Here is a 72,089-nt window from a genome sequence, read left to right as displayed (position 1 = left end):
ATTTTTAAATGAATTTTTTTCTTTTTCAATTTCACAGATATGAGTTTTCTTGTGTGTTGATTTGTTTGGTTATTCTAACATTGAGAGTTGTTTCTTGCTTGAAATGGTGCTCGGTTTAGGAGTTTTTAAGAAATCGATTTTTCAAAAAAAATTATTTTGCTTAATAAAATTATAATTTTTGCTGAATATGGGAAGTGTTTTTCTATTTTTCTTAATAAAATAATATTTTTTGATAAAATTATTTATTTTAATAAAAATATATTGTTTTGATTAATATGACAAAAACCTATTTGTATCGGCCTCTCTACCTTGTGACATCTTGTCTTTAACAGATGAATCTCTAGATGGACATGTAATAGTTGGTGGATCAATTTCTTTTCCATTGTTTCTAATGGTGATTAGCAGTATCTTGAAGTGTTGCAAAACTTGAAATTGGAGTGCGTAAACATATATGTGTGCTTGTATTTTTTAGTAATAAGCATATACTAATGTAATGTTTCTGTATAGCTGCAACACCTATACTATCTATAGTGCATATTTACATTGGGTAATACAGTTCTAGTAAGGTGTTGTAAACTTTATTATCAGACTTCATTCTAGGAAACAAAGAGATTTGTAACCTGCTTGGGATCATGTATATGACCATAGTATTCAAATATTAATTTATATAAAAAGTTGTTTCAATTTTTTTTTTTGTAAAATAAATGTATGTAATAAGATATTATATACACTTGATCCAAGTTTTTCTATTTTTTTTATTTTTTTGGGGGGTTTTTGACCCATTTCAAAAACAAATCTACTTGATTGGTTAGTTCAATTAACTGCCTCGGTTAGTCCGGTTTTGGTTCTAACTGCTCCCAGCCCCATGTCTGGTTAACCGTTCCGGTTCGATTTTACGAACACTGGGTAAAAGCTACTGACTTGGTTTGCGAACGTGCTTCAAGCAAGAAAATGGTAATCATTGTATGCATTGTTTTAAAATGCCGGTCCGATGCGGCGATGCAGTTTTGATGCGAATGCGTCACCCTAATGGGCTCAATAAATTTAAAAAAATTTAAGTTACAGAAAATAATAATGATGTATAGAAAAACATGAATGTGATTAATGTGATCGTAGGTATTTTAATTTAGTCAATATCTATAAGATCGAGACTTTGAGTCCCCCTGATGGCTTGATAAAGAGTATTAGAGTTTGTTGTTCTAACTTTGAAACTTTAATAATTCGAATATCTACATGATTAACATGTAAAACAACAATCCATTCCATCTCATATAAAATATCCAAAGTTCCAACTTCAAACTCTAGAGAGGCAAAAACAAAAATTTTATGATATATAAAAGAAAAAGATAATTGACCCTATTGAGAAGTCGTCAAATACTTGAACTACTTCTATCAATTCTTTTTGTCTCACTTTCTTCTTTTCTTTTGCTTTTTCTTGGCTATCTAAGTGTGCGTAATCTATTTTCCAATCTCATAGGTTGCTTGTGGGCATGCTTTAACATTTCCAGTAATACAGGCTAGGTGTTCCTTTTACTGTAAAATATCCCCATATAAGTATTCCAAAATAGAGTACAAATACTGCAATTTCAATCTTCGGATTTTGAGTTTAGGATATTTCCATACCAGATTCTTGTTAATTGAAGATGATGAAGACATTCCCCCTCCCACCAAAAAAAAAAATATATAAATATAGACAAAACAGTATTACAAAATGAAAAACCCAAAGAAATTTCGATGCGGGTGATGCACCACATATCCAGGCACGTCACATTTTTCCGCATATGCGGCATGGTGCGATGTGCTTCAGGCCGCATAATGCATTATGTGGCAACATTGTGTGTTATGTGGCCGCATTTTAAAACAATGATTGTATAACTGTTCCTGGCTGGGTCAATGAGTGTCATTCATAGTAAGTGATAGTTTCATTTAAAATGGAGAGAAGTTGTGAAGATTTCTGGATAACATCTAACAATTTGATGGTTGTGAGGCCAAGCCAGCTTTTCAGAAGTTATTTGCCTCTTAGGTTGGCATGATATCCCTGTGGATGATGGAGTATCAGGTCCCATATGAACAGAAAGTAATATATTGAAAGGGTAGAGAGCAGTAGTCCTTGGAGGAGGCATCTTGTTCTTGTTAGCTTTAATTAAACCTTTACAGAGGAAAATTCGGGAAAAATTTGTGAAAGTAAACAGTTTATGTTCCATTATTAACATGGTAGGAGATAAAACGTGCTAGAATGGAATCAGAAGTGGGCAAGTGTTGTTGCCTTCTAAAGTGGCCCTCTGGACAAGTGGACAAGTGTTGGAAGTCTAATTGTTGCCTAGTTTTAAACTTAAAGAATGATAATGATGTGAAGAAATGTACAGTAAATTGAATAAAATAAATGGGTGGGGGTTTATGTTTTCTCCAAATGGAACTGATACTAATTAATTTCAACTAGTTTAATCGTAAAGTATATGGGGAGATGGTTGCATCCTAATACTCTATTTTATAGGACAAATAGAGCAGGAAAGCTGAATATCTGTTTATATGTTGCAGGGCTTCCATGTCTCTTTGTTTAGGAACTCTTTTTTGAATTTTCTTCACGTTTCCATATTCATGTGAGGATAGTGATACATACTATCAAACTATGAGAAGAGTGCAGAAACACATCGAGTGAATAACTCTGCAACATCATCAAATGACAATTCTGGACGGCAGATTGGTTGTATTTGATTTGGTGATTGGGGAGTGTAGAAAAAAGAATAGTGGAAGTACCATAGTTACTGGGATCTCCTACTTTGGTAGGCGATCCCTTCTAGGATCTTGATTCTGTCGCTCCCATAACGGATCTCTCAGGGATCTTGATTTTTAAATTTTGGGATCTTGATCACCACTGTTAGGGATCTCAATTAGGGATCTGGGTTCCAACCTTAAGGACCAAGGCAACAACCAAACATATGATTTTCTTTGTTTATAGCCAGCTAGTGGTACAACCATACTTTTAATATAATTGCATTGCTTGCTATAAATAATGAGATCTCTACTTTAAAGAGTGTACGTATTCTTAGATTATCATGCATTTTAATGTTTATAGCAGGATCCCCAAGAAGTTGGGTTCAAGATCCCAAAAGGTCGGGATCAAGATCTCCAAAAGGTTGCAATTCGATTCGTAAAATTTGGGGATCTCGATCCCTAACGTATGCAATGTACGGACAACGTTCCCAACCATAGGGATCTTATAGCATTCCACGATCCCACGCTCTCTATCCCGGTCCCAGTACCATTCCTGCTTCCGCTCCCAATAACTATGGTAAGTACTTATAGTTCAATATTTCTCTGTGGTTTCTTCACTATGATTGTTTTTGTGATCTGCTTAAGGGCCTTGAAGAATGACCATTTATAGTAACTTTAAAGAACCTACTATCCATTAGGCTGAATGTATATGTGACCCAGTTAAAAGCAGCTCTGATTGTGGATCCATGCTTCATTGGCAGATAATACTGTACAGTGTTAATTTAGGTTTTATTGGCAATGGGCATTTTTTTTAATGTAGATTTTATTGGAAATGGCATTTTATTAGTCAAGATTTTGTATTGAATGCCTAGATTAAGTTACAGCATTTGATAAGATCCATGAATGTTTTCAAATCCTAGTAAGCTTCCTTGTTTTTTGATATTCACGCTTGTCTTTCTCTTTAAAGATGTTCCACCCCTTTTGGTGTGTTCTTATGGATTGTCACTTATTCTTTGATATGTTCTGATGTCTCTTTCCTGGATTCCTCCAATTTACTTTCGTTTTGTACCTTACTTCTTTGTCCCAGGTGACATAAATTTCTTTCAATATAAGTATTGTGTTCTTGGTTGATGTCATTGGGAAATGGTTCGTCTTACAATTATGACTATCTCGATTTTTTATGCTATTCTATGCTTTTCTGTTTCTACCTTCGCCCAGAAAGATTTTTATATCTGCACTATGCTTATCCATGCATTTCCTGACATGATAACTTAGCTTCACATTTGTGACGCATTAATTTTCATTGTTAAAGAAATTATCCCTCTTGATTTTTTTTTTTTCTCTTTTCCGGTTTCAGTTTCTCTATTTTTTTTTTTTGTAGTTAAGGTTTGGTAAGAGGCATAGTTTATTTTAGTTGTGCTGGGCATGCCTATTGATAATTTAAATTATGCATATTCCAATCTTTCATTCTGGTTTTTGCAGATTTTTGAAACCTGTTTTTGCTGATGTTGCTGTTGTGGCTAAGTGTCATCTGAGTGCTCTGTATACTCATGCAAGAGGACGTCTTTTTGCACAACTGGTGGACCTACTGCAATTTTATGAAGGTTTTGAGATTGATGATCATTCTGGAACACAACTAACAGATGATGAATTCCTCATTGCTCATTATTCACACCTGCAAGCATTCCAGTTATTGGCATTTAAGCAAGTTCCCAAGGTTTATATTGTCCGCTTCCATGGATTATTGTGATTGTGAGCTTGATCAAATGGTCGTTGCTTTATATTCTGTGCTAGACATTATTTCTGACTTTCTTTTGTGATGAATGTAGCTGCGGGATCTTGCATTGGCCAATATCGGTGCTATTGACAAACGAGCTGAGCTCACAAAGAAATTGTCTTTATTATCTTCTGAGGAGCTTGAAGACTTGATATGCACAAAGGTTTGTAACATGTATGTGTAAGGTTCTCACCTGTTCATGATTGGCATAATCTTCCTTTTTCTTTGTATTCTTTTTTCTAAATGGGAAAGCTAGTTCAGGTCACTCAAAAAAAGAAAAGTTCAAAAACGAGAATGGATATATCAATTACTCTGAAGGAATATTCAGAAAAACTTCTTGTTGGCTACCCATTGGAAAAAGACTTTGTAATTCCTGTTGGATTTTATTTTAAATTGATAATTCGTGAGAAAATTTTGCATAAAAAAGTATTTCTTTGTTTTGTAGTAGTGTTTCTAACTTAAGAAATTGTTACACAAATCCATGGTAGAGAAAATATTCCTCCATACCCTCAGGAAAGACATTCTACCCTCGCTTATGACATAAAGATTTCCGGAGTTTGATGCCCTACGATGGTGATGGGCTCAAGTTATTAAGGATTTTGAATGACTTGCATCCTGATTGCTGGATGTTTCTAGGTCATTGTACTCTCTGAGTTAGTATATTTGGTTCAGGGGTTGACCTAGTGCTCTCTGTTTGTTACTATTAAACAGTTGAGAGGAAATTCATAACGCATAAAAGGTGCCATGTTTTCTTATTGTACAATTTTGTACACACTTCATTGTGATTTGGCATGTTTGTAATCATATTTCATGACATATCTTCATTTTTATTATATGCAGAATGTATGTTTGTTTCAAATTGTTTGTTGTCGCTTTGTTTTAAGTTATCTTGGTTAGATTGAATGATGCCTTTGTTTTTTTTTCCACAGCTCAAACTGATTAGCAAGGATGATCCATGGGTTAGACGACCAGACTTTTTGTTTGAAGTGATTGTTTCCTTCTTTGAGAAACGACAGTCCCAGAAAGAAGCCATAAATGCGCTCCCCCTTTATCCAAATGAGCAGATAATGTGGGATGAAAGTCTTGTCCCCAGCATCAACTACTCTGGGGAAGGATGCTTAGCTCTCCCTAAACTCAATCTACAATTTCTGACTCTTCATGATTATCTCTTAAGGAACTTCCATCTCTTTCGTTTGGAATCAACTTATGAAATCCGTGAAGATATTCAGGAAGCAGTACCACATCTTCTTGCATATATAAATAACGAGGGGGAAACAGCTTTTCGTGGTTGGTCAAGGATGGCAGTGCCCATTAAGGAGTTTAAAATCACTGAGGTTAAACAACCTAATATTGGAGAAGTCAAACCATCTGCTGTTACTGCGGAAGTTACATTCAGCATTTCCAGCTATAAAGCACACATAAGATCAGAATGGAATGCACTTAAAGAGCATGATGTGTTATTTTTACTTTCTATTCGTCCTTCTTTTGAGCCACTCAGTACAGAAGAAGCTGCACAGGCAAGTGTACCAGTGAGGCTTGGTCTTCAATATGTACGAGGTTGTGAAATAATTGAAATTCGAGATGAGGAAGGGACTCTTATGAATGATTTTACTGGAAGGATTAAAAGAGATGAATGGAAGCCACCTAAGGGTGAACTGCGTACTGTGGTGGTGGCCCTGGACACAGCCCAATACCACATGGATGTAACAGCTATAGCAGAGAAGGATGCAGAAGATGTTTATGGGACATTTAACATTTTAATCAGAAGGAAGCCCAAGGAAAACAATTTCAAAGCAATTTTAGAGAGTATACGAGACCTTATGAATGAATATTGCATTGTCCCAACGTGGTTACATGATATATTCTTGGGTTATGGGAATCCTTCTGCTGCTCAGTGGACCAACATGCCTGATATCTTGGATATAATCGATTTCAAGGACACCTTCATCGATGCATCTCATTTGATTGACAGCTTTCCTGGGTACCAGGTTGGTGTACCTTCCAGTTTCCTTTGTAATTTCTTTCTGTTATTTGTGACGTACTTCGAAATGATGGCGATTCATGAGTTACTGTATACATGATGAGATGTGTGTCGCTTCATGACACTTCTTTGTGCTTTCCTAGGCTTGTTTTGTGAAGGCAGATGGTACTAATGACCCAAGTCCAAAGCCTCCATTCCGGATAAGGCTTCCTGCTTCATTACAGGGAAGTGCACAGGCACTTCCAGGTAATAGTAAGGGCACTTCAAAAGTTGATATGGACAATGGAGATATGATGAGCATGCCTCTCAAAGAAGAAAAAATTGTGGTCGAGACGTATGTGCCTCCCTATCCTGGGCCCTATCCACAAGATCAGCCAAAGATGAATACAGTCAGATTTACTCCCACTCAGGTGCTAGAATGCTTCTATTTTCCATATTGTTTGCATCCAATCTCTGAAATCTAGGGGGTGTTTTTTATTTTTGAGACCATCTCTGTTTCGACTGCTTTTGTAAATCCATGGTATAATTGTTATCTCAAATACTCGTGCAATTTTCATGGCATGATATTCAATTTGTGAATGTCAATGATGTGTTTTTAGGGGTCAGCACTGTCAAAAAAGATTTTAAATATTTTGGGTGCAGTTTACTTCTTTTACTGGAACAATGGAAGTAGAAATGGTGAGTTTGACCTGTGCATTCGGGCTTGAGGTGTAGTGGCATAGACTCTTAGGACCCTATCACCCTTGACAGGCTAGGATACCAGTATCTACACGGTCAATGGGTGCATGGGATATCCAGCTCTGAGATGCTTGCCTGTACTCTGAAGGAAGGGGTGTTTCTAGTCTTGCAGTGCTGGTGGCACAGCTGGTTTTGCACGGCTATGGATTGAAGATCCATGGCATTATGGGATTCTTTTTTTTTTCACACCTGCCTGTGGGCTTGCCAATGTCAAGACATGTGTGCCTGCATATGTATGCATACACTTCCTTGTATGGTTTGTGTGATTTGTTGTTGAGGGAATTTGGGGTTTGGAGATTGCCCATGTATTCTGTAGCAGAATCTGTATACAATGTGAGTAATATCCACCCAAATCTTTAACAAGTCATTGTGTTCATTTATCAGGTTTGAATATCGATTTTAAATTTTCGAGTCTTGCGGTACATATGTTCAGTTCCTTTTTCTTGATAAGTAATTTGGTTCAGTCCATATATGGAAAGTGAATTATGATATAGTGTGACCTGTATGATGGATGTTATGTACATGGGCTGAGAACCGAGTGGGGAAGTCATGAACTTACATTTAAAAGTGCACAGATCCATGCAATTGACATACTATTAATAGAGAATGGAGCATAATACTTTTCTTTTAAACTCGACTTCAAAACAGTTGCTTCTTGCGCTCAGATAATTGTTGCAACTTGGTAGGATATTGTATGGGGTATTTAATTACTAGTACTGGCAATCTATTAGTTTGAACTTTGAACATCTTGGGGAGTGATATTTGTCTGGCATGGTTATGATGGTGGTATGGGCATGTAGGTGAAAATCTACCTTTCTTCTGTTGGCCGCTGCTTATTCTTTATGGATGTGGCCTTGTGATTGAGACTTTTAAGAAGTCCATATTCTGTGCCTTGGTATGTTGTTGGAGCTGATGGTGAACAATCAGGGACCCTTGTTGTTATGGTGGCCATATGGTTTTCATTAATATGATGGTTGTCTTGACCACAATGCTGCTCCTGCCCCAACCCGCCCTTTCAAACAAAAAAATTTGGAGACTTTAGATTCGTGACATATCTCTTTGGTGGTGCATGAGTTTCCTTGGATGGTTTAACTTTATCCTGATTTGGGTTCTGAAAAAGAGCTTCATGCTTTACTTTTGGGGTCAGCTCTGTTGATGAGCTGGCATATTGGTTTTTTCTGAAAAAGAGGCATGTTATTTGATTCCTTTTCTCCATATTTTATGATGTATTTGACCAGCTGAAATTGGATATGCTAATGCTTTAGGAGCTTTTGTAAATTTAGAATTTCCAGCCGTAGAAAAGTGTGTAGCTGTTTTCTTTTGTCTATATCTATTCATGAAAAGGGTGTAAACTTATAAAGTTGAACATTTACTTCTCATAATGTCCTTTTTTATTAACAACAACATATTTTTGTGTTTGTTGCTCTTCTGAACTCTACTTTCTGTTTGGCAGATAGGAGCAATCATCTCTGGAATTCAACCAGGCTTGACCATGGTTGTCGGTCCTCCAGGTACCGGGAAAACAGATACGGCTGTGCAGATCCTGAATGTTCTATATCATAACTGCCCTTCTCAGAGAACTTTGATTATAACTCATTCCAATCAGGCCCTAAATGATCTTTTTGAGAAAATAATGCAGGTATTGGACTAATAATCCCTGATGCTTAGACAGATGAGTGTTGACTAAGTTTCAGATTCTGGTGAGCATGGTTTGTCTCAACCTGAATAAGTGATGACTGCATTTTGAGGGAGAAGGTAGTTCTTTGAGCTATCTCCTAAGTGTAACTATCTGAATGTGGTGGTCTGATGTATCTTTTTAGCTCTCTGCTAGTCAAATTGAGACCCCACCCAAAAACAAAAGGCACAAATTATTCGGTCCTGGTCTTTCTTTATGAGCTTATCACTTTGTCCTAACCCTGTCAATTATGCTCGTTTAGAAGGAACAATTTATTTCATTTCTTCTCCTTTCAGTTCAATTTTGTACTCTTTTTTGGAAGTTTTAAGCATATTCTTTCTCAGCTAAACACAGAGGTTCTAAATGTAATAATTCATGTTACTTTATGATGTCAAGAGTTTTAGGAGATTGAGAAGATCTTTCTTGGTTTTCGGTTGCATTAATTTTTTCTAGATTCTTGCTGAGGTTGTGGAAGGTGTGAATATTGGGGCATTCTTCTGTCCTTAGCGCACAACAGTACATCTGTTTACTCTTTATAATTAGGAGTTCTCAATTATATTGCAAAATGAGTGATCCCTTATGAGCCCATCTGCGAAGTGGAGCATTGTGGTTTTGGATAGTTGGAACCACTTTAATTATAGGGAAAGCTCAGTGATAGGGTCTATTGCCTTTTGCTTTTTTCTTTTGACTAGGTGACAATTAGTGGTATGGGTAACTGTGGCTAAACAGTATCCTATGGGCACTTGAAACTTTTACCCTGTTAGCTATTTTGTATGTGCAAGAAAATCGTCCCTTAAGTTCACATTCAAGTTTTCGAATGAATGTACTATTTGTGAGGAGAATCACATTTTGTATGTGTATTCTTATGCACATCAATGAAATTTAAGGTTAACCATAAAAGCAAAAGATGAAAGAAAGAGAAGCAAGAAAATGATTATTCATGCTCTGGTGGTATCTTTCTGAAGGAAGGGAGGAATAGAATATGAAATCGACAACTAATATATCTACTTTCAAGGAATATGACAATGCATGGTTATGGACTTGTTAGGTGGAGGGTATCTTTATATGCTTTATTTTTAATGCCACTAAAGAAATTGCTTGAGGTGAGAAGACTATATGTTACCCCACCTGTGGACATTTCAGTCAATATGAGCTGGGACATTTGCCTTGGGTTCTGAAGGAGGCCACAAAATATGCTCAGTATATTTAAACTTCTAAATTTATTTCATGGTTAGATCTTGTCTAGGTGGCCCTAGGCATAATTGTCTTTTCAAATGTTCTAGAAGTGATGAATGCAAAACAACTTTAGAAGCACTTTGTGTACATTTATTCATATTTGGTTTTTGTGATTCTTTTTTTGTTTGTGCTGCACATTGTATAAGATAACACTTGCACATAAAAACACCCATGAGTGGATTTCCACAGTACACTTCACTCATAGCTCATAACCATCTAAAGTCCATCATACAGTCATTGTTTATTTTTGGGAAGAGTTTATTTAGTATTAATGGTATAGAGCTTTACAGACAAGTCAGTCCCCCTAGGGGGGAGCTCAATACAACCCTGAAGGGTTCAAACAAGAATAAAAGATGGCAGAGGTCCACCAAAAATGGCAAAAAGGCTAAGGCACTTCCCAGTTGTTAGATTGGGCCCCTCCTTGGCTAAAAAGTTTGCTTCTGAGTTGGCTTCTCGGAATACATGGCACCAAGAGATTGAAATACCCCGCGACAGGTGTGAAATCTCATCAAAGACATCATCTAGACGCCAAGGGCAGGGAGATTAGCCGGAAGCTCACGAAATAACATTCTTCGAATTGCCTTCGACCACCAAGCAGGAGCCCCAAGTGTCATCAAAGCTTTGCAGTCCTTTCAGCAGGGCACGAGCTTCAACCATAGTAGATTCAACTAATCCGATGGGGCAGGAGAAGGCTAACAAAACATACCCTCAGTGGATCGGAACAAACCACCTACACCCGCTGGGCCAGAATTACCAAGGGAACAACCATCGAAAGCTAGCTTGATGGAACCTAGCTCTGGTGGTCTCCATACTGCTGCCCGTGGATTTTGGGAACATGAAGGAGGTTTGCCCAATTTCTATGAAAGTCAGTGGCAGAGAAGTCTTTGAACAGCTTATGATTGGAGGCCCAAAAAGCTACCAGGGTTGTTACTCTTATCAGCCAAAGCCGTGGTCGAAGCTCTTTCTCCTCTAAAAATCCTGTGATTTCTTTCAATCCATAGGACCCACAAAATGGCAGCCATTGTGGCTTTCCAAAGTTCTCTACTTGCCTTAGGCCAGGGCGAATGAAGGTAGGCCGGGAAGAGGTGGGGAACAGAGCGTGGGGTGACCCAGGACCACTGAAATAGGCCCAAAACAGAGGTCCATAAGGTTCTAGCGACCCCACAGTGGAGGAATAGATGAGCATTAGTTTCCTCCTCCTCCATACACAGGGCACATCTATTGGGGCATTGCAATCCTCACCTTTGCAGTAAATCTACAGTCAAAATCCTTTCATGGATTGCAATCCTACTAAAGACTTGAATTTTTGGGGGCAAGAACTGGTTCCAGGCTTTAGATAAAAGAAAAGGATCAGGCCAGCAGTTATGGAATTAGATGTGAGAATGGTATAAAAAGAAGATTGAAAAAATTCCAGAAGGGGATGATTCCCAGACGATCTTGTCTACTCTAGAGGCAGGAAGGAAGACTTGAGTGTAGGATTTCTGCCAAGGCTCCGAAGTCATCCACTTCATTGTCATTGAGTCGTCTCCTGAAATTTGGCGACCAAGTTCGAAGAGAACTCGAAAGCCCAAAATTTTTGACCACAGTTGAGGGTGGGTAACTAGCTATCGGATGAAGGGTGGGAAACTGATCCCTCAAGGGTGTATGACCAACCCATTTGTCATCCCAAAACAGTACCCTTGTCTCATCTCTAGGTCGAAAGCGAATATACCTCGAGAATTGGTCTTGGCACCATAAAACAGATCTCCAAAACCCAGAAATAACACCAGTGGACCTGCAGTTCGGAGTCCAATGATCGTCCCCATAGCAATATTTGAATTTGATCACCTTTCTCTAAAGGTGGTTTTGATGAGTGGGGTATCTCCACCACTTGCCTTAAGAGGACGTTGCTGTGAGCTATGAGGCTGTGAATACCCAAACCCCCTTGGGCTTTTGACAAGCAAAGTTTAGGCCATACGACTAGATGGTATTTGTTTCCATGCTCCCCTCCCCAGAAGAAATCCCTCATCATTTGCTCCAATCTACCGGCTATTGCTTCCGGGATTCGAAATAAGGACATATGAAATATTGGTGTGTTAGCCAGAGTGGCTTTGATGAGGGTTAACCTTCCTGCCTTCAGCCAAAATCTTCCTGTCCGTCCTGCAAACCTCTTGGTCAAACTTAGCAATGATATGGCTCCATTGAGTAAGCCGTGGCATCCCAAGGCAGAGAGGTAGACCAAGGTAAGATGAGGGGAGCTTCTCAACCGAACATCCCCATCTATCAGCTAGAAATTGAATGAAAGATGGGTTAGTGCAAACCCCCACCATCTTGGACTTGTTGAGATTTGCCTTAAACCCGGTGGCCATTTCGAAGCACTTGAGATAAATCCTTAGAATATCAACATGCTGTACTGAAGCGCCGTAGAAAATTAAGGTGTCATTTGCGTATTGAAGATGGGAGATAAGGGGACCCCGACTATTAGATTTGAGACCACATAACAGGTCTGCTTGGTAGAGCTACTAGATAGAGGTGCTAAAGACCTCGGCCACAATTGCGAACAAGAACAAAGACAAAGATCTCCTTGGCGGAGTCCTCTGGAGGCGGAGTCCTCTGGAAGCGGAGAAGAGACCTTTTGGGGTTCCGTTAATGAGAACGGAAAAGATTGGGCTAGAGATGCAACCTTTGATCCACCCTCTCCACTTGGCCCCAAAAGCCATCCTTCTCATGGTTTCATCCAAAATATCCCAATCAACATGATCATAAGCCTTCTCCCAATCTAGTTTTATAACCAGTCCCAGGGTCTTCGAACAAGAGCAAGAGTGGATACACTCATGTGCAATAAGAGCCCCATCCAAAATTTGGCAGCCCTTGACAAATGCACCTTGGGTCGGAGAGATGACCGAGTGAAGCACAACCCTAAATCTGGAAGCAAGGACTTTGGACAGTAGTTTGTAAGTCCTATTGACCAAGCTAATAGGTCTGAAGTCTTCCAGCTTTTCAGCCCCTTCAATCTTGGGGATTAATGCGAGGAAGGTTGCATTCATAGCCTTATTGATGACCCCTCTAGAGTGAAATTCCGAGAAGAATTCCAACATAACAGGGCATATGAGCTCCCAAAAGGTTTTAAACAGTGTTTCAAAAAGTGCTAGGTGGCACCTAGGCGGTCGGGGGGGTTCAGGCCTCCCAGTGCCTAGGTGGGCCCAGTATAAATTTTTTTTTTTGGGGTTTTTCTCTTTCTGAAATAGGCTCTAATGAGTTTTAGGTTTTAAATGAACCTAAAATCCACAATTTTGCACCTTTAGCATTAAAAAAAATGACCCAAAAATACCTTCAACGAGAGGCATTTTTGCCCCTGGGTGGAGTGCAAGCCTTGGGTGGCTGCCTAGGTGGGGTTCAGGTGGCCGCCTAGGCGGTTTCTCGGGCACCTAGGAGGGTGTGTAGGCATATCCGCTTTTTTTTGGGCGCCTAGGCCTGGGCAATGCGCGCAAGCCCCCATAACTGCCTCGGCGGCCGCCTAGGCATTGGGAGGTCCGCTTTTTGAAACACTGGTTTTAAAGGAGGTTATAGGGTAGCCATTCGGCCCGGGAGCACGGTCGGGGGCTCAAATCCTTAGAGCCAACAGAATTTCAGTCTCTATGAAGGGACGTTCCAGCCATGTCACATTAATGGGAGTAAGGGATTAGAAGGATATATCGTGCATAGTGGGTCTCGGGCCATGGCATGAAGAGAATAGATTGGAGAAGAAACGCATTGCTGCCTGCTCTATCTGATGGGGTTGGTCTAGGACCCCATTGTTGACCTTGAGATGGGTAATGGCATTTTCGCGTCTTCGACAGTTAGCTATCTTATGGAAGTTGCATGTGTTCAAGTCTCCCAACTTTAGCCATTTGACCCTTGCTCTCTATGCCCAATAAACCTCCTCCTTATGAAAAGTGTCGTGGTAACCAAGCTTAGCTGTAGCACACAGATCATGTTCAGCTGGTAGCAGGGGTCTTAATTCCTCCTCAGACTCCCAGGATTGGATGTCTTGGATCAAAGCCTCCTTTCAGCTCGAAAGTTCCCTGGGTGCTGTCCCTTCCAAATTTTCAACTTCGATTTCAGCATTTGCAACTTTCTTTGTACCTTGAATCCTGACTATCCCTGTACTACAAAGGAGCTCTATGAATCCGCCACAAATTGATTGAAATTGGATTCCTTAATCCACCAAGATTCAAACCTAAAGGGCTTCAGGCCTCGTTGGATGGCTTGAGTATCGAGCAAACTAGAGCGATGATCGGAGGTTGTCTTGGGTAAGAGTGTCGAATGAGTACCAGGGAAAGTGTGATCCCATTCAAGGTAGGTGATGAAGCGGTCAAGCTTAGAGAGAGAGGGGTTAATGGAATGATTCGACGAAGTAAATTGGGCTCCTTCAATGGGTATGTCGATGAGGTGGTTGTGAGATATGAAATTAGAGAGCTGCACCATGCTCAGGGAAATGGAGTGGTTTGAATTATGCTAATGAGACCACCGCGTGACTTTAAAGTCCCCCCCGCGCCCAAACACCAAGGGGCTGGGGACCTGGTGGAGATGGCTTGTAGATCAAGCCCAAAAGGAAGACCTAAGATTGTCGGCATTGGGTCCATAGACGACAGTGCATTTCCAGTGTAGCCTATGAGAGACCCTGGAAAGGATCGCCGTAACTGAGAAAAGGCCTATAGCAGAATCTAGCAGATCATGTAGGGTGGGATCCCAAAGGATTCAGATGCCACTCGAAGCACCTTGTGCTTCCAGAGCAGTCTACCTGCTAGGCTTGAAGCCCCAAATGCTTCGAATATCAGAACGAGTGGGAGAAGGCAGTTTGGTCTCACACAGAGCCAAGAGGGACTGCATAGCACACAGTTCTTGCACCGCATTTCCTTTGAGTGGTTGGCCTAGGCCACAGACATTCCACCTTAATCCTTTCATTGGGAGAAGGATGACGTATGGGTCCTCCTTGAGTAGGAAGGGAGTTGAGAAGGGGTTGCTGAGGCTGAGTGGTTAAGAGCAGAAGGACGAGGGGTAAGGGGTTGAGAAAGTCCAGAGTAAAAGTTGACTCCAAAGGCTAGCAGGTTATCCAATTCCCACTTTGACTTTATTTTTTTGGTAGTGGAGGATGAGACTAAATCGGCATTGATGAAGTCTTTTAGGGCTGGGGGCCCATTGAATTTGAAGCCCATCACTCTCATGACCTCTTGAGGGTCACCTTGTGCTCGGAGCAGGTCATGGAAGAAAGTGGAGTCAACCGAAGTCAGAGAGTGAGATAAAGAGCTTGTGGGGGAGAGTCGAGAGGAATAAGGAGAAAGGGTTGACCCCTCTAGGGGAGGAGCGCCACAGGGTGGAGGGCTGTAGTCACAGGAAACAGGGGTGGAAGGGTGAGAGTTTAACCTGGAAGGGACCTCTGAAAAAGGGGGATAAGAATGTGTAGAGGGGTAGGAAAGGGGGTTATGGGGGAGAGAAGCATTGGGTGCAGGGCTGATCTCATTAGGTGGGTTGGGGTGGATGAATTGAGATTGCGACATCACCTCCTTGGGGGAATTAAAGGTGGGATCTGGACAGATCGACTGTTTGGGATTGATCTCACCATTTTTGTCACAAGACGAGGAAAATAGAGGAGAGAGATGGATCTTACTGTCTAGGGGATCCACGATACAGGATAGGCCCCAAACTGTCCCTTACAACCAAGGATTCATCGACCGAGTGGGGGGAGGGGGGGTCCACCACAGTCATGATTGTCGAGGGTAACTCCAAAGGGCCCACCAGGGGGAGAAGGGGTGAACTCAACTTCCAGATAGACGTGAAAGGTGAGGCTGCCTGTTTCAATCCGAGAGGCTGTGAGGGTGGAGGGTTTGCCAAAGGGGTGTCTTGCGTCGTAGGCAAAGGTAGAGAGAGGTTCGTAGATGGAGAGGCCCCATAGGAGGAAGACCCTGGGAAGGGCCCACACTGTGGTGGTAAGTCGAGGAAGGGTACAAGGCTAAGGCCCGAATGAGATGGGCTAGGGGTGACCATCGGATAAGGGTTACCCTTGCCCCTTGGCACAAGATGAGGAGAAAGTTGGTTGAGAGGGCTTAGAGCGTGAGCAGTGAACAAGGGGACGGGTCTACCGTGGGATGGAGAGATCCTTGTCCTTGAGGAGGCTGCGGGATGGGTGGGCTTGAGTAAGTAACCACCGTCGGACGAATAGATCCACTGTAGGATGAAGAGATCCTTGTCCCTAAGGAGGCTGCGAGATGGGCGGGCTAGGGTTAATAAGCACCGTTGGATGGAGAGGGCCTTTACTGCGAGGGGTTTGCAAGATTGGTGGACTAGGGGCTAATGCTTGAACACGTGTCAAATCTCCAGAAGAGGTAGCAAGGTGGTTGGTGGAAAGTGGTCTAGCAGTCAGGCACCTGTCAGCCACTCCTTCACTTGGACGCTTGTCATTGGCTGCTGTGGCGGCTGCCATGTGGGTGTGTACGGTACTGTGCGTGGAGCCTAAGGCTTGTACCTTACGGTATGCCGAGCTGGATGGGTTTCTATGGACTTTTGGCGCTCGATATTGGAATATTCGACGCGTAGCCCGCCTGCGAAGGACCTAGCGTTGACCATCTCCATTTGCTAAGGGGCAAATCGTGGTGGTTGCTTGTAATCCTTATAGGCCCTTGGATTTCTTAATCGACGGCCACGAGTCACCATGGTCCACTCCTCCGTAGCTTGCTGAACGAGGTATCGTGGTCTTGACCCAGCAATACCAAGGTCCTGAACATGGCAAGACCGGGGGGGGCGTGGGGGGAAGCCTTCACCCAGGGAACTGGGATGCTGAAAAACAGCCCGTATGCCTCGAGCCACAGGTGGTTGGGGACCTGTTCCGGAATGAGAACTTCAACCAGGACTCGAATGAACCAAGCGGCAGTGAGGCATCTGAAGGCTAGTGGACCGAGATGAATCTACCACATGCTTCCCCAATCTTTTGGAAGGTTTCCACGTTCCAGGCTTGTAGTAGGATGTGGGTGGCTGTAAGCCAGAGCTTTCCGATAGTATTTTAATTTTAATTTTTCTATAAATCTGATTTATTTGAAATTTGGGGCATGTACATCTTACCCACTCGCACAAAAATAAAATATCAAAAAATTATTATTGAAAAGCAAAATGATGAAAATACCCCTGAAATATTCCTAGAGGTAATTTGTTTAATTTTATGATTTGAATTATTTTTTTTAATATTTATTTAGATGTGCCTCACTGAGTTGTAGACACCTAAATAATTTGAGGTTAATCTGATTTATATAAAAATTATGAAAATTCAAACCACCATCAGACAATCGTGACCATTATGATGAGCCGTGAGTGAAATATTTTAGAAGTTTACTGATGAGTGTCTTAAAGCGTTTTTGTACACACACACACATTAATGGTGGGCACTTCATATGGTATTACATGCGAATGTATTCAATGAGACCTTACTTTTGTACAAAAAGGTAAAAATCGTAAGCGGTCACCCATAATTTGCTTTTCAAAGATTCTGAAAGTGATGAATGGAAAATAGCTTCAGAAACACTTGTACATTCATTCATGTTGGGTTTTTATGATTTTTTCATTTGAGTTGCGTATTGTCAGCACATCATTTGGTACTATATGCAACTGCATTCAATGACTCTTTACCTTGGTACATAAAGGTAAAAAACATTCTAAATTGGCAGATTTGAAACCTGACATTTATTATTCTGGATAGTACAAGAAAATTTTCTAGGTCTTAAGCATGGACATTGGCAGACACCTGTCCATCCAATTTCACATTTGACAGCTTGGGTTACTTTCCACCTTTTTGTCCCAAAGATGAACAATATCATTGAATATCTTCTCATTTGTATTGGGATTTGTTACGTACTGGTCCTCTTTGACTACGATCACAATTTTATTCTCCTCATCTTTGCCTTGCTCTTATAATTTATCTTTTTGACAGAGAGATGTTCCTGCTCGATACCTTCTACGTCTGGGTCAGGGAGAGCAAGAGTTAGCTACTGACCTTGATTTTAGCCGGCAAGGTCGTGTCAATGCAATGCTTGTACGTCGGATAGAACTGCTCACAGAGGTTGAAAGTCTTGCAAAATTACTTAACCAGCCAGAAGATGTGGGCTATACATGTGAAACCGCAGGCTACTTTTGGTTGCATGTGTACTCTCGTTGGGAACAGTTTCTTGCTGCTTGTGAGCAGAATCGAGAAAAACCAAATTTTGTCAAAGATAGATTTCCATTTCAAGAGTTCTTCTCGGGCACACCTAAGCCTATATTCACAGGAGAATCATTTGAGGCAGATATGCGTTCAGCAATGGGCTGCTTTCGCCATCTTAAAACCATGTTTCAGGAACTTGAAGAATGCAGAGCCTTTGAGCTTCTGAAATCAACAGCTGATAGGGCGAATTATCTGATGACCAAACAGGCGAAGATTGTGGCGATGACCTGTACCCATGCAGCATTGAAGAGGAAGGATTTTCTTCAGTTGGGTTTTAAATATGACAATTTGCTTATGGAGGAAAGTGCACAGATTTTAGAGATAGAGACATTTATTCCAATGTTACTTCAACGACAGGAAGATGGCTATGCTCGGCTTAAACGTTGTATACTGATTGGTGATCATCATCAGTTACCTCCAGTAGTAAAAAACATGGCCTTTCAGAAATATAGCCACATGGATCAGAGTCTTTTTACAAGGTTTGTGCGATTAGGAATTCCATATATTGAACTTAATGCTCAGGGTAGGGCACGGCCAAGTATTGCCAAGCTTTACAATTGGAGGTATAGAGATTTAGGAGATCTTCCTTCTGTGCAAAGAGAAGAAATATTCCATAAAGCAAATGCTGGTTTCTCTTACGAGTATCAACTTGTAGATGTTCCTGATTACAATGGAAGGGGTGAGTCAGCCCCTTCTCCTTGGTTCTATCAGAATGAAGGAGAGGCAGAATATGTTGTCAGTGTTTACATATACATGCGCTTACTCGGGTACCCTGCAAATAAGATATCTATCTTGACTACTTACAATGGTCAAAAGCTTCTGATACGTGATGTCATCAACCGGCGGTGCACAAATGGTATTGGTCCACCAAGCAAGGTAGGTTATAAAGAAAGATGTTCTTGAGTACTTTTTTTTTAAAAAAAATAATTCCATTATCATCATCTTTCTTCGTCGCCATTGTTATCATCAACATCATTGTTTTTGTTGTTGTTCTTCTTTTTCTTATTATTATACCCACTTCATATAACCAGAATTATTATTGTTATGCCCATTTCGCATAACCACAAGGAAAAATAATTGAAAATTCATTGCTTTTTATGATACTCTTACCCCCCACACAGATTATTACTTTAGCTTGGTTGGCTCTATTGGGATGGTGTAATTAAAATGGTTTTCTTTGTTTTACAGGTCACAACAGTTGACCAAATTAGAAAATGATATTGAAAATTCATTGCATTTTACGATACTAATTTACTCCTACCGACCACAAATAATACTAGTTTAGTTTGATTGGCTCTATTGGGATAAGTGTAACTGTAATGGGTTTTCTTTGTTTTACAGGTTACAACAGTTGACAAATTTCAAGGTCAGCAAAATGACTATATTTTATTGTCCCTTGTACGCACCCGTTTTGTGGGTCACCTTCGAGATGTTAGAAGATTGGTTGTCGCCATGTCTCGAGCAAGACTAGGACTATATGTGTTTTGCCGCCGTTCTTTGTTTGAACAATGTTACGAACTGCAACCAACATTTCAGCGATTGCTTCAGAGGCCTGATCAGCTCGCTCTTAATATGGATGAGACCACTCCATTCACGAATCGTGCACTTGGTGAGACAGGCAGGATTCATTTTGTAAGTGGCATCCAGGAGATGGACCATATTGTTAATTATATGATGAACCATATTGTTAATCATATGATGTATCAGGTATGCCTTGTCTCTCAATGTTCATTATTGTTGTTCATCTGCATGTCAATTTGAACAGTAAGCCACAAAGCACTGTTACCAGGTGTTCCTCTTGGATTTTTCGATGACTTTTTTAGTGGTCATATTTCAGCTATGACTTGAACCCACCCGAGGTTAACCATCCAGGTTGGGTCCAGGTCCAGCTGATCCTGGTCCGTCTATGTCCACCCATTGAGGTCATTCGATTTGGTCCGGGTAGGGTCAACCTGACTTTACTCCCATCGTTTTACACCCCTAAGGAGCATATGTTTTTACCAATTTCTTGTAGGCAGCAAATTCCTTTGAAGAGGTGTTATGAGAGGGATAAGCATATATGATCTTGAAGCTACTAACCTTAAAAATAAGGGAAGATAAAGAAAAAGCTAATTAATCTTTCATGTGCCCTATATCTGTGATACCATCTGGATGCTTTCCGTAGTTCAGCTTAGGTTGATTTATCGTAGTGTTGATAGATTTGTGCCGTGAAATTTGGTGAGCTTATAAATCTCCTCTTGATAATACAGGCACAAGCAGCTGCTTATTCCTCTTATGTCCAACAAACACAAGCTTCTAAAATGGAAGCTCTAGATAAGAATGGTAGCATTCATCCAGAGACATCTGCCTCTATGGCTTCTGATATGCCACTTGAAAATGGTGAAAGGGATGTGCCTGTGGAGAGTGGCACGATCGAAGAGCCCTCTACCGCCACCAACATGCAGGAAGAAAGTGAGGAAAAAGATGCCACTCCTGAGAATGGCGCGGAGGAAGACTCTAAGATGGAGGAGTGAAGTCAAATTGCTTGGCTTTTGAGACCAACCAGCTTGTATTTATATTGAATATTGATGCATTTTCTTCCTGTACGTGATTCGTGGCACAAGGCATTTGTAACTAAAACGCGTCTCTCTCTATCTCGGCCATTTGTCCTGGTGTTAAGGATAGGATGAGGTGAGTTACTTATCTAACAAGTTTAAAGGTTTTGGTGCCATTGTTGCTTCCCACGCTTGATTGAATTGCGTGATGGTACATGTACCTTACCAATCACAAATATTTATTGAGGTTTGAGGGAGGTATTAATAGCATGTGCTTGGGCCTAAACTCTCCATCTTCCGTACGACCCATTTGCTTTGTTTCATTTTCACTCGGTGTAGTTGGGCATTACATGCATCGAACATGATACTTATCTTCTCGGACTGGATGCAAATGACCACCTTTTGTTTTTAGCTTCCCTTTCGCTATGGATACCTAAAACAATAAAAGTGTAGGTTTAGGTGCACCCCTCCCAATTAAAGTGAGCCCTTCCTTTCGAATCCATCTTTGATGTGTTTTGGGTCTAAAATTGTACATGTCTATCATCTTAACCACAACAATAATGAATCTGAAAAGAAAAAAACAAAGGAAAATAAAAATGATTTCGAGCCTTATTTTTGTATGCCGGTTGCACATAGAGGGGTTACAGGTGAAATTCCTGTGGAATGGGGCAGGGGAGAGATTTCACTTGTAGCCTGGGACACAGTTGACATTAAATGATGACGGGGGCTTTGGACCTACAAAGCTAAGAGAGGTAAACAGAGCACGGCTTTGGAGATTTGTGACAAATAAGAACCATCTCTGGCTTCAGGTGATCGCGAGCAAATATGGAACCATGCGAAGAGGTTGGCTACCTAAGATGGTGAATCTGATATCCAACAAAACCTTCTCACATCTGGAAGAGACCATCAATCTTATACAAAATGAATTCTGCAAACGAATTAGATTATTTGCCAAATGAGGACACCTAGTGAGGATCTAGAGGGATCTATGGACACTGCCCGACAGAAATCCTAATCTTTTTCAGATTGCAGTTGCAGGAACGGACAAACCCATCAACCGACTTCTGGCGAGGAGGTGGACAAATTTCAGAAGCATTCCATTCGGGGAAATGAGGTAATTCTTTCAGGTCCAGGTATGTTTTTTGCTTGCTCATTCTATAAGGTCCTTGCTATCCAAACCTTTGCCCAAAAGTTGTAGGTAGGGTGTATTCCCTTCCAAGCTCACTAAGGTTCAGACATTCACATGGTTAGCAAGCCTCAACAAAGCCCTAATACAGGTGGATCATTTACAACATAGATGAATCCACATGGCAAATAGTGTATAATGTACCTTGAGGATAAAAAGGAACGACACATTTTGGCATTGTGAATCTACCATTCAAATTTCTTCCTACTTCCTACTTCCTAAAGAAATATTATATCCCTTGAGCACATCCACAGTCTTCTTTAGAATCCCCTCTCTTCTCTTCTCCCAGCCTTGGAGGTGTTATACAAAGCGTCCCCCTCAGGGGAGAGCCAATTCTTAATGTACATAGCTTCCTTTGAAGAAGCACATTTTTATACTTGAGTTCCTTTAATGCAATACAGTCGACACTTTTCCCAAAAAAAAAAAAACATAACTATTAGTAGCTTACCAATCCAAGAAAGAGTACAAGAAAGGAAAAGAAAGCAAGAAGTAGTACATTGCAGGTCATCCTATCCATACATTGCCAGCTTCTACTTTACCAGTCCATTTGATTTTCAAATTAATTACAAAAAATGAATTCATAAGTTTACCTTCAATACCCTGATCCCACAGAGGGAAAATCCAACATAATACCATGCAAAGCTACCCATCTTTCCCAGGGATGACCCTTCATGAAAAATAAATGAAACATCAGTACTCACCCCAATGTTGCTCGGAGTCAATCCATCATCTTAATCAAATTACTCATCAAACAACTACCTTACGCTCTTCTTCAATACCCAAAATCACAGAGATCCGAAAGGGTTCTACCTGATAGATTACTGAAAGAATAAACATCTATAACTCTGCAAAAAAAATCAGTCACAACAGATACAAATAGCTTCTATATCACAATGAAACGAGACTACAATGTCAAAGGTCAGATCCCCCTGTAAATTCTGAGGAGCTCTTCAACCTCATCAGCATATTCATACACAAACTTACGAAGAAAACTCTTCTCTGTCAGATCACACACAGTTGAGAAGCTCGGAGATTTACGAAGAAGTCGCTTGCTTCTTAGATGTTCCACTACTCTATGCCTTGGTACCACTCTCCCCTCAAAGCTGTACATAAGCAATGTGGGATGAAGAATCATATAAGGGCCGTCAAATTTGAGTGTATTCAGATAAAACTCCATAGCACATCGAATCTTTTCTTCCGAAACCAACAGTACATGTGGTGCCCTTTTGAAAGCAGTAATTACATCTTTCTCAGACCACCCAAAACTCTGAAATAACTTAATCTTTTCCTCCCATTTCTCTTTAGTCAAAGAGCTCATGACCCCAATAGCATGAACATACAGGCTTGCATCTCGACTAAAGCCCAATTCATCGACCCTTAGTATAACACTCTTGACCAAGTCAGGGTTCAAAACTAAAACTCGAGGAAAATTCATTATCAATTTTGCTATCTGAGAGAGACTGATTCCACAACTCTGCATATAGTTTGTTAGAGGCAACAGGGTTTTCTTCAAATCTGTCTTTAGAAGCCAACCAGAATGCTTAATTGCTCTATAGACATTATCGTCGGTTTCAAGAACAAGTTTGAGAAACTCAATCAAATGGCACAATCGTTCCTCGCCACGCCATAGAATGCCTGGATCATTAGAGATTAAATTGGTCAATCTGGCGTCAGAGAGGCCCAAATCCTGAAATATCTTTAGCTTGCGCTTTAGGGTTTTATCCACACTAGCTCTCAAGACTCTTGGGCTTCTTTTTAGCATTTCTTCTATTTGGGTCTGAGAGAAACCACATTCCTTGAAGTAAGAGACTGTAGCATCAGCTTTCTTGTGGCTTCTAACATGGCCTAGTTGGGCACAGACTGGAAGGATGCTATCCTTAGAGAACCCATGCTTCTTGATCAAGTAATCAGCAAGGGGGAATGGTAATGCTGTCTCGCGCTTGGTGAGATTCGAAGAGAATGGAGCAAACGAATTTAGGGTTACAATGCATGTGGGGATATGGATATTGGATAATTTCAGGAAGTGAAAGATGGCGAGTTTCTTATGGAGATTCATTTCTTATATCTAGTTGAGAGAGATCTGGCATGTTACATGAGTAATGGCGCTGTAGAGTGAAAGAGATTTCATGGAGAAGAATTGGATAAAAAGAAGAGAGAGAAAGATTTCAGAGGGCATGCCTGCGGATTGGGGGCACTGCAAGAACCAGCCTTCAACTTCTACCTCAGACGAACCACTTCATTTGTGGGCACAAGGAAAGTCACAGAAATTAGGGCAACAATATTATAAGCTATATCTACCATGATCAAAGTTTTCTCAATATGAATGACCCTCCATTTATTAAGTTCGACGGTGGATGCCATAGAGAGTACTGTGCCTGTCTTTAGGAAGAAGTGCTTAAACTCTTTCGAGATATGAAGGGTTGGAATTTGGACGGCCCTGGTTTTATAAAATAGCACCTCAAGGAAAAGGTTAAAATAACTCCTAGGCCTTACGGAAAAGGGAAAGGCCTCTATACTTCCCTACCGTATAGAAGATCTATGCTTCTTTTACCATCCAGCCGTTCAATTTTGATCAAGAGAGTTACTCACCGTTTGATCTTAGATCTGACGTCTCAAAGTATTTTATTTTTATTTTTATTTGTACAAATTGGATAAATATAAAATTTAGTATGTGGCATCTTTTCATTGGGACGCACTTATAAATAACATAAATAGTCGATAGATAAAAAGAAAATACTTTTGGGGCTTTTGGGTTTCAATCAAACCCCATGTGATAATTATATAAGACACCATGTACATATTCACATCACGTATAGTGAGATCGAGCCTGAGCTCGACCCGTACATATGCTCCAGCAAGGGATGCCTCATGCAAGCGCGTGTTATTAAGCACCTCATACATGCATGCACATTACATGCTTTGCGTGCACTCACACCTTTGTTCAATAAATTTAATGCATGAGAGTACTCCCGCATTCTATCCTACTTCATTTTTCTACCTGGGACTAAAGCCTAATGCTTTTTCTCTCTATCTATTAAAAATTTTAAAAAAGTATTTATAAACATTTTTAAATATCTAATAGTATTTTATCATATTGAAGTACTAACAAAAAAAACTTTCACAAAAATATTTTCATGCGTACCAAACACTAGAGCTTGAATTTTATTTATTATGTGATTTTTCGGTCATAACCTATTGACATCGTAAGTTAAAAACTTGACGGTTTGGAATCTTTGGATTGGAAAATCTTGATTCCATTAATCGTTCTCTCACTCCATGTGTGCGTGTTGATCTTTTTTAAATAGTAATGAACTAATAATCCATTCATAGCAATAGTTACAAAATGTTCACATCAAAAAATTGGATTCAATTAGTACTCTCTTTCTCTATTGTATTCTTTTTATTTTTTAATGTAGTGGGGATTACAGTCCCTATCTATTTTTGAATTAATTAGTAGTTTTTGACGCTGTACAACAATGTGTAACTCAAATATTATATGGGGGTGTATGCTACAACCACGGCCTCTTTTCCTTCTGTAAACTTATCAAAATTAACAAAAACTTCGTATCAATAGTTACGGTCACTCTTTCCCTCTTACACTCTCCCCCTCCGATACTCTCGAGTAAATCAAAGAGCCCGAATAGCTTCTCTTCCCAATCAAAACGAACCCTCCTAGGAGCTGATAACCTTGGTGGATACTATCATATTAATTTACTATGGGGTTTTTATAGGGCCAAGGCCTCACGAAACAAAATATAGCCTCACCTCAAATCCTCATCTGAAAAGCACTTTTGGCATAAGAAATCTTCATGATGGCTCTAAAATTAATTTTCAACACCAACAATAATATTTGAAACCCAAAAAATAACACATATCTTGGGAAGAAGTAAATTACTTATTTTTAGAGTGAAATGGATGGTCTAGATGATTTCTTGTATTATACACTATTTTTTAGAATTTAAAATCCTAATTTTTTACACAACCATAATGTCCAAGCTGAGATGATCGATTTGAAGGTTTCTCAATAATTGAATTGTAATTTTTGACTAGTTATGAAGTGAAGCTTTACTTATAATGATAGGGCTGCAGCCCTATCAAACCATTTTTTTATTAATTTATGACCTTATTGTGTCTGAGAATTTCAAGGCATCCATAAATGCATAACATATGTTCCAATTTTTTAAATGACAACTAAGAGTAGTTTCTTTCACAATTCTTACTTGTACAAATCTTTACGTACGTTCATGCGTTTCTCTAAATTGTTGCCGTAATGGAATTTGTTTTTTAATAATTTTTAATTTTATTTTGTCATGGCCTGTCCATAATAATGCACGCTATTGTAAGCATTAAGACATGGAAAATTGTTTCATGCGAGTTAGACGGATGTAAGTAGGTGGTCCATTTAAAAACATAATAAACTAATGGTCCAAATGTTTTCATGTCCTTAAAACTTAAGTATTAAAATCCATCTCAAAAATAGATTTATTGAGAGGCCCACATTTCCACATATTCTAGGTGTATCCGCATAGAAACTGGGTCCTTAAGACATTGTTAACTAATTTTTCGATCTCCCATTAAATGCTTTCTCATTTCCTCCATGTTCTTTTTGCAAGACTTGTTAAAATGCCTGAGAACTCCATTTTCCCTTAGCATTGCGCCCTTTACGTTCATAAAGATGTGGAGCGGATTATTTATCAACTATCAATTTGCTAAATACCATAAAGTTTGAGCTCAAAACTTGTATTGCATGTGAGCATTACAAATATGGGAAAGTTTGAAGGTGCTTGTTACTAGAACTCTAGTTAACACTACGGATCATATCAATTACACACTCTTCCAAGCGAATGATGCAATTAGTGAAAAAACAACACGAGCTTATAGCCACACAGTTCGAATCTTTGGCTTGCAACATGTGTTTAGTTCAAAATGAAATACTTACTTAATAGTGCTATGATGACCAGCCTCATATGAAAATAAAAAAAAAAAAAATTTTTTATATAGAGCCCATCTCAAATTGATCATCTTGTCATCAAGATACATTGACAGGAGATAAAAATGGATTTCAAGTTTTGGAAATTGTGCATCTTGTAATGTATTTTTGGACCATCAATTTTAAAGATTTTCAAGTTTTCATTGATTGGCTTAATCTACACTATTTTTGAAGCTTTAAATTGTATAATTAAAGATGAAAATATATTTGAAGGCGATCAAAAAGATTTCCAATATTAAAACCACATTTTTCAATTATTTGAAAGTGGGTTTTAGTTTGATTTTCTAGACCCTCAGCTCTATACAAACAGCACCCCTATAGGAAAAAGTTTATATAGAGCCGAGGCTCTAAACAATCAAATTAGAGCCCACCTCAAAAATTTTTCACTAGAAGAGGTTGTTTTGAAGCCCAAATATCCTCAAATTGATAATTTCAACATCACGATGCATAGACATGAGAAAAAAAAATAGATTTCGAGTTTTGAAGATAGTGCACCTTGTAATGCATTTTTTGACCGTCAATTTTCAAGATTTTCAATTTTTCATAGATCTGCTCGATCTACGCTACTTTTAAAAATTTAAATTTTATAATTAAAGATAAAAATATATTTTAAGGCTGTGATCCCAATGTATAAAGCATCCATCTTAAAAATTAATGCAAATAAATGGTCCATCAAAAACAATTGAAACTAACGGTCCAAATGTTTTCGTCATAAAATCATTATTTTATTTATTAAAATTTATTTATTTATTTATATTCATGATATCCATGTTAGAGATTATATGTCCTCAGAAATTGGGTCCAAAAATCCATCTCAAAAATAGATTTTCAAGAGTCCACTCATTTCTACATGGACTCATAGAAACCATGTACAAAAGTAAATGGTATCTTTGTATACTTTTCTTAAACTTGGTCATTTGAATTTTGAGGAGCCCAAATTTTCTATCCGTCAACAATTAATTATGCAAACTGCCATGAGCTATTCTTTAAGGATAAAATATAAACTTGGAACGTAAATCATTTTTTTAACTTATAATATAATTATCTTTTCCCTTCAGGCTAGTCAAATTGATATATATATATATATATATATATATCTTATTATCCTCTATTTCTAACTTCTTTATCTCATCAGATCCAATGAGGGAAAATATCTTATTATCCCCTATTCTTAACTTGTAAGAAAAATGACTCAATCTTTTCTATCTTCCAATCCCTTCAACCCTTTTGACCATGTATTATTGACCTCAACAACAAAAAGATTCTATCTCTCTCTAAAACTCCATCTATCTCACCCATCATTGTCTACCTCTCTCAAAACTCCATCTCTCTCTAAATCCAAACTCCATCTCTCTCTCTCACATGATCATTTCTCTTTCAAAACTCAATTTCTCTCCCTAAAACTCAAACTCCATCTCTCTTTCTCTAAAACTCCCTCTCTCTCTAAAACTCGAACTCCATCTCTCTCTCTAAAACTCCATCTCTCTCTCACACATAAGAAGGTGTGCTCGTGTTCGAGCTCAAGTGTCACACTCCAAGAATTTACAATACTGATATTTCTGAGAGGTGACAGTCAAAACAAAGCTATTTTAGATATCTAGCATGCATTGAATCAAATTCAAAACCCCCTTTTATTTTTTTTGAACTTTTAAGATTATAAAAACTCTGTTCGTAACTAATATTAACATAAAGGTCTAAACATATATACATCTCTTGACAGTACAAATTTACAATGACGAATTCTTACAAAGCAACAAAAGAAAGTTTAAGCACAACTACAATATCTTCCAAAGTTGATCCTGACGAGCACTCAAAATGAAACCGCAGTTATCTTGAAACAAATGTTTACCATAGTTTGATGAGTTTGGCTACTCAATAAGTGATCATCATAATCCTAAAAATAATCATGGTTGAAAGATATCAATATTTTCAAAAAGGAGATCTATTAACAGAAATACATCAACAGTTTCACTTTAAAAAATGCATAATTAAGTATAATTCGAATAATAGAAACGCGTATAACATTTTAACGGCAGTGCATAATTCAAATGATTTCACAAAACTATCCTACTAGCGTCCCAAGTAGGTTACCTATATAACCCATTAGCGTCCTGATGGGTCTACTTACTCCTTATTGGCGTCCCAGATAGGTCCACTTAATCCCTCCAGGTCCACTTATACCTCACCGGTGTACCGGATGAGTCCACTTAATCCCTACTAGCGTATCGGATAGGTCCACTTATACCTCACCGGCGAACCGGATGAGTCCACTTGCACACTTAAAGTATTTCTAAATCTTTTTAAACATTCGAAATCAGCAATATCATGTACTCAACATATCACTGAATTATTAATATGAATTTCACTGAAACCATTAATAACAGTCACTTTCAATAACATTTTAAAAATAATCAGTCAAATATTTTGGGCTCAAATTCAGAAAGGTAGCAGTTCGTAATGACATTCTAGCATAATTGCCAATCTAGTATGTATAGAAAAACTCTTATAGAAATCCAAGAATACGGAATTATCACAATTTATGGAGATGTCAATTCGCAAATAAACATTTAACAGACAATGCAATAATCAAATGCAAAAATATCAGTTTTCAAATAATAAGGCAATCATTTGCACATGAATTTTACATTGTCTAAATATTAAAAAACAGTAGAAAGAAATCTCACAATTTTACTAAAAGCAGAAATATCACATTTATTTTTAATAATTTTACAGTATCTAAAGTTTTCTAACAATAGACAAGAAAAATAAATTTATTTCTAAGAATTTATAGCATTTAAAATTTTTAACATAGATAAAATATCACAATTTTATTAAAAAGATTATTTTTCGAGACAATCAGGTCACTTACAGTTGCTCATCAGATTTGATTCCTCGGAACCATATATAGGTCTGGACCTTCAAAATGGTCTAAGAGATTCAAGGTTTCGAGTCCATAAGTTTTACTTTGAACGGTTACTGCTCTCACCTTTTTTATTTTCTTTGGAGGAACTAACCCTTGTCGTATGGTCAAGCCCATTGATATTGTCGACTACATGGCAGAAGTAAAAATTATATAAGCGAAGGAAGACCTCATTACCAGGCTGTTAAAAAGGGATGGTCGGGGAAGGACTACTTCAAGAGAAACATCAAAGCGTGCTTTCTTGTTATCCGCAGAACTCATACGTATATAAGGAATATAAGGGAAAACACTTGTTTTTTTTCTAATGATTTACAAAATTTAAAATTCCTTAGAGTAAATAAAATTTCACAATTTTACTAGAAGTTTATTTTTTCAAAATAATGAGGTCGCTTACGCGTAAAATTTATCGCGCCTAAAATTCATGATAATAAGCAAAAGTAATTATTTCATTTTATTTTTACAAAGAACGTATTATTTTTCTAGATAATGAAGTCACTTACCTAAAATATTTGAGAGGGAGCTTCTGATAAAAATTCAGCTAGAGAGAGGAGCTCACTGTGTTATTAAGAGGGAGAGCGAGAGTGGAGTTCTGTAAGGCGACGCCTTACCCTTCACCCTACTTAAATCTTTTAAAATGCCTCCACCTCATGTACGAGGTGTAGCGTAAATGTCCGTCTTTAACACATGAAAACCACGTCCATTAGTGGACGTGGCAATGCAACAATGCTTAAACCAAATGAATGTAAAAGCTTTTGAAAGTAGTGATGGTCCCTAAGGACCATCATGCTCATATGGACCATCACTTATTAAAAGTTTCTTTTTCATTTTTATTTATTTAATTTTTTTGATATTTTAGGATTATTACATTTTTCCCCCCTTTAAAGAAATTTAGACCTCTAAATTTGTGTACCTGATTACTGAAAAAGATAGTGATAATTTTCTCTGATTTCGTCTTCTCGTTCCCAAGTCGACTCCTCTTTTGAATGGTACTGCCATAATATACGAACCAAAGGAATCTTCTTTTTGCACAACACTTGTACCCTGCTCAATGAAGGATAGGTCCTTCCTGATCTGTAAAGGTTCATATTTCAAGATATGGGATGGGTTGGGCTAGTATTTTCGTAATGATGATACATGGAAGACATTATAAACGTTTGCCAATTCGGGTGGTAAGGAAAGTCTATAAGCGACACCTGCGATTCTTTCTAGGATTTCAAATGGTCCGATGTAACGTAGGCTCAGCTTTTCTTTCTTACCGAATCTCATAATGCCTTTTATTGGTGAGATCTTTAGGAAAACTCGATCACGTTCCTCAAATTCAAGATCTCTCAATAACTCTTTTGCCGACTCTGAGCTGTCCTGAGCTTTTCTCGAATTAATGATACCTTATCTGTGGTTATCTGGACAATTTTTTGCCCCAAGCTTTCTTTCACCAACCTCGTTCCAACAGATGGGTGATCTGCATTTCCTTTCATAGAGGGCTTCATATGGTGCCATCTGAATACTGGCTTGGAAGCTATTATTATAAACACTCTCAATCAGGGGTAAATGGTCATCCCAGTTTCCTGTAAAGTCAATGACACAGGCCCTTAGCATATCTTCCAATATTTGGATGGTTCTCTTCGATTGTCCATCACTTTGAGGGTGAAAGGCAGTGCTAAAGGTGAGTCTCGTCCCCATGGCTGATTGTAGCCTAGCCCAAAAGTTAAAAGTAAACTGAATAGCCCTGTCCGATACAATACTGACCAGAACTAAAAAACCTTTTGGTGGAATAATGTGAAAAAAGAGGTAGCACTATTTGTGTCTAAGTGCCTAACATGCCAGCAAGTAAAAGTTGAGCATCGAAGGCCTGCTGAGTTGTTGCAGCTTTTACCCATACCATTGTGGAAGTGAGAGCACATCTCTATGGATTTTGTCTCTGGCTTGCCTAGAACAAATTCAGGACATAATAGCATTTGGGTCATTGTAGACCGACTGACTAAAGCTGCCCACTTTCTGTCGATTCGCACGACTTACACTTCGGATCAACTGGCCCAATTGTATATTAAAGAAATAGTACGGTTGCATTGATACATTTTAATACTTCTGGGATGTATCGTATAACAAGAGTGATGTGCTTATTCTAAGATAGCTTTCTTCTACTCTCATTATTCGGAACACAAACCCGACCTTTGAATCTTAACATATTCTCACTACATATAGAGAATTCGTTTATCTTTCCCGGCTTCACCTCTTCTCAGACCAAATCTGTTGGATTAATTGGGGTTCTGCCTTTAGGTTGGCAATCATATTGACCACACTATTAATGGATGGAGCCGGATGCGAATCTACTATTTCCTCTAACAATCTCATTTTTTGGATCAATAGATGACCTAAGACTCCCATAGATTTTCTACTTAGAGCGTCAACCACAACGTTAGCTTTTCCTGAATGATAATGGATTGTACAATCATAATCTTTTAAGAAATCCATCTATCTTATCCGCCATAAATTTAAATCCTTCTGAGAGAAGAAGTATTTCAAGCTCTTATGATCCGTGTATATTTCGAATTACTCACCATATAGATAATGCCTCCACATTTTTAAAGCGAATACTATTGCAGCCATCTCTAAGTCATGAATTGGATATTTTTTTTCATATTCTTTCAACTATCTGGATGCATATGCCATTACTCTTCCATATTGCATTAATACATAGCCAAGACGTTATGTGAAGCATCACTATAAATCAAATATCCCCCACTCCCCTCAGGAATGGTTAAAATAGGTGCTGAAGTTAATTGAACTTTTAGTTCTTGAAAACTCTCCTCACATTCATTTGTCCACTCAAATTTGACATTTTTCTGTGTCAATCAAGTCAATGGGGTTGTGATTCGAAAAAATCCTTCTACAAATTTTCTGTAATATCCTGCTAATCCCAAAAAGCTTCGCACTTCAGTCACATTACTTGGTTGTTTCCAATTAACAATGGCTTCAACCTTTGAAGGATCAACTGATAGACCTTCCTTTGATATGACATGTCCTAAAAATGTCACTTGTTCAAGCCAAAATTCACATTTACGAAGTTTGACATAAAATTTCTTTTCTCTTAGTATTTGCAATACCATTCTTACATGCTGCTCAAGTTCTTTCTGATTCTTGGAATAAATTAAAATATCAACGATGAATAGCACAATAAATTTATCCAAAAAGGGCTTAAAGACCCGATTCATCAAATCCATAAATGCAGCCGGTGAATTGGTTAATCCAAAAGGTATGACTAAAAATTCATAATGGTCATACCTTGTTCTGAAAGCTGTCTTGAGAACATCTTCACTTTTAATCTTAAGCTGATAGTATCCAGGTCTAAGATCAATTTTTGAAATCACTTGTGATCCTTGTAATTGATCAAATAAATCATCAATTTTAAGTAATAGATACTTATCTTTCACTGTCACTTGGTTCAACAGTCTATAATCGATACACAATCTCATGGTCCTATCTTTCTTTTTAACAAACAATACCGAAGCATCTCAAAGTAACATATTGGCCTGATAAAACCTTTATTTAATAATTTTTTCAATTGTTGTTTAAGTTTCTTAAGTTCTGCAGGCGCCATTCTGTAAGGAGCCTTAGAAATTGGGGCTACCCTTGGTAATAATTCAATAGAGAATTCAATTTCAATGTCAGGCGGTAATCCTGACAATTCTTCAGGGAAAACGTCGAGAAATTCTTGGATAACCGGAGCGGTATCCAAATTTATCTATTCCTTCATATCTTCTTTGATATAAGCAATAACGCCTTGACACCCTTTTCGAAGGAGGCGATTAGCTCGAATACAAGAGATTAAATATGATGGGGAGTCTTCTTTGATATCATTGAAGTAAAATATTGGTTGATTCAGAATACTAAAGGTAACCATTTTCTTGTAACAATCAATACTTGTATTGTATGCAGAAAGCCAATCCATGCCTAAGATTACATCAAAATCTTGAATTTTTAAGAGTATTAAATCAACCAAAAGCTGCTTTTCTTCTATCTTTATTACACATGATTTGTAAACTATATTGGTGTCAATTGAATTTCCCATCGGTGTGGCTACCTCTAGAATGTATTCTAATTGTTTTGGTTCTACCTTTAAGTGGCATGCAAAGTGTGGTGACACAAATAAATGAGTAGATCCATTATCAATCAAAACATGAGCTATTTTTTGGAAGATAATAGGAGTACCTCGGATCACTGATTTTGAGGCCTGAGCGTCCTGCTGAGTGATCGAAAATACTCTTTCCTTCATTTAAGGCTTTTGAGCTATCTCTCATTGCTTTAGAAGCTGTTGCATCTGTAAGCTAGGACATTCTCTAATCTGGTGTCCCAATTTACCATATTTAAAACAGGCTTCAGTATTCCAATAACAAGGGCTCGATCCATGCTTTTTCTCAAATTTTTTACATGGTTCTATTGGGCTTTGAAATGGCAAAGCCCTTGGCTTATTGTTTGCCCTTTCAAACTGTTATCGATTAGATGGTGTGGGTTTAACCTGGCTTTTCTGATTTTTCATCTTTTGGCAATCTTCGCAATCTTTTTTGACAGTTTGGGCTTGATCCGCTATTTTAGCATAAGTTCTCAATTTTAAGACTGATATTATGCTTCTAATAGCTGGTCTGAGACCCCTTTCAAATTTTTTCACCTTTCTTGCCTCATTGTTAATCATATGTGGTGCAAACCTGGCCAATTCAGTAAACTTGGCCTTGTATTGTGCTACTGTCCGATTTCCTTGAATTAATTCAAAAAATTCTATTTCTTTTTAGTCTCGAATAAAATCTGAGAAATACTTTTCATTAAATGCCTATAGAAATAGTTCCCAAGTCAAGGGTTTATTTTCTTTGACCAATACTAATTTTGCCATTCGCCACCAATGTTGTGCTTCAAGTTCTAACATAAAAACTGCCAAGGCCACCTTCCTATCATCAGGACATTCCATTACCTTGAATGTTTTCTCCAATTACATAATCCATCCCTTGGCTTCCAGTGGGTTTACAACACCCTTAAAAGAAGGTGGGTTCAATTTCTTAAATTGCTCGATATTACTCCCACCATTACCCGTAACTGCCTGCTTGGGTGGTTGTTGTTTTCCATTTGATGTTGCATTAGAGCAACCATATTTTCCAAGGCTTTGTGAATTCCTTCCATATTAGCTTCAACTATTCAGGATCTTGACTTCGTCACAGTCCGTACACACAATAAATGTGATTTCAAGTACATTTTTTTAAATTTCCTAAGATTCTTATACCTATTGTTCTGATACCATAATTGTCACACCCCAATAATTTACAATACTGATATTCCTGAGAGGTGACAGTCAAAACAAAGCAATTCTAGATATGTACCATGCATTGAATCAAATCAAAAACTCCCTTTTATTTTTTTTGAAATTTTAGGATTATTATATAAACTCTATTCGTAACTAATATTAACATAAAGGTCTAAACACATATACATCTCTTGACAGGACAAATTTACAATGGCGAATTCTTACAAAGTAACAAAAGAAAGTGTAAGCACAACTACAATATCTTCCAAAGTTGATCCTCACGAGCACTCAAAACGAAACCGCAGTTATCCTGAAAAAAATGTTTACCATAGTTTGATGAGTTTGGCTACTCAATAAATGATCATCAAAATCCTAAAAATAATCATGGTTGAAAAATATCAATATTTTCAAAAAGGAGATCTATTAATAGAAATGCATCAACAGTTTTACTTTAAAAAATACATAATTAAGTATAATTCGAATAATTGAAATGCGTATAACATTTTAACGGCAGTGCATAATTCAAAGGATTTCACAAAATACCCCACTAGCATACCAGGTAAGTCACCTATATACCCCATTAGCATCCTGATGGGTCTACTTAATCCCTATCGATATCCCGGACAGGTCCACTTAATCCCTCCAGGTCCACTTATACATCACCGGTGTACCAGATAAGTCCACTTAATCCCTACCTGCGTACCGGATAGGTCCACTTATACCTCACCGGCGAACCGGATGAATCCACTACCACACTTAAAGTATTTTTAAATCTTTTTAATCATTCGATAACAGCAATATCATGTGCTCAACATATCACTGAAATTATTAATATGAATTTCACAAAAACCATTAATAACAGTCCCTTTCAGTAACATTTCAAAAATAACCAATCAAATATTTTGGGCTCAAATTAAAAAAGGTAGCAGTTTGTAAAGACATTCTAGCATAATTGCCAATCTAGTACGTATAAAAAAACTCTTATAGAAATCCAAGAATACGGAATTATCAAAATTTATGGGATGTCAATTCGCAAATAAACATTTCACAAACAATGCTATAATCAAATGCAAAAATATTAGTTTTCAAATAATAAGGCATTCATTTGCACATGAATTTTACAATGTCTAAATATTCAAAAACAGTAGAAAGAAATCTCACAATTTTACTAAAAGCAGAAATATCACATTTATTTCTAATAATTTTACAGTATCTAAAATTTTCTAACAATAGACAAGAAAAATAAATTTATTTCTAAGAATTTACAGCATTTAAAATTTTTAACATAGATAAAATATCACAATTTTATAAAAAAGATTATTTTTCGAGACAATGAGGTCACTTACAGTTGCTCATAAAATTTGATTCATCGGAACCATATATAGGTCTGGACCTTCAAAATGGTCTAAGGGATTCAAGGTTTAGAGTCCCTATGTTTTACTTTGTACAGTTACTGCTCTCGTCTTTTTATTTTCTTTGGAGGAACTAACCCTTGTCGGATTATCAAGCCCCTTGAAATTGCGGACTACATGGCAGAAGTAAAAATTATATAAGCGAAGGAAGACCTCATTACGAGGCTGTTAAAAAGGGATGGTCGGAGAAGGACTACTTCAAGAGAAACATCAAACCGTGCTTTTATGTTATCCTCAGAACTCATATGTATATAAGGAATATAAGGGAGAACACTTTTTTTTTTTTCTAATGATTTACAATATTTAAAATTCCTAACAGTAAATAAAATTTCACAATTTTACTAAAAGTTTATTTTTTCAAAATAATGAGGTCGCTTGCGCATAAAATTTGTCGCGCCTAAAATTTATGATAATAAGCCGAAGTAATTATTTCATTTCATGTTTAAAAAGAACGGATTATTTATCCAGATAATGAAGTCACTTACCTAAAATATTTGAGAGGGAGCTTCCGATAAAAATTCGGCTATAGAGAGGAGGTCACTGTGTCTGTAAGAGGGAGAGCGAGAGTGGAGTTCTGTAAGGCGACGCCTTACCCTTCACCCTACTTAAATATTTTAAAGCGCCTCCACCTCATGTATGACGTGTAACGTAAATGTCCGCTTTTAACACCTGAAAACCACATCCACTAAAGGACATGGCAATGCAACAAAGCTTAAACAAAATGAAGGTAAAAGCTTTTGAAAGTAGTGATGGTCCCTAAGGACCATCATGCTCACATGGACATCACTTATTAAAAGTTTCTTTTTTATTTTTATTTATTTATTTTTTTTGAAATTTTAGGATTACTACAATCTTCCCCCCTTTAAAGAAATTTAGTCCTGTAAATTTGTGTACCTAATTACTGAAAAAGATATAGACATTTTTCTCTGATTTCGTCTTCTCGTTCCCAAGTTGACTCCTCTTTTGAATGGTACTGCCATAATATACGGACCAAAGGAATGTCCTTTTTGCGCAACACTTGTACCCTTTTATCCAGTATCAAAATTGGATGCTCAATAAAGGATATGTCCTTCCTGATCGGTAAAGGTTCATATTTCAAGATATGAGATAGGTCGAGCTAATATTTTCGTGGTGATGATACATGGATGATATTATGGACGTTTGCCAATTCGGGTGATAAGGCAAGTCTATAAGCGACACCTCCGATTCTTTCCAGGATTTCAAAAGGTCTGATGTAACGTGGGCTCAGCTTTCCTTTCTTGCTGAATCTCATAATGCCTTTTATTGGTGAGATCTTTAGGAAAACTCGATCACCTTCTTCAAATTCAAGATCTCTCCGTCGGTTATCGACATAACTCTTTTGCTAACTCTGAGCTGTCTTGAGCCTTTTTCGAATTAATGCTATCTTATCTGTGGTTACCTGGACAATTTCTGGTCCTAAAAGCTTTCTTTTACCAACCTCGTTCCAACAGATGGGTGACCTGCATTTCCTTCTATACAGGGCTTCATTTGGTGCCATCTGAATACCGACGTGGAAGCTATTATTATAAGCAAACTCAATCAGGGGTAAATGGTCATCTCAGCTTCCTGTAAAGTCAATGACACAGGCCCTCAGCATATCTTCCTAGGTTTGGATGGACCTCTTCGATTGTCCATCAGTTTGGGGGTGAAAGGCAGAGCTAAAGGTGAGTCTCGTTCCCATGGCTGACTGTAGCCTAGTCCAAAATTTAGAAGTAAATCGAGCATTCATGTCTGATACAATACTGATTAGAACTCCATGCAACCACACTATTTCCTTAATATACAACTGGGCCAGTCGATCCAAAGTGTAAGTCGTGCGAATCGACAGAAAGTGGGCAGGTTTGGTCAGCCGGTCTACAATGACCCAAATGCTATCATGTCTTGAATTTATTCTAGGCACGCCAGAGACAAAATCCTTAGAAATGTGCTCCTACTTCTACTCTGATACGGGTAAAGGCTGCGACAACCCAACGGGCTTTTGATGCTCAGCTTTTACTTGGTGGCATGTTAGGCACTTAGACACAAATAATGCTACCTCTTTTTTCACAATATTCTACCAAAAGGTTTTTTTCAGGTCCTGATACATTTTAATACTTCCGGGATGTATCGTATAACGAGAGTGATGTACTTCTTCCAAGATAGCTTTCTTCACACTCTCATCATTCGGGACACAAACCGGACCTTTGAATCTTAGCAAATCCTCACTACATAAAGAGAATTCGTCTCTCTTTCCCAGCTTCACCTCTTGCAATTGTTATAAGTTGATGCTCTTTCCTTTGTGCTGATCAAATCTGTTGGATTAATTGGGGTTTTGCCTTAATGTTCGCAATCGTACTTATCACACCATTAATGGATGGAGCCAGATGGCAATCGACTATTTCCTCTAACAATCTCATTTTTTGGATCATTAGATGAGCTAAGACTCCCGTAGATTTTCTACTTAGAGCGTCGGCCACAACGTTAGCTTTTCCTGAATGATAATGGATTGTACAATCATAATCTTTTAAGAAATCCATCTATCTTATCTGTCGTATATTTAAATCCTTATGAGAGAAGAGGTATTTCAAGCTCATATGATCCGTGTATATTTAGAATTGCTCACCATATAGATAATGCCTCTACATTTTCAAAGCGAATACTATTGCAGCTACCTCTAAGTCATGAATTAGATATTTTTTCTCATATTCTTTCAACTGTCTAGATGCATATGCCACTACTTTTCCATATTGCATTAATACACAACCCAAGCCTTTTTGTGAAGCATCACTATATATCACAAATCCCCCACTCCCCTCAGGAATAGTTAAAATAGGTGCTGAAGTTAATCGAACTTTTAGTTATTGAAAACTTTTCTCACATTCACTTGTCCACTCAAATTTGACATTTTCCAGTGTCAATCGAGTCAATGCGGTTGTGATTCGAGAAAATCCTTCTACAAATTTTCTGTAATATCCTGCCAATCCCAAAAGCTTCGAACTTCAATCACATTACTTGGTTGTTTCCAATTAACAATGGCTTCAACCTTTGAAGGATCAACTGATACACCTTCCTTTGATATGACATGTCATAAAAATGTCATTTGTTCATGCCAAAATTTACATTTACTAAGTTTGGCATACAATTTCTTTTCTCTTAATATTTGCAATACTATTCTTACACGCCGCTCATGTTCCTTTTTGTTCTTGGAATAAATTAAAATATCATCGATGAATAACACAATAAATTTATCCAAAAAGGGCTTAAAGACCCGATTCATCAAATCCATAAATGCAACCGGTGCATTGGTTAATCCAAAAGGCATGACTAAAAATTCATAATGGCCATACCTTGTTCTGAAAGCTGTCTTGAGAACATCTTCACTTTTAATCTTATGCTGATGGTATCCAGATCTAAGATCAATTTTTTAAAACACTTGTGATCATTGTAATTGATCAAATAAATCATCAATTTTAGGTAATGGATACTTATTTTTCACGGTCACTTGGTTCAACTGTCTATAATTGATACACAATCTCATGGTCCCATCTTTCTTTTTAACAAACAATACCGGAGCACCCCAAGGTAACACACTGGGCCTGATAAAACCTTTATCTAATAATTTTTCCAATTGTTGTTTAAGTTCTTTAAGTTCTAAAGGTGCCATTCTGAAAGGTGCCTTAGAAATTGAGGCTACCCCTGACAATAATTCAATAGAGAATTCAATTTCACTATCAGGCGGTAATCCTGGCAATTTTTCAGGAAAAACGTCGAGAAATTATCGGATAACCGGAGTGACATCCAAATTTATCTCTTCTGTCTTATCTTCTTTGATATAAGCAAGAAAGCCTTGGCACCCTTTTCAAAGGCGGCGATTAGCTCGAATATAAGAGATTAAATATGATGGGGAGTCTTCTTTGATACCATTGAAGTAAAATACTGGTTGATTCAGAAGACTAAAGGTAACCATTTTCTTGAAACAATCAATACTTTCATGGTATGCAGAAAGCTAATCCATGCCTAAGATTACATCAAAATCTTGAATTTCTAAGAGTATTAAATCAACCAACAGTTCTTTTTCTTTTATCTTTATTACACAGGATTTGTCCACTATATTGGTGTCAATTGAATTTCCCATCGATGTGGCTAACTTTAGAATGTATTGCAATTGTTCTGGTTCTACCTTTAAGTGGCATGCAAAGTGTGGTGACACAAATGAATGAGTAGATCTAGGATCAATCAAAACATGAGCTACTTTTTGAAAGATAATAGGAGTACCTTAGATCACTGATTTTGAGGCCTGAGCATCTTGTTGGGTGATCGCAAATACTCTTCCCTTCATCTGAGGCTTTTAAGCTATCTCTCATTGCTTTGGAAGCTATTGCATCTGTAAGCTAGGACATTTTCTAATCTGGTGCCCCAATTTTCCACATTTAAAACAGAATCCAGTATTCCAACAACTTGGGCTCGATCCGCTATTTCAGCATAAGTTCTCAATTTTAAGATTGATATTATGCTTTTAATAGCTGGTCTGAGACCCCTTTCAAATTTTTTCACCTTTTTTGCCTCATTGTTAATCATATGTGGTGCCAACCTGGCAAATTCAGTAAACTTGGCCTTGTATTGTGCTACTGTTCGATTTCCTTGGATTAATTTAAAAAGTTTCATTTTTTTTTGGTATCGAATAAAATCTAGGAAGTACTTTTCATTAAATGCCTCTAAAAATACTTCCCATGTCAAGTGTTTATTTTCTTTGACCAATACTACTTTTGCCATTCGCCACCAATGTTGTGCTTCAAGTTCTAACATAAAAACTGCCAATGCCACCTTCTTATCATCAGGACATTCCATTACCTCGAATGTTTTCTCCAATTGTATAATCCATCCCTTGGCTTCTAGTAGGTTTACATCACCCTTAAAAGGTGGGTTCAATTTCTTAAATTGCTCGATATTACTCCCACCATTACCCGAAACTGACTGCCTGGGTAGATTGTTGTTTTCCATCTGCTGTTGTACTAGAGCAACCATATTTTCCAAGGCTTTGTGAATTCCTTCCATATTAGCTTCAGCTATTTTGGATCTTGACTTTGTCCCGATTTGTACACACAATAAATGTGATTTTAAGTACATTCTTTTTAAATTTCTTAAGAATCTTAAACCTATTGCTCTGATAGCATAATTGTTACACCCCAAGAATTTACAATACTGATATTCCTGAGAGGTGACAGTCAAAACAAAGCAATTTTAGATATCTACCATGCATTGAATCAAAATCAAAACCCCATTTTATTTTTATTGTTTTTTGACATTTTAGGATTATTATATAAACTCTATTCATAACTAATATTAACATAAAGGTCTAAACATATATACATCTCTTGACAGGACAAATTTACAAATGGTGAATTCTTACAAAGTAACAAAAGAAAGGTTAAGCATAACTACAATATCTTCTAAAGTTGATCCTGACGAGCACTTAAAATGAAACCGCAGTTATCCCGAAAAAAATGTTTACCATAGTTTGATGAGTTTGGCAACTCAGTAAGTGATCATCATAATCTTAAAAATAATCATGGTTGAAAGATATCAATATTTTCAAAAAGAGATCTATTGAAAGAAATGCATCAACAATTTCACTTTAAAAAAAGCATAATTAAGTATAATTTGAATAATTGAAATGCCTATAACATTTTAACGGCAGTGCATAACTCAAAGGATTTCACAAAATACCCTACTGGCGTCCCAACTAGGTCACCTATATACCCCATCAGCGTCCTGATGGGTCCACTTAATCCCTATCGACGTCCCAGATAGGTCCACTTAATCCCTCCAAGTCCACTTATGCCTCACCGATGTACCGGATGAGTCCACTTAATCCCTACCGGCGTACCGGATAGGTCCACTTATACCTCACCGGCGAACCGAAAGAGTCCACTTGCATACTAAAAGTATTTCTAAATCTTTTTAAACATCCGAAAGCAGCAATATCTTGTACTCAACATATCACTGAAATTATTATTATGAATTTCACTTAAACCATTAATAACAGTCATTTTCAATAACATTTCAAAAATAACCAATCAAATATTTTGGGCTCAAATTCCGAAAGGTAGCAGTTCGTTAAGACATTTGAGCATAATTGCCAATCTAGTATGTATAAAAAAACTCTTATAGAAATCCAAGAATACGGAATTATCACAATTTATGGGATGTCAATTCGTAAATAAACATTTCACAGACAAAGCTATAATCAAATGCAAAAAAATCAGTTTGCAAATAATAAGGCAGTCATTTACACATGAATTTTACAATGTCTAAATATTCAAAAACAGTAGAAAGAAATCTTACAATTTTACTAAAAGCAGAAATATCACATTTATTTCTAATAATTTTACAGTATCTAAAATTTTCTAACAATAGACAAGAAAAATAAATTTATTTATAAGAATTTACAGCATTTAAAATTTCTAACATAGATAAAATATCACAATTTTATAAAAAAGATTATTTTTCGAGAGAAGGAGGTCACTTACAGTTGCTCATCAGATTTGATTCATCGGAACCATATATAGGCATAGACCTCCAAAATGGCCTAAGAGATTCAAGGTTTAGAGTCCCTAAGCTTTACTTTCTACGGTTACTGCTCTCACCTTTTTATTTTCTTTGGAGGAACTAACCCTTGTCGGATGGTCAAGCCCCTTAAAATTGCCGACTAAATGGCAAAAGTAAAAATTATATAAGCGAAGGAAGACCTCATTACTAGGATGTTAAAAAGGGATGGTCGGAAAAGGACTACTCCTTTCCTGTTATCCTCAGAACTCATACGTATATAGAGAATATAAGGAAAAACATTTTTTTTTTTTCTAATGATTTACAATATTTAAAATTCCTAACAGTCTATAAAATTTGACAATTTTACTATAAGTTTATTTTATCAAAATAAGGAGGTCGAACCCCATCTCGCGCGGAAAACAAGCATCCACGCTAACCAAAATGACATTTGTTATATTTGATATGGATGAGTAGTATTCAATTTAAAGCTTAAAAATACTTGGTTAACACCAAAACCCACCAGAATCGGAACCGGTCGCAGGCCGATTTCGATATAACCGGCCGATTAGCAGTTAGATCGGCCGGTTAGCAATTAGATCGACCGGTTTTGCAAATACTGATCTCAACATCAATTTGCATGCACATGAGAAAAAAATAGATTTCAAGTTTTGGAAATAGTTTATTTTGTAACGCATTTTTGGACCGTCAAGTTTAAAGATTTTCAAGTTTTATCTCTCAATTTACATTATTTTTTAAGCTTTAAATTTTATAAATAAAGATGAAAATATATTTTAAAGCTATCAAAAAGATTTGCGGAGTTGAAACCACATTTCTCGACACTATTTGAAGGTTAGCTCTAATTTAATCGTTTAGAGCCTAGGCTCCATACAAACAGCACCCTATTAAAATGCTTAATGTCTATCGTTAATTTCATGCCTCACGGTGAGTACCTAGACTTGGACATGCACGAACGACTGTCTGCGTGTGTAGCATTCTCTTAATAATAGTCTGCTAAATCAATCTGAGGTTCACTAAATATTGCAGGCGGCACAAACAAATTGAGGTTCACCAAATATCACATACCAGTATTGGTTCTCTAAGGCTCCAGTTTGCGTACTGTAAAACTGAGGTTCCGAAGCAAGAATCTCACTCTTGGATTGCAGCTTCCAGCCTTCCAACTTCTAACATAGCTCACAGATCTAATGTCATGTAGTAACGATGATTTGCAGGTTTTCCATCTTGCATGTCAATGGACAACCATTTTGTTGACTAGACCATGATTACATCGGAGAACCGCCGAGCAATTCGAGGAAGCTCTAAGCAGAATTTACAGAGCTGCCTGTTAACCCCCTACTTCCATAGATATAAGAACCCCATACAAGAGGAACACAAGGGTTACACATCAATTATAAAGTTGGGGACAAAGAGTGGCGTTTTCAATGTCTACTCAATAGGAAAAAGGGCATGGTCAACCACGTGTTGTTGAATGCGGTAGCATTCTCACAGGTTTTGTACTTCAATGTATATGAACTACCTCTTCTCACCACCTTTAGTGTGGTGATGGTATATTGGTTTCCTGCGATGCACAACCACGCCAAGTTGACGATTTGTGGCTATCCGTATGATTTTCTAATAGATAACATCAAAATCAAGAATCAAATATAGCATGGCCTAAGCTCATAGGAGTGGGGGATTTTGGAAGCACAATTGGTGAAATAGGAAAATGAAGACTAAGGTGCCGCACAGATCAGTCACGGAACACAACTGGGACTCCCTTGCAAAAAGATGTTTGGGATATAGTAGAAAGAATGACGAGAAGATTAGCATCCACGAAGTAGGATTATGCCTCTGTGGGAGGAAAGACTATGATGATAAGGCCACACTCTCAAATATAGCAGTGAATCATATGACCCTGTATTAGATGCCGGTTGCTAATAGAGGGGTTACAAATGAAATTCCTGTGGAATGGGGCAGGGGAGAGATTTCACTTGTAGCCTGGGACACAGTTGACATTAAATGCTGACGGGGGCTTTGGACTTACAAAGCTAAGAGAGGTAAACAGAGCACCGCTTTGGAGATTTGTGACAAATAAGAACCATCTCTGGCCTCAGGTGATCGCTAGCAAATATGGAACCATGCGAAGGGGTTGGCTACCTAAGATGGTGAATCTGATATCCAACAAAACCTTTTCACATCTGGAAAAGACCATCAATCTAATACAAAATGAATTCAGCAAACACAATAGATTATTCGCCAAATGACGACACCTAGTGAGGATCTAGAGGGATCTATGGTATGGTGAAGATACACTGCCGGACAGAAATCCTAATCTTTTTCAGATTGCAGCTGACCTGGAGGAGGAATCTCAGGAACGGACAAACTCATCATCCGACTTCTGGCGAGGAGGTGGAGAAATTTCAGAAGCATTCCATTCGGGGAAATGAGGTAATTCTTTCAGGTCCAGGTATGTTTTTCGCTTGCTCATTCTATAAAGTCCTTGCTATCCAAACCTTTGCCCAAAAGTTGTAGGTAGGGTGTATTCCCTTCCAAGCTCACTAAGGTTCAGACATTCACATGGTTAGCAAGTCTCAACAAAGCCCTAATACAAGTGGATCATTTACAACATAGATGAATCCACATGGCAAATAGTGTATAATGTACCTTGAGGATAAAAAGGAATGACACATTTTGGCATTGTGAATCTACCATTCAAATTTCTTCCTACTTCCTACTTCCTACTTCCTACTTCCTAAAGAAATATTATATCCCTTGAGCACATCCACAGTCACCAGTCTCCCACATCATTGGGTAACCCCCCACTACTGAAAACAAGTCGCACCTTCTGGAATCTGATGGTTCTAGGGGGCGAATTGTTCCATTTAGCTGAAAACTTGGAATGAAATCAATGAATTTTCCAAGGCAGATCCTCTAGAATAACAATCCTCCAGAAACACACAAAACTTGTGAACAGGAGAAAACAACAGGACATTTGAGGGCACTACAACTAGATGCACCAAGCAGAATTTTGAAAATTTAGCGAGATTCTTGTAACCCATTTTTGGGAAAATACACAGTTTTACACTTTGTCTATAACTTATCTTAAAAAATTACCTCTTCCTGACTGCAGCCTTAGCCCCACTCAAACTTCATTTATCATAGAGGCTAGTGGTTTGGAACTTCTAGACCCGCAACTAGGTGCAGGCCCGAATTCCATGTTCAGTGAAAACGAAGAATCACATCATCCTCATCCCCAACAGCCCTTTTTGACAAGATCAAATCCCAGGTCATATTCTGGGCCTCCAATCACCCTTTATACAGAGGCTTCTCGTCCTCGGCATTCCATCAGAAGTGGCAGGCCTTACTCCACCTTGATCATCAGCAACCTTCTCGTGCATCACTCTGGAGACCCCTGAGTGTGGCCTAGTTGAACTGAATTTTGATGGCTGCTCCTTAGGTAACCTAGGCCCTGTTGGAATTGGAGGCTTTTTTCCAAAATCACCAAGGTTCTATCCTGGCCTCTTTCTCGAAACCCATTGGCCATGCTGATGCCCAATTAGCAGAGGCGCTTGCCCTCCTCGAAGGGCTCAAACTATTCAACCCTTCCTGGAGCCCTGGACTAATAATCAAAGATGACTCTCGAAATACTATCACCTGGGCTTCAGGCTCCACTGCTTGCCCTTGTTACCTGCTGAAATTTCCCACCTGACAAGCTCCCTCTCTCACTTCTGGTTTCACATTTGGCGAGAGAGTAACACAGACACCGATGCCCTTGCCAAGGTTGGTGCTACCTCAGCTAGTGATTTAGTGGATTTTTTAGACTCAGTCGATTCTTATATTGCAGCACACCCCCCCCCCCGGTATTTAGAATCCCCTCTCTTGTCTTCTCCCACCCTTGGAGGTGTTATACAAAGCGTCCCCCTCAGGGGAGAGCCAATTTTTAATGTACATAGCTTCCTTTGAAGAAGCACATTTTTATACTTGATTTCCTTTAATGCAATACAGTTGACACTTTTCCCAAAAAAAAAAATACAGTTGACACTTTTCCCAAAAAAAAAAAACATAACTATTAGTAGCTTACCAATCCAAGAAAGAGTACAAGAAAAGAAAAGAAAGCAAGAAGTAGTACATTGCAGGTCATCCTATCCATACATTGCCACCTTCTACTTTACCAGTCCATTTGATTTTCAAATTAATTACAAAAAATGAATTCATAAGTTTACCTCCAATACCCTGATCCCACAGAGGGGAAAATCCAACATAATACCATGCAAAGCTACCCATCTTTCCCAGGGATGACCCTTCATGAAAAATAAATGAAACATCAGTACTCACTCCAATGTTGCTCGGAGTCAATCCATCATCTTAATCAAATTACTCATCAAACAACTACCTTACGCTCTTCTTCAATACCCAAAATCACAGAGATCCGAAAGGGTTCTACCTGATAGATTACTGAAAGAAAAAACATCTATAACTCTGCAACAAAAATCAGTCACAACAGATACAAATAGCTTCTATATCACAATGAAACGAGACTATAATGTCAAAGGTCAGATCCCCCTGTAAATTCTGAGGAGCTCTTCAACCTCATCAGCATATTCATACACAAACTTACTAAGAAAACTCTTCTCTGTCAGATCACACACAGTTGAGAAGCTCGGAGATTTACGAAGAAGTCGCTTGCTTCTTAGATGTTCCACTACTCTATGCCTGGGTACCACTCTCCCCTCAAAGCTGTACATAAGCAATGTGGGATGAAGAATCATATAAGGGCCGTCAAATTTGAGTGTATTCAGATAAAACTCCATAGCACATCGAATCTTTTCTTTCGAAACCAACAGTACATGTGGTGCCCTTTTGAAAGCAGTAATTACATCTTTCTCAGACCACCCAAAACTCTGAAATAACTTAATCTTTTCCTCCCATTTCTCTTTTGTCAAAGAGCACATGACCCCAATAGCATGAACATACAGGCTTGCATCTCGACTAAAGCCCAATTCATCGACCCTTTGTATAACACTCTTGACCAAGTCAGGGTTCAAAACTAGAACTCGAGGAAAATTCATTATCAATTTTGCTATCTGAGAGAGACTGATTCCACAACTCTGCATATAGTTTGTTAGAGGCAACAGGGTTTTCTTCAAATCTGTCTTTAGAAGCCAACCAGAATGCTTAATTGCTCTATAGACATTATCGTCGGTTTCAAGAACAAGTTTGAGAAACTCAATCAAATGGCACAATCGTTCCTCGCCACGCCATAGAATGCCTGGATCATTAGAGATTAAATTGGTCAATCTGGCGTCAGAGAGGCCCAAATCCTGAAATATCTTTAGCTTGCGCTTTAGGGTTTTATCCACACTAGCTCTCAAGACTCTTGGGCTTCTTTTTAGCATTTCTTCTATTTGGGTCTGAGAGAAACCACATTCCTTGAAGTAAGAGACTGTAGCATCAGCTTTCTTGTGGCTTCTAACATGGCCTAGTTGGGCACAGACTGGAAGGATGCTATCCTTAGAGAACCCATGCTTCTTGATCAAGTAATCAGCAAGGGGGAATGGTAATGCTGTCTCTCGTTTGGTGAGATTCGAAGAGAATGGAGCAAACGAATTTAGGGTTACAATGCATGTGGGGATATGGATATTGGATAATTTCAGGAAGTGAAAGAGGGCGAGTTTCTTATGGAGATTCATTTCTTATATCTAGTTGAGAGAGATCTGGCATGTTACATGAGTAATGGCGCTGTAGAGAGAAAGAGATTTCATGGAGAAGAATTGCATAAAAAGAAGAGAGAGAAAGATTTCAGAGGGCATGCCTGCGGATTGGGGGCACTGCAAGAACCAGCCTTCAACTTCTACCTCAGGCGAACCACTTCATTTGAGGGCACAAGGAAAGTCACAGAAATTAGGGCAACAATATTATAAGCTATATCTACAATGATCGAAGTTTTCTCAATATGAAATCGTTACCCTCCATTTATTAAGTTCGACGGTGGATGTCATAGAGAGTACTGTGCCTGTCTTTAGGAAGAAGTGCTTAAACTCTTTCTAGATATGAAGGGAAAAGGTTAAAATAACTCCTAGGCTTTACGTAAAAAGGAAAGGCCTCTATACTTCCCTACCGTATAGAAGATCTATGTTTACTTTACCATTCAGCGGATCAATTTTGATCAAGAGGGTCACTTATCGTTTGATTTTAGATCCGACGGCTTAAAAATTGGATAAATATGAAATTTGGAACGTGGCATCTTCTCATTGAAGTGTACCTATAAATAATATTAAAAATAATTTTTTGATAAAATATAATGATCAAATACCCCTTAAAACTTTAAAAGGTATTTTGGTCATTTTATTTTATTGAAAATATTTGTTTTATATTTTTCGCTAGTGTGAGTTTAATAGAGGATCGGACGACCAAAATTCGGTGTCAAAATAATCTATAGAAAAAAAACTAAAACTAAAATAGTTTAGAGATGTGACATTGTGATTGAAGTAGTCTTAACTCTCCATTAAGAATGGACGGTCGGATATGGGTAAGTATATAAGTTTTATGCTATAAGGACATCATAAAAAGCTTATCCTTATGAAGAAAAAGACAAAGCTTCACTTCAAAACTTACTAGAAAAGTAAACATTTGATGGCAGAAATTTTTTAAATAGATCATCTCAACCTTGACAATTGTGGTTGTGAAACAAATTAGGGTTCTAATATCTAAAAATAGTGTATATTATAAAATATTATGTTGATAGTTCATTTTCAAGTATTTATGGATTTGCAAGATCTATAGTTTTTTTAGAACTACAAATTTTAGTCGGTGATGAAAATTGATTTTAGATCAATCTTACATATTTTCATGGACAAAGTGTTTTCCAAACAAGGTTTTGAGGTGACGATTGTTGCCGCCTTTTGAATGTTGTCCCATCAAATCAATCGCGCTTTGAAGAATACCAGTTTCACCAAAGAAAAAATTACTGATTAGGTGGATGAAATGGGGAATGGAATGTGCAATAAGGAAAAAAATGGAAGAAACGATTAAAAAAATGGACTTGTTTATTGCCATATTATGCACTCTCTCAATAATGTAATTTGTTCCATGACGGTAAAATAACAGTGTGCAAAAGGTCATCCGAGCAAATCATTCTTGGGCATATCTAAAACAGAAAGTCATATAAAAATGCTTGTTTATTTTGCTTGGTATAGGCAAATTTACTATACACTAGTGTTGTCTAAATATAGAGAAAGAGAATGGTGCATTTGTATTTTTAGAGTTGCCTAAATATAGAGAAAGAGAATAGTGCATTTATATTTTTAGACACCATGTACACATTCACATCACGTATACTGAGATCGAGCCTGAGCCCGACCCGTACATATGCTACAGCAAGGGATGCCTCATGCAAGCGTGTGTTATTAAGCACCTCATACATGCATACACATTACATGCTTTGCGTGCACTCACACCTTTGTTCAATAATTTAATGCATGAGTACTCCCGCATTCTTTCCTACTTCATTTTTCTACCTGGGACTAAACCCCACTGCTTTTTCTCTCTATCTATTAAAAATTAGAAAAAAATATTTATAAACATCTTTAAATATCTAATAGTATTTTACCATATTGAAGTACTAACAAAAAAAAAACTTTCACAAAAATATTTTCATGCGTACCAAACATTAGAGATTGAACTTTATTGTTATATGAATTTTCGGTCATAAACCTATTGACATCATAAGTGAAAAAATAGACGGTTTGGAATCTTTGGATTGAAAAATCTTTATTCCATTAATTGTTATCTCTCACACTCCATGTGTGCGTGTTGATCTTTCTTAAATAGTAATGAACTAATAATCCATCCATAGCAATAGTTACAAAATGTTCACATAAAAAAATTTGATTCAATTAGAACTCTCTTTCTCTATTGTATTCTTTTAATTTTGTAATGTAGTGGGGATAACAGTCCCTATCTATTTTTGAATTAGTTAGTAGTTTTTGACGCTGCCAGAAATAGAAACCACAATGTGCAACTCAAATATTATATGGGCGTGTATGCTACAACCACATCCTCTTTTCTTTGTTTTAACTTATCGAAATTAACAAAAACTTCGTATCAATAGTTACGGTCACTCTCTCCCTCTTTCACTCTCCGCCTCCGATACTCCTCTCGAGAAAATCAAAGAGCCCGAATAGCTTCTCTTCCCAATCAAAACGAACCCTCCTAAGGGCTGACAACCTTGGTGGATACTATCACATTAATTTACTATGGGGTTTTTATAGGGCCAAGGCTTCACGAGACGAAATAAAGCCTCACCTAAAATCCTCATCTGAAAAGCACTTTTGGCATCAGAAATCTTCAGGATGGCTCTAAACTTAATTTTCAACACCAACAATAATATTTGAAACCCAAAAAAATGGCACAGATATTGGGAAGAAGTGAACACTTATTTTTTTAGTGAAATGGATGGTCTAGGGGATTTCTCAGGGAAATGGAGTGGCTTGAATTATGCTCATGAGACCACCGCGTGACTTTAAAGTCGTCCCCCACCCACCCCCCCCCAAAACACCAAGTGGCTGGGGACCTGGTGGAGATGGCTTGTAGATCATGCGCAAAAGGAAGCCCTAAGATTGTCGCCATTGGGTCCATAGACGGCTGTGCATTTCTAGGGTAGCCTATCAGAGACCTTGGAAAGGATCACCGTAACTGAGAAAAGGCCTATAGCAGAATCTAGCAGATCATGTAGGGTGGGATCCCAAAGGATCCAGATGCCACCTGATGCACCTTGTGCTTTTAGAGCAGTCCACCTTCTAGGCTTGAAGCCCCCAAATGCGTCGAATATCATAAAGAGTGGGAGACGGCAGTTTGGTCTCACACAGAGCCAAGAGGGACTGCATAGCACACAGTTCTCGAACCGCATTTCCTTTTAGTGGTTGGCCTAGGCCACAGACATTCCACATTAATACTTTCATTGGGAGAAGGATGAGGTATGGGTCCTCCTTGAGCAGGGAGGGAGTTGAGAAGGGGTTGCTGCGGCTGAGTGGTTAAGAGCAGAAGGACGAGAGGTAAGGGGTTGGGAAAGTCCAGAGTAAAAGTTGACTCCAAAAGCTAGCAGGTTATCCAATTCCCACTTTGACTTTATTTTTTTGGTAGTGGAGGATAAGATTAAATCGGCATTGATGAAGTCTTTTAGGGCTGGGGGCCCATTGAATTTGAAGCCCATCACTCTCATGACCTCTTGAGGGTCACCTTGTGCTCGGAGCAGGTCATGGAAGAAAGTGGAGTCAACTGAAGTCAGAGAGTGAGATAAAGAGCTCGTGGGGGAGAGCAGAGAGGAATAAGGAGAAAGGGTTAACCCCTCTCGGGGAGGAGCGCCACAAAGTGGAGGGCTGTAATCGCAGGAAACAGGGGTGGAAGGGTGAGAGCTTAACCTGGAAGGGACCTCTGAAAGAGGGGGATAAGAATGTGTAGAGGGGTAGGAAAGGGGGTTATGGGGGAGAGAAGCTTTGGGTGTAGGGCTGATCTCATTAGGTGGGTTGGGGTGGATGAATTGAGATGCCGACCCCATCGCCTCCTTGGGGGAATTAAAGGTGGGATCTGGACAGATCGACTGTTTGGGATTGATCTCGCCATTTTTGTCACCAGAGGAGGAAAATAGAGGAGAGAGAGACGGGTCTTGCTGTCCTGGGGATCCGCGAGACAGGATAGGCCCCGAATTGTCCCTTACAACCAAGGAATCATCGTCAGAGGCGGGGGAGGCGGGTCCACCACAATCATGGTTGTCGAGGGTAACTCCAAAGGGCCCACCAGGGGCGAACTCAGCTTCCACATAGACGCGAAAGGTGAGGCTGCCTGTTTCAAACCGAGAGACTGGGAAGGTGGAGGGTTTGCCAAAGGGGAGGAAAAGGTAGAGAGAGGTTCGTAGATGGAGAGGCCCCATAGGAGGAAGACCCTGGGAATGGCCCACACTGTGGTGGTAAGTAGAGGAAGGGTACAAGGCTAAGGCCAGAATGAGATGGGCTAGGGGTGACCATCTAAGGGTGAGGCACAAGATGAGGAGAAAGTTGGTTGGGAGGGCTTAGAGCGTGAGCAGTGAACAAGGGGAGGGGTCCACCGTGGGATGGAGAGATCCTTGTCCCTGAGGAGGCTGCGCGATGGGTGGGCTTGAGTAAGTAACCACCGTCGGACGAATAGCACCTATATCGCGAGTGGTATGCAAGATGGGTTGGTTAGGGGCCGACGCATGAAAACGAGTTGAATTTCCAAAAGAGGCAGCAGGGTGGTAGATCCACTGTAGGATGAAGAGATCCTTGTCCCTAAGGAGGCTGTGAGATGGGCGGGCTAGGGTTAATAACCACCGTTGGATGGAGAGAACCTTTGTCGCGAGGGGTTTGCAAGATTGGTGGACTAGGGGCCAATGCGTGAACACGTGTCAAATCTCCAGAAGAGGCAGCAAGGTAGTTGGTGGAAAGTGGTCTAGCAGTCAGGCAGTCCTTCACTTGGACGCCTATCATTGGCTGCTGTGGCGGCTGCCATGTGGGTGTGCACAGTACTGTGCGTGGAGCCTAAGGCCTGTACCTCACGGTATGCCGAGCTGGATGCGTTTCTATGGACTTTTGGCGCTCGATATTGGAATATTCGACGCGTGGCTCGCCTGCGAAGGAACTAGGGTTGACCATCTCCTTATGCGAAGGGGCAAATCGTGGCCAGTTGCTTGTAATCCTTTTAGACCCTTGGATTTCTTAATCGATAGCCACGAGTCACCATGGTCCACTCCTCCGTAGCTTGCAGAACGGGGTATCGTGGTCTTGACCCAACAATACCCTGAACCTGGCAAGACGGGGGGAAGCCTTCACCCAGGAAACTAGGATGCTGAAAAAGAGCTCGTATGCCTCGAGCCACTGGTGGTTGGGGACCTGTCCGCAATGAGAACTTCAACGAGGACTCGAATGGAACCAAGCGGCAGTGAGGCATCTGAAGGCCAGTGGACCGAGACGGATCTACCGCATGCTTCCCCAATCTTTTAGAAGGTTTCCACGTTCCAGGCCTGTCGTGGGATGTGGGTGGCTGTAAGCAAGAACTTTCTGATAGTGTTTTAATTTTAATTTTTTTATAAATCTAATTTATTTGAAATTTGGGGCATATACATCTTACTCGCACAAAAATAAAATGTCAAAATATTATTATTGAAAAGCAAAATGATAAATCTACCCCTGAAATATTCATAGAGGTAATTTGATTAATTTTATGGTTTGAATTATCTTTTTTAATATTTATTTAGATGTGCCTCCCTGAGTTGTAGACACCTATATAATTTGAGGTTGATTTGATTTATATAAAAATTATAAAAATTCAAACACCATCATAAAATCGTGACCATCTGATAGGCTTTGAATGATGATGAACCATGAGCGAAATATTTTAAAAGTTTACACATGAGTGTTTTAAAGCGATTCCGTACACACACATTAATGGTGGGCACATCATATGGTATTACATGCGAATGTATTCAATGAGACCTTACTTTTGTACAAAAGGTAAAAATCCTAAGCGGTCACCCCTAATTTGCTTTTCAAAGATTTTGGAAGTGATGAATGGAAAATAGCTTCAGAAACACTTACATTCATTCATGAATGGAAAATAGCTTTTCAAAGATTTTGGAAGTGATGAATGGAAAATAGCTTCAGAAACACTTACATTCAGAAACACTTACATTCATTCATTCATGAATGGAAAATAGCTTCAGAAACACTTACATTCATTCATTATGATTTTTTCATTTGAGCTGCATATTGTCCGCACATCATTTGGTACTATATGCAACTGTATTCAATGACTCTTTACCTTGGTACATAAAGGTCAAAAACATTCTAAATTGGCAGATTAGAAACCTGACATTTATTATTCTGGATAGTACAAAGAAAATTTCTCGGTCTTAAGCATGGACATTGGCAGACACCTGGCCATCCAATTTCACATTTGGCAGCTTGGGTTATTTTCCACCTTTTTGTCCCAAAGATGAACAATATCATTGAATATCTTCTCATTTATATTGGGTTTTGTTACGTGGTGGTCCTCTTTGACTAATATTACAATTTTATTCTCCTCATCTTTGCCTTGCTCTTATAATTTATCTTTTTGACAGAGAGATGTTCCTGCTCGATACCTTCTACGTCTCGGACTGGGAGAGCAAGAGTTAGCTACTAACCTTGATTTTAGCAGGCAAGGTCGTGTCAATGCAATGCTTGTACGTCGGATAGAACTGCTCACAGAGGTTGAAAGGCATGCAAATTTACTTAACCAGCCAGAAGATGCGGGCTATACATGTGCAACCGCAGGCTACTTTTGGTTGCATGTCTACTCTCGTTGGGAACAGTTTCTTGCTGCTTGTGAGCAGAATCGAGAAAAACCAAATTTTGTCAAAGATAGATTTTCATTTCAAGAGTTCTTCTCGGAAACAGCTAAGCCTATATTCACAGGAGAATCATTTGAGGCAGATATGCGTTCAGCAATGGGCTGCTTTCGCCATCTTAAAACCATGCTTCAGGAACTTGAAGAATGCAGACCCTTTGAGCTTCTGAAATCAACAGCTGATAGGGCGAATTATCTGATGACCAAACAGGCGAAGATTGTGGCCATGACCTGTACCCATGCAGCATTGAAGAGGAAGGGTTTTCTTCAGTTGGGTTTTAAATATGACAATTTGCTCATGGAGTAAAGTGCACAGATTTTAGAGATACAGACATTATTCGAATGTTACTTCAACGACAGGAAGATGGCTATGCTCGGCTTAAACGTTGTGTACTGATTGGTGATCATCATCAATTACCTCCAGTAATAAAAAACATGGCCTTTCAAAATTATAGCCACATGGATCAGAGTCTTTTTACAAGGTTTGTGCGATTAGGAATTCCATATATTGAACTTAATGCTCAGGGTAGGGCACGGCCAAGTATAGCCATGCTTTACAATTGGAGGTATAGAGATTTAGGAGATCTTCCTTATGTGCAAAGAGAAGAAATATTCCATAAAGCAAATGCTGGTTTCTCTTACGAGTATCAACTTGTAGATGTTCTTGATTACAATGGAAAGGGTGAGTCAGCCCCTTCTCCTTGGTTCTATCAGAATGAAGGAGAGGCAGAATAAGTTGTCAGTGTTTACATATACATGCGCTTACTCGGGTACCCTGCAAATAAGATATCTATCTTGACTACTTACAATGGTCAAAAGCTTCTGATACGTGATGTCATCAATCGGCAGTGCACAAATGGTATTGGTCCACCAAGCAAGGTAGGTTATAAAGAAAGATGTTCTTAAGTACTTTTTTTTTTAAAAAAAAAATTCCAGTATTATCATCTTTCTTCGTCGTCATCGTTATCATCAACATCATTGTTTTTGTTGTTGTTCTTCTTCTTTTTCTTATTATTATACCCATTTCATATAACCAGAATTATTATTGTTATGCCCATTTCACATAACCACAAGGAAAAATAATTGAAAATTCATTGCATTTTATGATACTCTTACCCTCCACACAGATTATTACTTTAGCTTGGTTGGCTCTATTGAGATGGTGTAATTATAATGGTTTTCTTTGTTTTACAGGTCACAACAGTTGACCAATTTCAATATTAGAAAATGATATTGAAAATTCATTGCAATTTATGACACTAATTTACTCCTACCGACCACAAATAATACTAGTTTAGTTTGATTGGCTCTATTGGGATAAGTGTAATTGTAATGGTTTTTCTTTGTTTTACAGGTTACAACAGTAGGCAAATTTCAAGGTCAGCAAAATGACTATATTTTATTGTCCCTTGTATGCACCCGTTTTGTGGGTCACCTTCGAGATGTTAGAAGATTGGTTGTCGCCATGTCTCGAGCAAGACTAGGACAATATGTGTTTTGCCGCCGTTCTTTGTTTGAACAATGTTACGAACTGCAACCAACATTTCACTGATTAGCATCCGCGAAGTAGGATTATGCCTCTGTGGAAGGAAAGACTATGATGATAAGGCCACACTCTCAAAAATAGCAGTGAATCATATGACCCTGTATTAGATGCCGGTTGCTCATAGAGGGGTTACAGGTGAAATTCCTGTGGAATGGGGCAGGGGAGAGATTTCACTTGTAGCCTGGGACACAGTTTGACATTAAATGATGATGGGGGCTTTGGACCTACAAAGCTAAGAGAGGTAAACAGAACACGGCTTTGAAGATTTGTGACAAATAAGAACCATCTCTGGCTTCAGGTGATCGCTAGCAAATATGGAACCATGCGAAGGGGTTGGCTACCTAAGATGGTGAATCTGATATCCAACAAAACCTTTTCACATCTGGAAGAGACCATCAATCTTATACAAAATGAATTCTGAAAACACATTAGATTATTCGCCAAATGACGACACCTAGTGAGGATCTAGAGGGATCTATGGTATGGTGAAGATACACTGCCGGACAGAAATCCTAATCTTTTTCAGATTACAGTTGACCTGGAGGAGGAAATCTCAGGAACGGACAAACTCATCATCCGACTTCTGGCGAGGAGGTGGACAAATTTCAGAAGCATTCCATTCAGGGAAATGAGTTAATTCTTTCAGGTCCAGGTATGTTTTTTGCTTGCTCATTCTAAAAGGTCCTTGCTATCCAAACCTTTGCCCAAAAGTTGTAGGTAGGGTGTATTCCCTTCCAAGCTCACTAAGGTTCAGACATTCACATGGTTAGCAAGCCCCAACAAAGCCCTAATACAGGTGGATCATTTACAACATAGATGAATCCACATGGCAAATAGTGTATAATGTACCTTGAGGATAAAAAGGAATGACACATTTTGGCATTGTGAATCTACCATTCAAATTTCTTCCTACTTCCTACTTCCTACTTCCTAAGGAAATATTATATCCCTTGAGCACATCCACAGTCTTCTTTAGAATCCCCTCTTTTCTCTTCTCCCACCCTTGGAGGTGTTATACAAAGCGTCCCCCTCAGGGGAGAGCCAATTCTTAATGTACATAGCATCCTTTGAAGAAGCACATTTTTATACTTGATTTCCTTTAATGCAATACAGTCGACACTTTTCCGAAAAAAAAAAAAAAACAGTAGCTTACCAATCCAAGAAAGAGTACAAGAAAAGAAAAGAAAGCAAGAAGTAGTACATGGCAGGTCATCCTATCCATACATTGCCACCTTCTACTTTACCAGTCCATTTGATTTTCGAATTGATTACAAAAAATGAATTCATAAGTTTACCTTCAATACCCTGATCCCACAGAGGGGGAAAATCCAACATAATACCATGCAAAGCTACCCATCTTTCCCAGGGATGACCCTTCAAGAAAAATAAATGAAACATCAGTACTCACTCCAGTGTTGCTCGGAGTCAATCCATCATCTTAATCAAACTACTCATCAAACAACTACCTTACGCTCTTCTTCAATCCCCAAAATCACAGAGATCCGAAAGGGTTCTACCTGATAGATTACTGAAAGAAAAAACATCTATAACTCTCCAACAAAAATCAGTCGCAACAGATAGAAATAGCTTCTATATCACAATGAAACGAGACTAAAGGTCAGATCCCCCTGTAAATTCTGAGGAGCTCTTCAACCTCATCAGGATATTCATACACAAACTTACTAAGAAAACTCTTCTGTGTCAGATTACACACAGTAGAGAAGCTCGGAGATTTATGAAGAAGTCGCTTGCTTCTTAGATGTTCCACTACTCTATGCCTGGGTACTACTTCCTACTTCCTAAGGAAATATTATATCCCTTGAGTATATCCACAGTCACCAGTCTCCCACATCATTGGGTAACCCCCCACTACTCCTTCTGGAATCTGATGGTTCTAGGGGGCAAATTGTTCCATTTAGTTTAAAGATTTAAATTTTATAATTAAAGATAAAAATATATTTTAAGGCTGTGATCCCAATGTATAAAACATTCATCTTAAAAATTGATGCAAATAGGTGGTCCATCTAAAACAATTGAAACAAATGGTCCAAATGTTTTCGTCATAAAATCATTATTTTATTTATTAAAATTTATTTATTTATTTATATTCATGATATCCATGTTAGAGATTATATGTCCTCAGAAATTGGGTCCAAAAATCCATCTCAAAAATAGATTTTCAAGAGTCCACTCATTTCTACACGGACTCATAGAAACCATGTACAAAAGTAAATGGCATCTTTGTATACTTTTCTTAAACTAGGTCATTTGAATTATGAGGAGCCCAAAGTTTTCAATCCGTCAACAATTAATTATGCAAACTGCCATGAGCCAATGCAAAATATTCTTTAGAGATAAAATATAAATTGGGAACGTAAATCATTTTTTTGACATATAATATAATTATCTTTTCCCTTAAGGCTAGTCGAATTGATCTATATATATATATATATATCTTATTATCCTTTATTTCTAACTTCTATATCTCATCAGACCCAATAAGGGAAAATATCTTATTATCCCCTATTCTTAACTTGTAACCAAAATGACTCCATCTTTTCTATCTTCCATTCCCCTAAACCCTTTTGACCATGTATTATTAACCTCAACAACGAAATGACTCTATCTCGCTCTCTCTAAAACTCCATCTCTCTCACACATTCATTTTCTACCTCTCTCAAATCTCCATCTCTCTCTAAAACCCAAACTCCATCTCTCTTTCTCACATCATCGTCTCTTTCTCAAAACTCCATTTCTCTCCCTAAAACTCAAACTCCATCTCTCTTTCTCTAAAACTCCCTCTCTCTCTAAAACTCAAACTCCATCTCTCTCTCACACATAAGAAGGTGTGCTCGTGTTCGAGCTCAAGTGTCACACCCCAAGAACTTACAATACTGATATTCCTGAGAGGTGACAGTCCAAACAAAGCAATATTAGACATCTACCATGCATTGAATAAAAATCAAAACCCGATTTTATTTTTTTAGTTTTTTTGAAATCTTAGGATTATTATATAACTCTGTTCATAACTAATATTAACATAAAGGTCTAAACACATATACATCTCTTGACAGAACAAATTTACAATGGCGAATTCTTACAAAGTAACAAAAGAAAGTTTCAGCACAACTAGAATATCTTCTAAAGTTGATCCTTACGAGCACTCAAAATAAAACTGCAGTTATCTTGAAAAAAATGTTTACCATAGTTTGATGAGTTCGGCTACTCAGTAAATGATCATCATAATCCTAAAAATAATCATGGTTGCAAGTGATCAATATTTTCAAAAAGGAGATCTATTAACAGAAATGCATCAACAGTTTCATTTTAAAAAATGCATAATTATGTATAATTCGAATAATTGAAATGCGTATAACATTTTAACGGCAGTGCATAATTCAAAGGATTTCACAAAATACCCTACTAGCGTCCCAAGTAGGTCACCTATATACCCCATCAGCGTCCTGATGGGTCCACTTAATCCCTATCGGCGTCCCAGATAGGTCCACTTAATCCCTCCAGGTCTACTTATGCCCCACCGGCGTACCGGATGAGTCCACTTAATCCCTACCGGCGTACCGGATAGGTCCACTTATACCTCACCGGCGAACTGGATGAATCCACTTGCACACTTAAAGTATTTCTAAATCTTTTTAAACATTCGAAATCAGCAATATCATGTACTCAACATATCACTGAAATTATTACTATGAATTTCACTGAAACCATTAATAACAGTCACTTTCAATAACATTTTAAAAATAACCAGTCAAATATTTTGGGCTCAAATTCAGAAAGGTAGCAGTTCGTAATGACATTCTAGCATAATTGCCAATCTAGTATGTATAGAAAAACTCTTATAGAAATCCAAGAATACGGAATTATCACAATTTATGGAGATGTCAATTCGCAAATAAACATTTCACAGACAATGCAATAATCAAATGCAAAAATATCAGTTTTCAAATAATAAGGCAATCATTTGCACATGAATTTTACATTGTCTAAATATTAAAAAACAGTAGAAAGAAATCTCACAATTATACTAAAAGCAGAAATATCACATTTATTTCTAATAATTTTACAGTATCTAAAATTTTCTAACAATAGATAAGAAAAATAAATTTATTTCTAAGAATTTATAGCATTTAAAATTTCTAACATAGATAAAATATCACAATTTATTAAACAGATTATTTTTCGAGACAATCAGGTCACTTACAGTTTGCTCATCAGATTTGATTCATCGGAACCATATATAGGTCTGGACCTTCAAAATGGTCTAAGAGATTCAAGGTTTCGAGTCCCTAAGTTTTACTTTGAACGGTTACTGCTCTCGCCTTTTTATTTTCTTTGGAGGAACTAACCCTTGTCGTATGGTCAAGCCCATTGATATTGTCGACTACATGGCAGAAGTAAAAATTATATAAGCGAAGGAAGACCTCATTACTAGGCTGTTAAAAAGGGATGGTCGGGGAAGGACTACTTCAAAAGAAAAATCAAGGCCTGCTTTCCTGTTGTCCTCATAACTCATATGTATATAAGGAATATAAGGGAAAAGACTTGTTTTTTTTCTAATGATTTACATTATCAAAAATTCCTAACAGTAAATAAAATTTCACAATTTTACTACTAGTTTATTTTTTCAAAATAATGAGGTCGCTTGCGCATAAAATTTATCGCGCCTAAAATTCATGATAATGAGCAGAAGAAATTATTTCATTTCATTTTTAAAAAGAACGGATTATTTTTCAAGATAATGAAGTCACTTACCTAAAATATTTGAGAGGGAGCTTCCGATAAAAATTCGGCTAGAGAGAGAAGCTCATTGTGTTTGTAAGAGGGAGAGCGAGAGTGGAGTTCTGTAAGGCGAGACCTTACCCTTCACTCTACTTAAATCTTTTAAAACGCCCCCACCTCATGTATGAGGTGTAGCGTAAATGTCTGCCTTTAATATATGTAAACCACGTCCACTAAAGGACGTGCCAATGAAACAAAGCTTAAACCAAATGAAGGTAAAAGCTTTTAAAAGTAGTGATGGTCCTTAGGGACCATCATGCTCATATGGACCATCACTTATTAAAAGTTTTTTTTTTATTTTTATATTTTTATTTATTTATTTATTTATTTATTTATTTTTTTAATTTTAGGATTATTATATTCTTCCCCCTTTTAAACAAATTTAGTCCTCTAAATTTGTGTACCTAATTACTGAAAAATATAAGAATATTTTTCTCTGATTTCATCTTCTCGTTCCCAAGTCAACTCCTCTTTTGAATGGTATTGCCATAATATATGAACTAAAGGAATCTCCTTTTTGCGCAACACTTGTACCCTTCTATCCAGTATCAAAATTGGTTGCTCAATGAAGGATAGGTCCTTCCTGATTGGTAAAGGTTCATATTTAAATATATGGGATGGGTCGGACTAATATTTTCGTAGTGATGATACATGGAAGACATTATAGACGTTTGCCAATTCGGGTGGTAAGGCAAGTCTATAAGCACCTTCGATTCTTTCTAGGATTTCAATGGTCCGATGTAACATGGGCTCAGCTTTCTTTACTTGTCGAATCTCATAATGTCTTTCATTGGTGAGATCTTTAGGAAAACTCGATCACCTTCCTCAAAATCAAGATCTCTCTCTCGATATCGGCATAACTCTTTTGTCGACTCTGAGCTGTCCTGAGCCTTTCACGAATTAATGCTATCTTATCTGTAGTTACCTGGACAATTTCTGGCCCCAAAGCTTTCTTTCACCAACATCGTTCCAACAGATGGGTGACCTGCATTTCCTTCCATACAGGGCTTCATATGGTGCCATCTGAATACAGCTTGAAAGCTATTATTATAAGCAAACTCAATCAAGGGTAAATGGTCATCTCAGCTTCCTGTAAAGTCAATGACACAGGCCCTCAGCATATCTTCCAAGGTTTGGATGGTCCTCTTTGATTGTCCATCAGTTTGGGGGTGAAAGGCACTGCTAAAGGTGAGTCTCGTCCCCATGGCTGACTCTAGCCTAGCCCAAAATTTATACGTAATCCGAGTATCCCTGTCCGATACAATACTGACCGGAACTCCATGCATCTGCACTATTTCCTAAATATACAAATGGGTCAGTCGATCTAAAGTGTAAGTCTTGCGAATCGACAGAAAGTGGGCAGCTTTGGTCAGCCAATCTACAATGCCCCAAATGCTATCATGTCTTGAATTTGTTCTAGGCAAGCCAGAGAAAAAATCCATAGAGATGTGCTCCCACTTCCACTCTAGCACGGCTAAAGGCTGCAACAACCCAGCGGGCCTTTGATGCTCAGCTTTTACTTGCTGGAATGTTAGGCAGTTAGACACAAATAGTGCTACCTCTTTTTTCACATTATTCCACCAAAAGATTTTTTTTCAAGTCCTGATACATTTTAATACTTTCGGGGATGTATCGTATAACGAGAGTGATGTGCTTCTTTCAAGATAGCTTTATTCACACTCTCATCATTTGGGACACAAACCCGACATTTGAATCTTAGCAAATCCTCACTGCATATAGAGAATTTTTCTCTCTTTCCCAGCTTTACCTCTTCTACAATTATTATGAGCTGAGAGTCTTTCCTTTGTGCTGATCGAATCTGTTGGATTAATTGGGGTTCTGCCGTAGTGGTGGCAATCATACTTACCACACCATTAATGGATGGAGCCAGATGCCAATCCACTAGTTCCTCTAACAATCTCATTTCTTGGATCATTAGATGAGCTAAGACTCCCGTAGATTTTCTACTTAGAGCGCCGGCCACAACGTTAGCTTTTCCTGAATGATAATGGATTGTACAATCATAATCTTTTAAGAAATCCATCAATCTTATCTACCGTATATTTAAATCCTTCTGAGAGAAGAGGTATTTCAAGCTCTTATGATCCGTGTATATTTCGAATTGCTCAACATATAGATAATGCCTCCACATTTTCAAAGCGTATACTATTGCAGCCACCTCTAAGTCATGAGTTGGATATTTTCTAATACTCTTTCAACTATCTGAATGCATATGCCACTACTTTCCCATATTGCATTAATACAAAGCCCAAGCATTTATGTGAGGCATTACTATAAATCACAAATCCCCCACTCTCATTAGGAATAGTTAAAATAAAGGCTGAAGTTAATCGAACTTTTAGTTTTTGAAAACTCTCCTCACATTTACTTGTCCACCAGAATTTGACATTTTTCAGTGTCAATCAAGTCAATGGGGTTGCGATTCAAGAAAATCCTTCTACAAATTTTTTGTAATATACTGCCAATCCCAAAAAGCTTCAAACTTCAGTCACATTACTTGGTTGTTTCCAATTAACAACGGTTTCAACCTTTGAAGGATCAACTGATAGACCTTCCTTTGATATGACATGTCCTAAAAATGTCACTTGTTCAAGCCAAAATTCACATTTACTAAGTTTGGCATACAATTTTTTTTCTCTTAATATTTGCAATACCATTCTTACATGCTGGTTATGTTCGTTCCGATTCTTGGAATAAATTAAAATATCATCGATGAATACCACAATAAATTTATCCAAAAAGGGCTTAAAGATCTGATTCATCAAATACATAAATACAGCCGGTGCATTTGTTAATCCAAAAGGCATGACCAAAAATTCATAACAGCCATACCTTGTTCTGAAAGCTGTCTTGGGAACATCTTCACTTTTAATCTTACGCTGATGGTATCCAGATCTAAGATCAATTTTTTAAAACACTTGTGATCCTTGTAATTGATCAAATAAATCAATAATTTTAGGTAATGGATACTTATTTTTCACTATCACTTGGTTCAACTGTCTATAATCGATACACAATCTCATGGTCCCATCTTTCTTTTGAACAAACAATACCGGAGCACCCCAAGGTGACATATTGGGCCTGATAAAACCTTTATCAAATAATTTTTCCAATTGTTGTTTAAGTTTCTTAAGTTCTGCAAGTGCCATTATGTAAGGTGCCTTAGAAATTGAGGCTACCCTTGGCAATAATTCAATAGAGAATTCAATTTCACTGTCAGGCGGTAATCTTGGCAATTCTTTAGAGAAAACGTCGGGAAATTCTCGGATAACCGAAGTGGTATCCAAATTTATCTCTTCCTTCCAATCTTCTTTGATATAGGCAAGAAAGCCTTGACACCCTTTTCGAAGGCGGCGATTAGCTCGAATACACGAGATTAAATATGATGGGAAGTCTTCTTTGATACCATTGAAGTAAAATACTGGTTGATTCGGAATACTAAAGGTAACCATTTTTTTGTAACAATCAATACTTGCATGGTATGCAGAAAGTCAATCTATGCCTAAGATTACATCAAAATTTTGAATTTTTAGGAGTATTAAATCAACCAACAATTCATTTTCTTCCATCTTTATTATACAGGATTTGTACACTATATTGGTGTCAATTGAATTTCCCATCGGTGTGGCTACCTCTATAATGTATTCTAATTGTTCTGGTTCTACCTTTAAGTGGCATGCAAAATGTGGTGACACAAATGAATGAGTAGATCCAGGATCAATCAAAACATGAGCTACTTTTTGGAAGATAATAAGAGTACCTTGGATCACTGATTTTGAGGCTTGAACATCTTGCTGAGTGATTGCAAATACTCTTCCCTTCATCTGAGGCTTTTGAGCTATCTCTCATTGCTTTGGAAGCTGTTGCATCTGTAAGCTAGGACATTCTCTAATCTGGTGCCCCAATTTTCCATATTTAAAACATGCTCCAGTATTCTAATAACAAGGGCTCGATCCATGCGTTTTTCCACATTTTTTACATGGTTCTATTGAGCTTTGAAGTGGCAAGGCTCTTGGCTTCTTGTTTGCCCTTTCAAACTGTTGTTGATAAGATGGTGTGGGTCTAACCTGATTTTTTTTATTTTCATCTTTGGGCAATCTTCGCAATCTTTTTCGACAATTTGGGCTCGATCCCCTATTTCAACATAAGTTCTCAATTTTAAGACAGATATTCTTCCTCTAATAACTGGTCTGAGACCCCTTTCAAATTTTTTCACCTTTCTTGCCTCATTATTAATCATATGTGGTGCAAACTTTGTCAATTCAGTAAACTTGGCCTCGTACTGTGCTACTATCCGGTTTCCTTGGATTAATTTCAGAAATTCCATTTCTTTTTTCTCTCGAATAAAATCTGGGAAATATTTTTCATTGAATGCCTCTAAAAATACCTCCCAAGTCAAGGGTTTGTTTTCTTTGACCAATACTACTTTTGCCATTCGCCACCAGTGTTGTGCTTCAAGTTTTAACATAAAAACTGCCTAAGCCACTTTCCTATCATCAGGACATTCCATTATCTCGAATGTATATGAACTACCTCTTCTCACCACCTTTAGTGTGGTGATGATATATTGGTTTCCTGGGATGCACAACCACGCCAAGTTGACGATTTGTGGCTATCCGTATGATTTTCTAATAAATAACATCAAAATCAAGAATCAAATATAGCATGGCCTAAGCTCATAGGAGTGGGGGCTTTTGGAAGCACAATTGGTGAAATAAGAAAATGAAGAGTAAGGCGCCGCACAGATCAGTCACTGAACACAACTGGGACTACTTTGCAAAAAGATGTTTGGGATATAGTAGAAAGAATGACGAGAAGAGTTGCATCCACGAAATAGAATTATGCCTCTGTGGGAGGAAAGACTATGATGATAAGGCCACACTCTCAAATATAGCAGTGAATCATATGAACCTGTATTAGATGCCGGTTGCTAATAGAGGGGTTACAAGTGAAATTCCTGTGGAATGGGGAAGGGGAGAGATTTCACTTGTAGCCTGGGACACAGTTTGACATTAAATGATGATGGGGGCTTTGGACCTACAAAGCTAAGAGAGGTAAACAGAGCACGGCTTTGGAGATTTGTGACAAATAAGAACCATCTCTGGCTTCAGGTGATCGCTAGCAAATATGGAACCATGCGAAGGGGTTGGCTACCTAAGATGGTGAATCTGATATCCAACAAAACCTTTTCACATCCGGAAGAGACCATCAATCTTATACAAAATGAATTCAGCAAACACATTAGATTATTCGCCAAATGACGACACCTAGTGAGCATCTAGAGGGATCTATGGTATGGTGAAGATACACTGCCGAACAAAAATCCTAATCTTTTTCAGATTGCAGCTGACCTGGAATCCGACTTTTGTCGAGGAGGTGGACAAATTTCAGAAGCATTCCATTCAGGGAAATGAGGTAATTCACCAAGGTTCTATTCTGGCCTCTTTCTCGACCATTGGCCATGCTGATGCCCAATTAGCAGAGGCGCTTGCCCTCCTCGAAGGGCTCAAACTATTCAACCCTTCCTGGAGCCCTAGACTAATAATCAAAGATGACTCTCGGAATACTATCACCTGGGCTTCAGGCTCCACTGCTTGCCCTTGTTACCTGCTGAAATTTCCCACCTGACAAGCTCCCTCTCTCACTTCTAGAATCACATTTGGCGAGAGAGTAACACAGACACAGATGCCCTTGCCAAGGCTGGTGCTACCTCAGCTAGCGATTGATTGGATTTTTTAGACTCAGTCACTTCTTATATTGCAGCACAACCGCCCCCCCCCATCCGGACAGTCTTCTTTAGAATCCCCTCTCTTGTCTTCTCCCACCCTTGGAGTTGTTATACAAAGCGTCCCCCTCAGGGGAGAGCCCATTTTTAATGTACATAGCTTCCTTTGAAGAAGCACATTTTTATACTTGATTTCCTTTAATGCAATACAGTCGACACTATTCCCAAAAAAAAAAAAACATAACTATTAGTAGCTTACCAATCCAAGAAAGAGTACAAGAAAAGTAAAGAAAGCAAGAAGTAGCACATTGCAGGTCATCCTATCCATACATTGCCACCTTCTACTTTACCAGTCCATTTGATTTTCAAATTGATTACAAAAAATGAATTCATAAGTTTACCTTCAATACCCTGATCCCACAGAGGGGGAAAATCCAACATAATACCATGCAAAGCTACCCATCTTTCCCAGCGATGACCCTCATGAAAAATAAATGAAACATCAGTACTCACTCCAGTGTTGCTCAGAGTCAATCCATCATCTTAATCAAATTACTCATCAAACAACTACTTTACGCTCTTCTCCAATCCGCAAAATCACAGAGATCCGAAAGGGTTCTACCTGATAGATTACTGAAAGAAAAAACATCAATAACTCTGCAACAAAAATCAATCGCAACAGATAGAAATAGCTTCTATATCGCAATGAAACGAAACTACAATGTCAAAGGTCAGATTCCCCTGTAAATTCTGAGGAGCTCTTCAACCTCATCAGGATATTCATACACAAACTTACTAAGAAAACTCTTCTCTGTCAGATGACACACAGTTGAGAAGCTAGGAGATTTACGAAGAAGTCGCTTGCTTCTTAGATGTTCCACTACTCTATGCCTGGGTACCACTCTCCCCTCAAAGCTGAACATAAGCAATGTGGGATGAAGAATCATATAAGGGCCGTCAAATTTGAGTGTATTCAGATAAAACTCCATAGCACATCGAATCTTTTCTTCCGAAACCAACAGTACATGTGGTGCCCTTTTGAAAGCAGTAATTACATCTTTCTCAGACCACCCAAAACTCTGAAATAACTTAATCTTTTCCTCCCATTTCTCTTTAGTCAAAGAGCTCATGACCCCAATAGCATGAACATACAGGCTTGCATCTCGACTAAAGCCCAATTCATCGACCCTTTGTATAACACTCTTGACCCAGTCAGGGTTCAAAAGTAGAACTCGAGGAAAATTCATTATCAATTTTGCTATCTGAGAGAGTGTGATTCCACAACTCTGCATATAGTTTGTTAGAGGCAACAGGGTTTTCTTCAAATCTGTCTTTAGAAGCCAACCAGAATTCTTAATTGCTCTATAGACCTTATCATCGGTTTCAAGAACAAGTTTGAGAAACTCAATCAAATGGCACAATCGTTCCTCACCACGCCATAGAATGCCTGGATCATTAGAGATTAAATTGGTCAATCTGGCGTCAGAGAGGCCCAAATCCTGAAATATCTTTAGCTTGCGCTTAAGGGTTTTATCCACACTAGCTATCAAGATTCTTGGGCTTCTTTTTAGCATTTCTTCTATTTGGGTCTGAGAGAAACCACATTCCTTGAAGTAAGAGACTGTAGCATCAGCTTCCTTGTGGCTTCTAACATGGCCTAGTTGGGCACAGACTGGAAGGATGCTATCCTTAGAGAACCCATGCTTCTTGATCAAGTAATCAGCAAGGGGGAATGGTAATGCTGTCTCTCGTCTGGTGAGATTCGAAGAGAATGGAGCAAACGAATTTAGGGTTACAATGCATGTGGGGATATGGATATTGGATAATTTCAGGAAGTGAAAGAGGGCGAGTTTCTTATGGAGATTCATTTCATATATCTAGTTGAAAGAGATCTGGCATGTTACATGAGTAATGGCGCTGTAGAGAGAGAGAGATTTCATGGAGAAGAATTGCATAAAAAGAAGAGAGAGAAAGTTTTCAGAGGGCATGCCTGCGGATTGGGGGCACTGCAAGAACCAGCCTTCAACTTCTACCTCAGACGAAGCACTTCATTTGTGGGCACAAGGAAAGTCACAGAAATTAGGGCAACAATATTATAAGCTATATCTACCATGATCGAAGTTTTCTCAATATGAAATCGTACCCTCCATTTATTAAGTTCGACGGTGCATGCCATAGAGAGTACTGTGGCTGTCTTTAGGAAGAAGTGCTTAAACTCTTTCGAGATATGAAGGGTTGGAATTTGGACGATACATGTGCTGCTAATTTGGACGGCCGTGGTTTTATAAAACAGCACCTCAAGGAAAAGGTTAAAATAACTCCTAGGCTTTACAGAAAAGGGAAAGGCCTCTATACTTCCCTACCGTATAGAAGATCTATGCTTTTCTTACCATCCAGCCGTCCAATTTTGATCAAGAGAGTCACTCACCGTTTGATTTTAGATCCGACGTCTCAAAGTATTTTATTTTTAGTTTTATTTGTACAAATTGGATGAATATGAAATTTGGTACGTGGCATCTTCTCATTGGGGCGTACCTATAAATAATAATAAAAATAATTTTTCGATAAAATATAATGACAAAATACCCTTAAAAAATTAAAGGGTATTTTGGTCATTTTATTTTATTGAAAATATTTGTTTTATATTTTTTGCTAGTGTGTGTTTAATAGAGGACCGGACGTCCAACATTTGGTGTCAAAATAGTCTATAGAAAAAAAAAAACTAAAAATAGAATAGTGTAGCGATGTAACATTGTGTTTGGGGCAATCTTAGCCCTCTATCCAGAATGGACGGTTGGATAAGGGGAAATATATAAGTTTTATGCTATAAAAAAAGCCTAGAAAGCTTACCTTTATGAAAAAAAAGACAAAGCCTCACTTCAAAACTCACTAGAAAAGTAAACATTTGATGGCATAAATTTTTTAAATAGATCATCTCAACCTTGACAATTATGGTTGTGAAACAAATTAGGATTTTAATATCTAAAAATAGTGTATATTATAACATATTATGTTGATAGTTCATTTTCAAGTATTTATGGATCCACATGAAATATAGCATTTTTTGAGCTACGAATTTTAATCGATGGTGAAAATTGATTTTAGATCAATCCTACATATTTTCATGGACAAAGTGTTTTCCAAACAAGGTCTTGAGGTGACGCTTGTTGCGACCTTTTTGAATTTTGTCCCATCAAATCAATCGAGCTTTGAAGAATACCAGTTTCACCAAAAACAAATTACTGATTAGGTGGATGAAATGGGGAATGGAATGTGTAATAAGGAAAAAAAAGGAAGAAACGATTAAAAAAATGGACTTGTTTATTGCCATATTATGCACTCTCTCAATAATGTAATTTGCTCCATGACGGTAAAATAACAGTGTGCAAAAGGTCATCCGAACAATTCATTCTTGGGCATATCTAAAACAGAAAGTCATATAGAAATGCTTGTTTATTTTGCTTGGTCTAGGCAAATTTACTATACCCTAGAGTTGAATAAACATAGAGAAAGAGAACGTTGCATTTATATTTTTAAAGAGAGCAGGATAGTAACCGTTGAGAGAGAGAAATCGAGTTAGCAAAAAGGTGTCAAATATTGGAGTAGTCTAAAGAGTGAATAGAGCTCAAAGAAGTGGTTGTTCTAATGATTAATTTATGACCTTGTTGTGTCTGAGAATTTCAAGGCATCCATAAATGCATAACATATGTTCCAATTTTTAAATGACAACCAAGAGTAGTTTCTTTCACAATTCTTACTCGTACAAATATTTACGTACGTTAATGCGTTCCTCTAAATTGTTGCCGTAATGGAGTTTGTTTTTTAATAACTTTTAATTTTATTTTGTCATGGCCTGTCCATAATAATGCACGCTATTGTAAGCATTAAGACATGGAAAATTGTTTCATGGAAGCTAGACGGATGCAAGTAGGTGGTCCATCTAAAAACATAATAAACTAATGGTCCAAATATTTTCATGTCCTTAAAAATTAAGTATTAAAATCCATCTCAAAAATGAATTTATTAAGAGGCCCACATTTCCACATATTCTAGGTGTATCGGCATAGAAACTGGGTCCTCAAGACATTGTTAACTAATTTTTCGATCTCCCATTAAATGCTTTCTCATTTCCTCCATGTTTTTTTTGCAAGACTTATTAAAATGCCTGAGAACTCCATTTTCCCTTAGCATTGCGCCCTTTACCTTCATAAAGATGTGGAGCGGATTATTTATCTACTATCAATTTGCTAAATACCATAAAGTTTGAGATCAAAACTTGTATTGCATGTGAGCATTACAAATATGGGAAAGTTTGAAGGTGCTTGTGGCTAAAACTCTAGTTAACACTAAGGATCATATCAATTACACACTCTTCCAAACGAATGATGC

The 72,089-nt window shown here is 38.1% G+C and overlaps 3 protein-coding genes and 1 long non-coding RNA gene across 32 annotated transcripts in view; 2 read left to right on the top strand and 2 right to left on the bottom strand.

Moving 5' to 3' along the window:
* EMB2765 (P-loop containing nucleoside triphosphate hydrolases superfamily protein) overlaps positions 1 to 21,151 on the top strand; it is a 26,309-nt gene extending 5,158 nt beyond the window's left edge. Inside the window, exons 1-9 of one of the 3 annotated variants that reach the window (XM_088865685.1) lie at positions 3,080 to 3,292; positions 4,198 to 4,432; positions 4,545 to 4,655; positions 5,422 to 6,480; positions 6,617 to 6,883; positions 8,665 to 8,850; positions 18,062 to 19,207; positions 19,673 to 20,038; positions 20,581 to 21,151. In XM_088865685.1, the coding sequence (XP_088721811.1) occupies positions 5,560 to 6,480; positions 6,617 to 6,883; positions 8,665 to 8,850; positions 18,062 to 19,207; positions 19,673 to 20,038; positions 20,581 to 20,844 (3,150 nt within the window). In that variant the 5' untranslated portion in view covers positions 3,080 to 3,292; positions 4,198 to 4,432; positions 4,545 to 4,655; positions 5,422 to 5,559 and the 3' untranslated portion in view covers positions 20,845 to 21,151. Of the gene's footprint in view, positions 1 to 3,079; positions 3,293 to 4,197; positions 4,433 to 4,544; positions 4,656 to 5,421; positions 6,481 to 6,616; positions 6,884 to 8,664; positions 8,851 to 18,061; positions 19,208 to 19,672; positions 20,039 to 20,580 lie in introns of those variants that run through there. The other 2 variants (XM_088865683.1, XM_006826880.4) reach the window with 2 other exon arrangements.
* A 1,244-nt stretch (positions 21,152 to 22,395) lies between these two features.
* Positions 22,396 to 24,465, bottom strand: LOC148782592 (transcription termination factor MTERF15, mitochondrial-like). 2 transcript variants are annotated; one of them, XM_088865686.1, is made up of 3 exons: positions 23,036 to 24,459; positions 22,642 to 22,718; positions 22,396 to 22,458 (listed from the first exon to the last, which is right to left on the bottom strand). In XM_088865686.1, the coding sequence occupies exons 1-3, from the start codon at positions 24,105 to 24,107 to the stop codon at positions 22,423 to 22,425; spliced, it is 1,185 nt and encodes a 394-aa protein (XP_088721812.1). In that variant the 5' UTR covers positions 24,108 to 24,459; the 3' UTR covers positions 22,396 to 22,422. The 2 variants fall into 2 exon arrangements, 1 of the variants encoding a protein (XP_088721812.1); XR_016054827.1 differs by lacking the exon at positions 22,396 to 22,458 and having other exon boundaries at positions 22,530 to 22,718; positions 22,811 to 24,465.
* A 4,183-nt stretch (positions 24,466 to 28,648) lies between these two features.
* On the bottom strand, positions 28,649 to 69,951 carry LOC18427339 (transcription termination factor MTERF15, mitochondrial). Of its 26 annotated transcripts, XR_016054816.1 has the most exons (6): positions 68,497 to 69,951; positions 68,102 to 68,180; positions 60,358 to 60,402; positions 58,621 to 58,682; positions 58,450 to 58,528; positions 55,043 to 55,839 (listed from the first exon to the last, which is right to left on the bottom strand). XR_016054816.1 is itself a non-coding variant. In XM_088865674.1 (4 exons), the coding sequence occupies exons 1-2, from the start codon at positions 69,566 to 69,568 to the stop codon at positions 68,104 to 68,106; spliced, it is 1,149 nt and encodes a 382-aa protein (XP_088721800.1). In that variant the 5' UTR covers positions 69,569 to 69,951; the 3' UTR covers positions 58,221 to 58,528; positions 60,358 to 60,402; positions 68,102 to 68,103. The 26 variants fall into 26 exon arrangements, 12 of the variants coding, with proteins under 12 accessions (XP_088721795.1, XP_088721804.1, XP_088721797.1 ...); XR_016054812.1 differs by lacking the exons at positions 58,621 to 58,682; positions 60,358 to 60,402 and adding an exon at positions 61,377 to 61,556; XR_016054815.1 differs by lacking the exon at positions 60,358 to 60,402.
* On the top strand, positions 55,839 to 57,793 carry LOC148782591 (uncharacterized). The gene is made up of 2 exons (XR_016054825.1): positions 55,839 to 56,487; positions 56,963 to 57,793. It is a non-coding gene; the product is annotated as an uncharacterized LOC148782591 (long non-coding RNA).
* Positions 69,952 to 72,089: the final 2,138 nt, after the last annotated feature.

Source organism: Amborella trichopoda, chromosome 4, assembly GCF_054954075.1.
Source record: "Amborella trichopoda isolate Santa Cruz 75 chromosome 4, AtrichopodaSantaCruz75HAP2 v2.0, whole genome shotgun sequence".
Taxonomy (NCBI): Eukaryota; Viridiplantae; Streptophyta; class Magnoliopsida; order Amborellales; family Amborellaceae; genus Amborella; species Amborella trichopoda.
Note: the sequence above shows the minus strand (reverse complement) of the source record. Positions and strands in the feature narration are given on the sequence as shown.

Coding starts and splice junctions, on each gene's coding strand:
- LOC148782592 (XM_088865686.1), bottom strand. CDS start 24,107: ATGAATCTCCATAAGAAACTCGCCATCTTTCACTTCCTGAAATTATCC. Junction 22,719..23,035: donor GACAGAGAAGAGTTTTCTTC/GTAAGTTTGTGT, acceptor TTTTTCATGAAG/GGTCATCCCTGGGAAAGATG. Junction 22,459..22,641: donor GTGGGATCAGGGTATTGAAG/GTAAACTTATGA, acceptor TTTTGGGAAAAG/TGTCGACTGTATTGCATTAA.
- LOC18427339 (XM_088865667.1), bottom strand. CDS start 48,899: ATGAATCTCCATAAGAAACTCGCCCTCTTTCACTTCCTGAAATTATCC. Junction 47,511..47,827: donor GACAGAGAAGAGTTTTCTTA/GTAAGTTTGTGT, acceptor TTTTTCATGAAG/GGTCATCCCTGGGAAAGATG.